This window comes from Erpetoichthys calabaricus, chromosome 4, assembly GCF_900747795.2.
Source record: "Erpetoichthys calabaricus chromosome 4, fErpCal1.3, whole genome shotgun sequence".
Lineage (NCBI taxonomy): Eukaryota > Metazoa > Chordata > Cladistia > Polypteriformes > Polypteridae > Erpetoichthys > Erpetoichthys calabaricus.
In genome coordinates this window covers 37,018,746-37,090,834 of record NC_041397.2, presented here as the reverse complement: position 1 = coordinate 37,090,834, position 72,089 = coordinate 37,018,746, and the positions used below count along the sequence as shown (strand labels likewise).

General features: G+C 37.4%; 4 protein-coding genes across 4 annotated transcripts; 3 read left to right on the top strand and 1 right to left on the bottom strand.

Moving 5' to 3' along the window:
- Positions 1-9,983: 9,983 nt before the first annotated feature.
- On the bottom strand, positions 9,984-11,021 carry LOC114650968 (olfactory receptor 1M1-like). Its single transcript, XM_028800923.2, has one exon. It carries the CDS (start codon positions 10,977-10,979, stop codon positions 9,984-9,986), a length of 996 nt encoding a protein of 331 aa, XP_028656756.1. The 5' UTR covers positions 10,980-11,021.
- A 30,114-nt stretch (positions 11,022-41,135) lies between these two features.
- On the top strand, positions 41,136-42,826 carry LOC114650965 (olfactory receptor 146-like). Its single transcript, XM_028800919.2, has 2 exons — positions 41,136-42,070; positions 42,793-42,826. The coding sequence occupies exons 1-2, from the start codon at positions 41,136-41,138 to the stop codon at positions 42,824-42,826; spliced, it is 969 nt and encodes a 322-aa protein (XP_028656752.2).
- Positions 42,827-50,310: 7,484 nt separating this feature from the next.
- Positions 50,311-51,375, top strand: LOC114650964 (olfactory receptor 146-like). Its single transcript, XM_028800918.2, has one exon. It carries the CDS (start codon positions 50,346-50,348, stop codon positions 51,339-51,341), a length of 996 nt encoding a protein of 331 aa, XP_028656751.1. The 5' UTR covers positions 50,311-50,345; the 3' UTR covers positions 51,342-51,375.
- Positions 51,376-68,924: 17,549 nt separating this feature from the next.
- Positions 68,925-70,221, top strand: LOC114650963 (olfactory receptor 1-like). The gene has a single exon (XM_028800917.2). It carries the CDS (start codon positions 68,965-68,967, stop codon positions 69,949-69,951), a length of 987 nt encoding a protein of 328 aa, XP_028656750.2. The 5' UTR covers positions 68,925-68,964; the 3' UTR covers positions 69,952-70,221.
- Positions 70,222-72,089: the final 1,868 nt, after the last annotated feature.

Sequence of the window (72,089 nt, the reverse complement as noted above, 5' to 3'; positions counted from 1 at the left end):
TGAAGGAAGGATGAATGGAGGAATGTACTGGGACATTCTTGATAAGAATCTGCAGCCATCTACCAGGATGCTGAAGATGAAATGTGGGTGAACATTTCAGCAAGACAATGATCTCAAACACACAGCCAAGGAAACTCTCAGTTGGTTTCAGAGAAAGAAAATAAAGCTGTTGGAATGACCCAGTGAATTACTCGACTTGAATCCAATTAAACATCTATGGAAAGAACTGAAGATCAGAGGTCATAGAAGACGCCCCCAGAACATTCAATATTTGAAGACAGTTTGTGCTGAAGAATGGGCCAAAATCTCACCTGAGCAATGAGTTGATGCATTTAATACTTATTTTCCCTTCTGTAACTATCTGTACTGTGGTGCGCAGTTCTAATTACCACACTACAGAAAAGACTTAGTAAAACTTGAAGCTGTGCAAAGAAAAGCAAACATCGAAGACTTCATAACATGTCCTACTTTGACAGACTTAGAGAGAGAACCCTGTTTAGTCTCGAGCTGAGGAGACTGCGTGGGGACCTAATCCAGATTTTCAAATTTCTTAAAGTTATCAGTAAAGTAGATTTGGCTGATTTCTTTAGACTAAATGGTGAATTGTGTACATGAGGACACCAGCAGAACTTGAGAGGTAGCGCATATAAGAGTAAAGCCAGGAAACACTTCTTTGCTGAAAGAACTGACAACCTTTAAGAAGTATCTGGAGGAGATATTGACGCAACTAAGCTATTAGATAAACAAACAAGCTTAAGGTACTGAATGGCCTCCTTTTCTTTCACAAAGTTCTTATGATCTATACTCTTAAATGAAAATAAGGCCAAAAATTTGTTTTTCAAAATGTATGATTTATTAAAACCTAAAAAAATTATTCAAGGCATACAAAATGTTTCAACTGACAAAACCGATATTACAATTGTCAACTATTGTGCAGGATTGCCTCTTCGAGCTTCATGGTATCATCTGGCTGGGAGTGGGAGTATGGACCTTGTGGGCACCTGGCACAACACCACCATTGCTATGGGCCTGCCATGACAGGAAACTACCATCTTTTGGTAACAACTATTTGTAGCTACTTCTACTACTGAGATTTTCTGAGACAACCTCTAGTCAAACAGGGTTATGTACTATCCATCCCCAGTACTCCTTCACTACTTGGTTTGGTCTTCCATGCCTATTCAGGTATTCCACATGAAGTCCTTTAGTCTCCCATTAGGAATACAGACCCAGTAGGTAGTAACATATTAAGATCTGTATCCAGTGTTTTTTAAAAAGGATGAAACTGAATAAATCTTGGTATTTACACATAAAGAGCCCTCAAAGTTCAAAATCTTGCCCTGATAATTTAGTTTGATTCCATATCATAAGAACCAGCATCAGTTCCCCAGATCTTTCTGATTCATGCCTGTCACTAGTTTGGCTTTGTACCCAACTTTTACCTTTTACGTTGCGGCAGGTGACTCTATATGGGGATTTCAACTGGCTAATTCACCAGGCACTTGTCAGTGGTTTACAATACATAGTCCTGTATCAAGTAAATTCTGAGTTGATTTATCATCATCCTTATTTGGAAACATCTTCTAGAACTCCATTGTTTAGTCCCTCATCTAACAGTTCTAAGATCCATTGATAGACCCCCACTATGCTAAGGTCAGAATCATTATTTACATTTTTTTAATCTTTAGAAACCATTACTTGTTTTCAAAGTACAGTAAATAAACAAATTTAGCATGAGTGAATGCAGGTATTTAAAGTTTCCTTGTTAAATGTGAGCAAAACACTTCTTTAATTTCATTTAGTCTTTACTCTAGTAATTGAAAAAAAACAATTGAAAATATCTCCAATGAATTAATAAAGGTTAACATTTGCCCACTTTACGAATACAATTAGCATCACATTAATGATTTTACAATCCTCATATAAAATACTTCCTTAAAAGCTAATTCTGTGGAGAAGACATAAGACAACTGCAAAAACAGAAAGGTGAGGCTTTCATTCATGCTGTATATACATCATAAGATATAAGTTTAATCTGTATCTTTAAATGATTAAATCAGTCTTTCATTTACTGAATCTGGTTGACTCATTTTTGAAATTACAAACAGCAACTTTAACTATACATGACAGAAGGAAAATTACGAACCGACTCTTTTCTTAATTTTTCCTTTGCTTCTATAGTTTTTTTGAAAACATTTTACATTATATGCATAACAAAAATGTTAAGTACAGCATATAACAGAGCCTAGTGCTTTGTTATTATGGATCATAAAAATCATCTTAAAAGTAATAATTAGGAGTTTGTTTTAATATTGAAGTAATAATGAACGATTTATATAATGTTAACTTGTTAAAATGAGAGTGTTTCAAAAAATAACAGACAAGCCATACCCCAGCTCCTATGACCTGGAGCCCAAACATATTTAAAATTAGTGGATTCCAAGATGCTTTTATTATTACTATTATGCCAATATATTTGGAGCAAACTCTTCATAGTGCAAGTGAGTTGGAAAATGGACAGCTGGAAACAAAAACAAACGTAAAACGGTTTTAACATTTTTTTATGTGAGTTCAATGTAACATTGATTGTTGAACTTATTTTACCTTCAAATACAGTTAGATAAGCCATGTCAGTCAGTCATCTTCCAACACGCTATATCCTAACACACGGTTACGGGGGTCTGCTGGAGCGAATCCCAGCCAGCACAGGGCGCAAGGCAGGAACAAATCCCAGGGCAGAGCGCCAGCCCACCGCAGGGCAAACACACGCACACACTAGGGACAATTTAGGATCGCTAATACATAAAAATTAGGAGGAACATGTGTAAATCTTTTAATTTGCAGTAGCAAGTAGTCAAACTAAAATCTGTTGATTTTCCTAAATCAAAGCAATAAACTAGATGAGGCTTTCATGTTTTCTGAACATAAAGTATTATTATACAAGTTGTAAATGTTGCTGTATTGAACTGAAGAATAACACATCCAATGTGGAATATCTACATGTGTGGTATATACAGTAGATAGATAGATAGATCTGCGGTGGGTTGGCACCCTGCCCGGGATTGGTTCCTGCCTTGTGCCCTGTGTTGGCTGGGATTGGCTCCAGCAGACCCCCGTGACCTTGTGTTCGGATTCAGCGGGTTTCGAAAATGGATGGATGGATGTCTAATGTTCTAAGAATGCTATATTGGGAAAACAACACAATGTCAGAGGCCAGATCTAATAAAAATATTTAATTATGTTTTCTATAAACTACATTTAGTAAACTTAAGACAAAAGAACTGGTGTCCAATGAACTCATAGAGCACAGCATATCCTGTGAGTAATACTTTTGGGCATCCAGGAATGTTCTACAGAATTGGTTTCCAAGATATTCCCATTGGATCTTTTGTCAATGAGTTTGTACAATGGTGTGATCACTCTAATTTATGACTTAATCTTTCTAAGAAAAAAGATATGGTTGTATATTTCAGGTGCTCTCCACCAACCACTCTCTCAACTTTAATTAAAGGGGAGACAGTGGAGATGGTACAGCAATACAAATATCTGGGAACAATCATTGATAACAAACTAAACTTTGATCTTAACACAGCACAAATCTATAAAAAAGGGCAGTCACAACTTTTCTTTCTTAGGAACTCAACTGTTTTAAAGTGGACAAAACCTTAATGTCACTTTTAGTCCTTTATTGAATCCATTGTCACATTTGCTTTTATCTGTTGGTTTGGAAACCTCAGCAAAACAATATAAATCATCTTAACAACATTATAAAAATTTGCAGTAAAATTATTGGTTCACAGTAGAAGTCTTATCACTGAAATGTATTGCAATCAGGTTAGAAAGAAATCCAACTCAATTCTGTTAGCCAGTAGCCATCCTCTTTGCTCTAAATTCCAGCTGTTGCCATCAGGCTGCAGATTTAGGTTTCCAAAGGTAAAGAGCAACAGATTTAACACTGGAATCCCTGAAGCCTATGAAAAAAGTCGTAATCCCGGGCCACCTTAAATTCCTTTGCACCTCTCCTTCAAAATCTTTGTTTTGTAAATGTGTCAATTGGCATAAGCCGAAAGCAGTCTACTATCCCATCCCCCAAGTATTGTTTATCTGGGTGTGAGGTGGCTGGAGTTGTTTAGGGTAAATAATATATTATTATTTGGAACACATGCATTTCATGTGTGTTCCGTGTCTACAACAATCATTGTAATTGGAGGATGACAGGAAATGCGAGGCAGGAAATGCTGAACGCATACCTAAAACAGAACTTTTTCCATGTTATAGTAATAATGATGTGAAGTGTATTATGTGTGAAAACTTTATTCCAAATATAAAATAAACATGTGAGCTTTTATTCATGAATATAAACATACAAAAAAAATCATTCAATTTACATGTTGCTGTCAATGAGTTAAAACTCCAAGCTCAAATGTCAATCGACAGAAAATCAGTATGTGTTCTTGGGTAGTGCAGAGGTAATAACTGCCGCCTAATAACCAAAACTTTGCGGGTTCAAGTCCACATGCTTTTCATTTTGAGTACTGAGATACTATTATTATTATTATGATATAATAAAAAACATGCATTTGATTTGAGTCTGTAACACCCAGTGTAAAATTTTGCTCTTTTTATTATTCAGTTTTATTCTGTCAGTGACATTCACGTGGTACAAAGAACTTACCTCTCCCTCTGAGGTGATGGAAATTATAAACCCATACCTAAAACAGAAGCAGACTTGGGATAGCAGGCTGCTTGCTGCTTGTGATGATCGAGACATTTGCAAAACAAAAGACACTAATGGAGAAGTGCGAAAGAATTTAAGGTGACCTGGGATCAGTGGCGGCTCGCATATAGGCACTGTGGAACTGCAGCACCCCCTATTTCCACTTGATATTATCGATAACATTTAATATAATGAGTCCTTTTTTCTTTAATTCTTTCTTTATACTCGTACAATATATAATCCTTAAGCTTAATGTCAGTAGCCATCCCCCAGTTTATGAAAAAGATACAAAAATCTTTGTATGGAACTGTGCGTGTCACAGTTTCAGCGGCGTGGTGTTTGGCTGTTGTGCGCAAGGGAGAGAGAGCACTATCGCTCCCGCAGTGCCGACCCTGGCGTGCTGGTGGAAGGTAGTGTTTTTTTTTATTACTGAACTAAAAGTATTCTATTGTAGGTCTGATATTCATGAACACTGCAAATTAGTTGAGCTGCTGAAATTTATCTTGGAAAATAATCTAGATGATGTTCTTAGTGAAATTATGAAACTGATAAAAATCCTCTTGACAGTTCCCTTGACTACATCTGAGGCAGAACACTGCTTTTCAACATTGAAAAGAATAAAAACTTTTCTAAGAAGCACTATGCATTCGGAAAGACTAAATGCACTTGCAGTGCTTTCAATGGAGACAAATTTCCTCTGTTGTCATCCAGAGATCAAGGAGAAAATTATTGATCTTTTTGCGCAAATTAAAACAAGAAGAAAGGATTTCATTTTTAAATGACTAGATCAAGCTTGAATTGTAACAATTTAGGTTATAGTAAGTAAAAAATGTTTGATTTTGTTCTTTTAGGATTTTATCATGTTTCTGAATAAATTTTCTTTTTATACATGTTTGTTTCCTTTTACACAATTTTAAAAGAAAGGCTAAAAATTTTCTGGAGCAACACCCCGACTAATTTTAGCTACGAGCTGCCACTGCCTGGGATTATAACTTTTTTCATAGGCTTCAGGTATTCTAGTGTTAAAAACTCTTTTATTCCTAGAGCTATAAGCATTTTAAATTCTGTTACTTGTAAGGATGCTGCTAAATGTTAAATTCTGCATTATTATATTTTGTGTAGTGTTGAAAGTAATTCTTCTTCTTTGTATTGATCGTGAGTGTGTGTTGTGCAGTAACATTGGTTGTCAAATGTTGTGTCTTTATTTATCTTTTGAATCTCTGTAATAATGTCTTCTGTTTTGTACTTTCCTGCTGCAAACAAATTTCTCTCTGGGATAATAAAGTCTAAAGTTTAAATCCCATTTCTCCTTCCATTCACAACATACCAACAGAACAATTTGAACCTGCCTCCGATACACCTGGACTTACTCCCCTTCTTTCTAGTGTCTTGCATGGAAAGTATATCAATGTTCCTTTTCTCCATCATATTGGCTAATTCTCTCCCATTACCAGTCATACGGCCAACTTTCAAAGTTCCTACCCTCACTTCCACTCTACTAACCTTCCTCCTCTCCTCCTCACTGCAAATATGCTTTCCCCCACTACTCCTCCCTGGAGAAATAGCCCAATTTCCACCAGCACCCTGTTGGCTAAGAGTACTGATGGCGGCCATTGTTAACCTTGGCCTTGACTGATCCTGTATGGAAATCTGTATTGTTGTCCAGATATTGATCTGGCAAAATATTACATCGGTTGTCCTTCCTAAAGTAACTCTCCTCATTTCTCCAGGCTTGGGACCTGCATGAGGAAACACACAGGTTTGTGCATCCCCTGTGACTGGGTTGTTTATATCATAAGCCATTTTGATACTTTTCTCCTCTATGAAGGAACTGTGCCATCAAAGTGTTATTTTTAAAATTTTTTGTAGACACAAAATGATTTGCTTGGCCTATTATGTTGTGATTACTTAACTGAGATCACAGTTTTTAAAGATAAGAGTTTAAACAAATAATATGCAGAATCATCACATTAACTGTCATCCAATAACATTAACAATGATAGTTGTCAAAACAAAAAGCCAATAACTTCCTTGTAATTGTGCTCCCTTGTGCTTGTTGAATAAAAAATTAAGTCAGGTGAAAAGTCTTAGAGTAGGATGGGACCAGCTGTGAATATCTGCCATGAAATGAGATAAAGACAACAGTATGAAGTAACTATGTGGTGTATCCTGCCATGTGCCCAGTGGATCTGTTAGCGTGAATTACTTTAGGATTTGATAACTGAAAGATGAGTGGGTAAATATATATTAAACTAAGGAATGGGGAGAGTTGGGGGTCAGGTTAGGTTTAGAATTGTACATGAGAAGACGAACAATGGTGTAACAACAAATATGCATAGAAACATGAATTCTAAACCAAACTTTAATAACAGCATGCCTTAGTGCTAAAAGTATTAAAAATAAAACAAGTGAGCTGGAAATGTTTGTAACTCAGAATGATAATAATATAGCAAAAAAAGAAACCTGGCCAAACAAAAAATATGGGGATGTGTATAACATAAATGGGTAAACATTTTCAGTAAGGATGGACAGAACAAAAAAAGAGGGGGTTGCCGTTTATGTTAAGCAAAATTTAAATACAAGTCTTCAGTTGGATGATGAGCCACAACTTAGTGAGAACGTCTGGATTTGTCTTTGTCTTTTAGTACTGGGCTATAGACCCATGATTGCAGACAGCAATTTCAATGGACATCTTTTTAACAATATTAAAAAGGTGAGCTTACAGTGGGATAATATAGTAAGGGAGGGGTTTAACTATCCAAATGTTCAACAGATGCAGTACTAAGGTGTTGTACCGTGTTATGAATGTAGTGAGAAGTCAAGCAAAATGGGCCTGAGTTGCCTCAAAAGCTTGCATACTGTAATCATTTTAGTTAGCCAATAACAGATGCAGCAAAGTCTATTAGAGGAGCAGGACAGGTACATGTGATAAGATGTCTGTGGCAAAGTGCGATTTTAAATAATCAGGTCCTGAACTGTGCAGGCTTCAATCAGTGCGAGTGTACATGAACACATGTCTCTCCAGGGTCAATTGGGGTGCTTGGCTGATGGCGAATACATGTGCAAATGCAAGTGGATCAGTCAGGTGCCTCATTCACACCACAGAGTTGGCAGATTACCACAGCTGCACCCAATAAGCCAGTAGCCTGCATGGCACAGAATGGGAGAAAGAAAAAGAACAAGGAACAATGGAGGTTAAAGAAAAGGAAGATGGAGAGAAGGGCTAAAACAGGACAAACTGGTGCACTATGTGAAGGAAAGCAGGAGGATGGGAAAGTAATCCCCATGAGTAGAGCATGTGGTCATACGCTCAAGATAATTGGCAGAGGGGCCGCTCCTGCTGAATACTTTGGAGCAGACGTGACGAAGTGCTCCGGGAAGGTCTCAAGGAAGCCTGATGGACTGTGGCAAGAGAAGGAGCAAAGAGCACAGCTCGGAGTGGTGCCCTATAAACACTGACTGACTTGGAACAGGGGCCTGAGGTAGATTAAAGGTCGTCTGCGCCTGCTGGTGGACGTCTTCTTGTACCAAGGAATCTGAAAAGGGTAAGGTGGGGAAATATTGGATTTCATAGGGTAGCACCTCCAAAATGGATTATTAATTGATTTTAAACTCAACTGGACACTTTGATTTTATGGATTATTTATTTATGTAATACATAGATGCACTGCACTTTGGAACACTTTTTGTTTTTAATAAAAGCACTTGACACTTTTGCACAAACCCCATACTGCATATGCATGCTTTCATTTGTCTGATTCATCTTGGTAATGTTTTCAGCTCAAGTCTTCAAAGAATTGTCTAATTGTGTGTTTATTTCACTAAAACCTTTCAAAATATACAGTGTATTACCAAAGTGGTACCTTAAAACTTTATCTGTGTTCTTTCTGTCTTTTTAATATATGTATATATCTACTATACGTACAGTATATATATATATATATATATATATATATATATATTGTGAATAAGGCGCTATATAAGCGTCCAACCCGGCACAGATTCACACTGAGGCACATATAAATTGAACACAAATCTTTTTATTTTCTCTTCAGCCGTGGGGCACGTCTTCCCCGTGTCCCACAGGCCCAACACAGTCCCACAAGCACTTAGCACATCACAAATAAATCTTTTTCTTCACCTGTGGGGCATGTCTTCCCCGTGAACTCCACAGGTATAACACAGTCCCAAAGTACCTCTTTCTCAAGACAGCAATCCTTCCGTTGGCACCACCACTCCTCTCAGGCACCTCGTCCTCTTCCTCCCAATTCCGGCCCTGAGTGGTGGTTGCTGGCTTCTTTTATGGCCCTCCCGGGAGTGCTCTTGGTGCTTGCTCACCTGTTCCCAATTGCATTCTCGTGTGAGGCCCATGATTAGACCAGCTGGGCTTAACTATCTCTGCCTCACCCTCTGGCGGCCATCCCAGATCCCCACAAGGTTGGGAAGAACTCCATCTCCCATGAAGCCCTGTGGGAAACTGAGGCAGCATCAACCAGGGAGGCTGCCACCAAGCGTCCCGGGGGAAGTATTGAGAAGTCCATGGCTGCTCCCCCGGAATACAAGTAGAAGAGACGTCCTGGCCGGGCATGGACCCTGGCCATCCTCCACAATATATATATATATATATATGAATATACACTTTATTGTTGCTTTATTTTGTTTGTAAATCTGATTTAAGCTGAACTGAATGCAGACCAGTGCCTATTTACAGATAAACTGTACAAGGTTGCCTGATGATAATAAAACTATTTATCTATTTACACTTAAAGGATGATATTCACTTTTCTAAATCAGTATCAGGCTTTGAATTACTTTTTTTGTAATATAGCTTTTTGTCATTGCTATTACATAAACCTTTAATAATAAATTAATTGTTAAATATGTATTCCAAAGTTAAGGATCGTCTTCTTCTTTATTTATAGAAACTTTAATGAATACCTTTTCATGGAAAAATTTGATGCAATACAGAATATTGTAAAGCTTTATTCCAAAGAAATCACTTGTCCAGAAAACTTACTTGGCATTAGCAATATGCAAATAATTATCCACTATTTTCTTCACTAAGTTCTAACAAATGGTTACAAAAGAAAGAAGAATATCACAAAACTAGCTCTGGATTAAATACCCACAAATTCTAAAACAATGAAACATTTGTAATTTCAATATTTACTATAAAGTTAACATCAGGAAAATAAAGTGCATTTTATACATTTAAGTATTATTTTTGTATTAAATTTATCTTACACTTATTACAAAAATGATACAATTATTCGGCTAGAATCTTGGAATTTCTTATTTTTCTATTCTTGTCTTGTTTTGTTTTGAACAGTTTTTTCATTGATTCATTTACCTCTTCAGTTTTTAGAGTATAAATTATGGGGTTCAGCAATGGTGGGATTGTTGTTGACAATGAATTATTTAGAATTCTTGCATTTGGATGAAAACCGACAGCATATGCTACAAAATATGTAACTACCAATGGAGTATAAAACAATGTAACTAAAATGATATGTGAAGTGCAGGTTTTTAGTGCTTTCTGTCTTCCTTCTGCTGTTGCAATTTTTAACAATGCTAACCCAATAGCTAAGTATGTAAAAAGAATAAAGGCCAACGGCACGAACAGAAACAATATAATGGTAGTAAAAGCCATTATTGTGTTTGGAGAAGAATCATTGCAGGCTAAGCGAAACACAGGGCCATGATCACAGAAAAAACTGTTTATCACTGTGGACCCACAGAAGTTGAGTCTGGTAATCTGGAGGACCATTATAGAAAATATAGCAGCAGAAAACATCCAAACTGAGAATATAATTATTATCATCCTGCCATTAGTGTTAATACTGTGATATCTTAAAGGTAAACATATGGCAAGAAACCGGTCATAAGCTAATATAGCAAGAGAAAGAGACTGCATTGAGTTAAAGAAATGAACAAAAAACATATCAACTAAACACGCTTCATATGTTATAAAACTGGAATTAAAAAGAAACATTTCAATTACTTTAGGAGTGACAGACAGTGATGTGCATAAATCAACTAAGGCTAAGTGACTAACAGCAATATATTTTGGATTGTGAAGACTTGGACCAAAACATATTAAAACGAGAAGAAATACATTAGAAAACACTGTAAGAATTAACACAATAAACAAAAAAACATAAAAATAGTTTGCAAAGGGCATATCATGTAAACCACTTATGTAAAACTTTTGTGGATGCATAATAGTATTATTCACAGGAAGTGTTGTAGTCTGTGAACTCATGGGAAGCAGATTCTTGGATATTGTTCTTCAGTTTACTATTAAAATGGTCTATGGAAGAGATAATTAGATATTCAGTTCAAATTCAGTCTCTTTAAACGCACTTCTATTTAAGAGTCCAGTACAAATATAGTATGAAAAACAGAAATGCAACTTAAATTAAAAAAAACATGAAGTTAAGATATAAACCCAAAACCATCACTTGGTTAATTTAAAATAAACTCTATACATATACACAAGTATACAAGGTGGCTTTAAGTTCAGATTGTCACTGTCCAGAGTCACATATTTGTTGGAAATTATTACTCAACTTAACATTATGTCAATTTTTCCAATAAATAAATATTTTTGTCATTTTACACTATACCTCATAAAAATACCATTATAAAACTGGCACATATTGTTAATTTGCACTTCATAACATCACAAATGAGTACAGTCCATTAGCAGCAACATGTGACATTTATAGTAGTATTTATTTTACTTTTAGGAAACATAAAGTGTAAACATTGGCCCAGTATTTTGCCTTAAATAATTAGAACATTTAGGCTGCTGAATACTGAAAAGAGAAAAAGCTACACAGGGGACTTTCCATTTACTTCAGAATGTCTGCAGATGAAAAAAAAAATCAACAATCAATATCTTACCTTACGCTGAAATGCTTTCTGAGTTGTTTTTTGTTATCACAGTCAAATGAAAAATACATATTACATATGCTTCTTATTTTTGTTTAATCTTTAAAAAATAATTTGAATTATCCATGAAACAAACCTTTATTCTATGTTAGTGTCTTTATTTTTATTAAAAAAATCAGAACCATATATTCACAGGTGCAATGAGAATGTTGTTTCTGTCATGAAAAATACAGTTTCTGTTTAAAAAATAATTAAGCAGAATTATTAAATATAAAGTTTATATAACATTTTACAGATTAGAGGTAGTTGTAACACATAATGCAATTTCTTTATAAGTACTTACTGTTCTTTTTGACAATTCTGGTATGCCTTCTACAGAGTTTTAACTTTCAGGTGTTATATGGTCATGATAACCTCTATAATGAGATGCTAATTATATTCATAAAATGGGCAAATGGTAATCTTTCATAATTCACTGGAGATGCTTTCAATCCCTTTTTTAAACTCTAGTGCATACACATATTATAATTAAACACGTGTAATATACAAACATAATGTAACACTTTGAAAGAAAACATACAGTAAAAGGCATTTTTGCACTAGGATAGTATGTGATTATTTAAATAAAATATATAAAATAACACGATTATCTTGGGAATAAAGGGTAACAACATGAACATTTCTATTACTTCTCCCTGGCCTGTGGCATTGGAGTGGTGCAGGAAGGCCTATTTTTCGGGGACACTGAGAGTTATGATGTTTTTTGCTTTGTGCCCAAGGTATGAGTAAAAAAGGTCTCAAGAATAGGGCTAAAGAAAGTTAAGCACAAACAAGACTTCCACAATGATTATGATAAAGTGGAGCCTTCAAAGGAGATACCGTGACCCACTCCTGGAGCCAACTTTGTAGCTGGCAATCGCAGATGAGTGTCTGGTGACAGGGTAGCCCACATAGCTCTGTCAGGCTCAGTCTTAAGAAGCTGTGTGGACATACTGTGTTACTTCGCCAACCACAAGGCAAATGTTGGAGGACTTCCTTCTGGGTTGCAGGTAATTGAGCAACCCACATAAAGGCGCACTAGTTGATCAGAAGAGCATAGATGAGGGAGTTGATGCAATGGACATCAGAGGTGGCTCGTTTGTCTTTTTGACCAGCATTATGTCTGTCTGTAGTGGATGTGTGCACAGTAATAAATTACCTGAATGAGGTTTGGAGGAGGTGCAAGTGCTCTTGGTTGGAACTTATGAGAGTGGGGATAGATGTGGTAAGCAGGACTTTGGTTCATTTATTTTAGTTTTCTTAGTTCCTTGAGTGACATGGGAAATAGGACGAGAGAAAATGACTACGATTATAGTGCTGTGATGCCCTTTCAAGAGCCTCTAGTTGGATGGAGGGGGAAGGAAAGGAATTATTATGTTTTTTCTTGTTTTAGAAAATCTTTTTATTTTTTCATCTTTATTCAAGAACATGAGAACTACAGTTTGATGGACTTAATTGTGTGATTTGTTTTGAGAATTTTGAATGTTTTGGACTTGCTTGGTATTTTCATATTACCTGTTTTTAATAAAGAACTCTCCATTTTTGTAACATCTTGTCTCTGTCTTTCTCACTCATCCTGGTTTATCTTTGGTAAGACTACTCAATGCCACATGGTTGAACCGATGCAAGGCATGTGGAGGATATCATATTAATTTGCAATCATCAAGAACTTTTCACATACATTGTGGCAAAATGGCTTTGATGCCATTATCTTTGACAGTGCAGCAGTGTGCCAAAAAGCAAAATAAAAAAAAACGAATATATTGCAGGGTATTGTTAATGTCCATACCTATTAACATCTGCAAGTAAACCACAAACAGAGGCCAAACAACGGTGAAATGCAGTGATAGTTGTGTGTGCAATGCTGAACAACTTTATTGGTAAAGCAGGCATACAGCTGCCTAATGCAGACAAGGAAGATGAGGATGAGGAAGAAGGAATGAACATTGGAAATATGAACATATCAGATAACTACTACCTTGCATTGTCTTACATCTCCACCCCAATTTCAAAGTTTATTATTACAGAGGATGAGGTGAGATTAGAGTTACACAGATTGCATGCAGGAAAATCTGTGGGTCCTGATAGAGTCAGTACAAAAGTACTAAAGGCCTGTGCTGATGAGCTGTATGATGTCCTGAAGCACATATACAATCTCCGCCTGAGACTACAGAAGGTTATTGTGCTTTGGAAGACCTCACATATTGTTTCAGTGCCAAAGATTAAGAATCCTAAAGAACTGGATGATTATTGACCGATGGCACTGTCTTCACACCTGATGAAAGGAATGAAGTGGCTGGTTCTTTGCCACTTTAAAACACAGGTGGGTGCAGGGTTGGACCCTCTACAGTTTGCATATCGTCAGCATGTGAGGGTGTAAGATGCTGTAGTTTTTCAGCTGCACAGAGCCTACTGTCAGCTGGAGAGGGCTGGGAGTATGGTGAGACCCTTGTTTTTTTTACTTTTATAGTGCCTTTAATACCATCCAGCTGCTCTTATTGAGAGACAAGTTGTGTGCGGCACAGGTTGACTCTGCAATGATTTCCTGGTTTTTAGACTACCTGGCTAACAGGCTGCAGTATGTAAGGGTGCAGTACTGTGTGTTGGAGAGAGCTATTAGCACACGGGTGCTTCACAGGGGATATTCCTTGCTATGTTCCTTTTTACTTTTTATACCTCAGATTTCAGGTATGATTCCAAGACATGTCACCTTCAAAAGTTCACGAATGACACCTCTATTGTTGGATGTGTTAGTGAAAGGAAGGAGGAAGAATACAGAAGCCTGGTAAGTAGCTTTGTGCAGTAGTGTCATCACAACCACCTCCAACTAAACCCTGAGAAAACAAAGGAGCTTGTGGTGGACTTCTGGAAGAAGAAGTCTTCCCTGACTCCTGAAATTGAGATAATTAAAACCTGCAAGTACCTGGGTGTTCACCTGAATGATAAGCTGGGATGGGAGCAGAATATGGACATTTTGTATAAAAAGGGCCAGAGACAACTCTATTTTTTGAAAAGGCTGAGGTCATTCAGTGTGAGAGGCCTGCTGCTAGGGACTTTCTGTGAGTTTGTGGTATTGAGTGCCATCTTTTATGCTGTGGTGTGTTGATTCAACAGTGCACAGCTAATAATACTAACAGACTGAACAAGATCATCAGAAAGGCCAGTTCAGTTCTCGGGGTGAAACTGGACTCTGTGGAGGTGATAGTAATGGGGAAGATGCTGGAAAAGGTGTCATTAAGTATGAAGATTCCCTCCCATCTGCTCATTAAAATACTGCAGGGTCGAAAAAGTGCAATGAGTAGCAGACTGTTGCTGCCCTGCTGCAGTAGGAAACACTTTCGGAGGTGTTCTTTTCCTGCTACTATCAGACTATACAACTCTGGGCTTTAATTCATGTATCCTTTACTGGATTATTTTGTGAATTATATGTATGGAACAACAAGACTCTGTAATCACTGGTACTTTATCCATCACTAGACACTTTAACTCTGATTATTGGTCATCCTATGTAGTACATTTTTTTCTTTTTTGCACATATTATAATACTGTGATACTGCACTGTATTTATTACTGTGGACTAGTAATATGCCACTATTTTGGTATTTTATTTTTTTATTTATCTGATCTGTTTCATTTTATATATGTTATTAGGTGTTTTACTTATTTAATCTATGTGTACTTATTTTAATTTTGCTGTGAGCTTACTGGAACACCTAAATTTCCCTTTGGAGATTAGCAGTCTTATCTTATCTTATCTTTTCTCATCTTATCTTATCTTAGTTTATCTCATCTCATCTCATCTTATCTCCACAAATTTCAGTGGTTGTGTTTTATACTCCAACGGCAGCTACATATTTGGTAGAACAAATATGTAGAACAAATCAAAATGTCAGAATTCTAAATAATTTGTTGTCCACAACAATACAAGCAATGCTGAACCCCATAATGTATACTCTAAAAACTGAAGAGATGATTAATTTAATTAAAAAATATATAAAAAGAAAGCAAGAGAGGGAATTCAAAGTAAGAAATATTGAGGTTCAAGCCTAATAACTACTGATTATTATGACAAGTAGTTCAAGATAAATGTAATTTAAATGTATATAGTTATTTTTAAATTATTGCCCTTTGGCTTTTAGTATTTAAATATTGTTTTATAATATGTGTTTGTATGAATTGAAACTAGACATTGCCTCTGTAGTGTTCTTGTTTATTTCATAAACCATTTTGATGCTTTTCTCAACTGTGAAAGGATTGTGCCTTCTAACTGTTAAAAGAATGCTATTGTTATTAATTTTAGCAGACACAATTAAAATTATTTACTTGGCCTTTTATTTTATGATTACTTAATTGAGATCACAGTTTTCAAAGATAATACTTTAAACAAATAACATGAAGAATCATCAAATTTTACTCTTATCCTGTAACATTGACAGTGATACTTGTCCAAAAAAATAACTTCCATTGTAATACTGTCAGCTACACTGTATTTATACATCTGCTCTCTTGTGCTTGTTGAATCTAAAATTAATGTCCGATAAAAAGGATTAACATACGATGGGACTAGTTGTGAGTATGTGTCATAAGATGAGATAAAAACTACAGTATGAGGTAAGTATGCCATGTATCCTGGCTTGTGCCTACTGGATCTATTAGTGTGAATTACTTTAAGAAGATCTGATAATTGAAGGATGGATGGGTAAGTATATATTATACTAGGTAATATCAGGTCAGGTTTAGAATTGTAGATGAGAAGATGAACAATGGTGTAACAAAACATATGTAAAGAAATGCAAATTATAACCCAAAGTTTAAGCACAACAATGTAATAAGTAACACATTAAAAATAGCTTGTGCTAATGCTAGAAGTATCAACAATAAAACAGGTGAGTTGGATATGTTTGTAACTGAGCGTAGTAATGATATTATAGCAATAACAGAAACCTGGCCAAATAACAAAGGTGGGGACAGGTATAACATAAATGGGTACACATTTTTAGTAAGGATAGACAGAACAGAAAAGTAGGGTGGTGCCATTTATTTAAAACAAAATTTAAATGCAAGTCTTCTTCATTTGGATGATGAGCCACATCTTAGTGAGGGTGTCTGGATTTGTCTTGAAAGCATTAAAGAAAGAAGCTTTATTTTAGAACTGTGTTATAGACCCCCAATGGAGACAGTAATTTCAACATTCATCTGTTTAATAATATTAAAAAAGTGAACTTACAGGGGATATTAAAATCAGGAAGAACTTTAACTATCCAAATATTAACTGAGCGAGCTTTGTAAACAGTTTCATACAAGAGCACGAGTTTATAGACTTGATCAATGAGTGCACCAATGCAGGGGAAGCCTGTCTAGATTTAGCATTTTGTTATAAGGAGGACAGCATTGAAGATGTACAGGTGATTGAACTGTTAGGACCAACTGATGATAATATAATACAATTCTAAATATTTTGGAAGAGTGCAGATGCAAAGACTAATCCTGTTTTTAATACTGTTTGTGGTTTGTCCTTAATTTTAACCAAGTTTTTATTGGATTATTTATTGATTTTCACCTGCACTGGACACTTTATGGATTATTTATTTATTTATTTAATAGATGGATGCACAGCACTTTGGAATACTTTTTGTTTGTTTTTTAATAAAAGCACTTGACACTTTTGCACCAACCTCTTGCTGAATGTGTGTGTCTTCATTTGCCTGGCTCATCTTGGTACAGGACTTTTGAGGGTTATTGGTTCGAGAGGCTCCTGAAAGCACCAGAGAGCATGGAATTGACCCAGACCATCACAGAACATAACAAAAATTGGAATTAGTAGGAAATAAATTCTGCAGTGGTTAAGTAAGGAGATAAAAAAGAAGCTGCAAAGGATAAAACATTTGTGCAATGTGTATATGACTAATAATTGTACTGCTAATTGTAAAGCATATGAGAGCATGATGGCATCCAGTAAAAAGGACACATGGAAAGAACAGGAGTTTTACTGAACAGTCAGACTGGGCTCAGACAAGGGAGGTCATGTTTTACTAACATGCTGGGATTTCACGAGGAAGCAACAAAATGACACGGTCAGAGTCATGGTCAGATTTCTCTTGACTTTCAATTTGATAAGGTGCCACATGAGAAGTTGGACATCAAACTAAAAGAAGTGGGAGTTCAGGGTGTTCTGTGTAGATGGATGCAGGATTGGCTAAAACACAGGAAGCAGAGGTTGATGGTGTGAGGGTTGTTATAAAAATCAGGTGAAGTTAACAGTGGTGTCCCACAGGGGTCAGTGCTACTTTTTAATATATATATATAATGATTTGGATAGGAATATAAATAACAAGGTGGTTAGGTTTGCTGACGATACCATGGTAAGAGGAATGACGATAAACTAGAATTAGTGCAATCATTACAGAGGGTCATGGACAGCATACAGGCTTGGGAAGATTTTGGACAGATGAAATTTAATGTAAGTAAATGTCAAATATTACACGTAGGAAGTAAAAATGTTCCAATTAAATGTATAATGAGAGGTCTGAAAATTGAAACGAGAGCATATGAGAAGGATTTGTAGTGGACTCATCACTCTCAACTTCCAGACAGGGTTCTTAAACCATTAAGGAGGGTAACAGAATGTTAGGTTATATAGCATGATATATAGAGTACATGGAGCTATGGTGAAACTCACTGGTGATGGCTCATTTTTAATCCTGTGTGCAGTTTTGGTCTTCAGGCTACAAAAAAGACATAGAAGCCCTAGAAAAAGTCCAGAGAGGTCCAACTAGGCTGATTCCAGGGCTACAAGGGAAGAATTATGGTTTAAAGTCTAAAAGAGCTAAGTCTTTTCAGTTCAAGCAAAAGATGATTAAGAGTCGGCATGTTTCAAGTGTTCAAAATTATTAAAGGAATTAGTACAGTTGTTGAGACTGTTTCTTCAAAATAAGTTCAGAAGGAACTCAGGGACACAGTGTGAAACTTGTTAAGGGTATATTTCTCACATTTATAAGTGACAAAACAATAGCAATTTCTTTAAATTGTGAAAACTTTAGCTATTAAATATGATTTAAAAGAGAGATTTTGTGCAAAAACATACCTTACCCTATATAAATAAAAGAATGATAGTGTTTACATAAAATGATGTAATTGAACAAAATGTATGTGTGTAAGTACAGAAGATAGGACAGAATGATCAAACTTGTTTGTGTTTTGCGTACGTGACAAAAAGCATATATACTTTCTGGAAGTTTTCTTTCAATGATGTGTGTGACAAGAAAATATACTTTTAGGGTAAGGACTTTACCAATTGGAATAATACAAAATGAGTCAGGACGCTATTTTTATTGCTTACGTGGTCAACGATCAGGAGACTAGAAAGGTATAAAAGAACAAGGATATCTGCGCTCGAGGCAGATGAAGTGCGGTGTCCTAGGACTGTATTTCTCTGTCATTTTACCCTTGTCTGGTATGTATCAATAAAAGGTTTTTACTAATTTTAATTTTCTTCTCTGTCTTCAGTCACAAAAAGTGTCCACAGTTTTTTGGCGCCCAACGTGGGGCAAGAGACGGCCGGTCTTACCAGCGGACTGCCGTCAACTTGAGTACTCCGGCAGCAGAGCATGCAGCTCCGGCAAAAGTTAGGACTGCCCTGTCCTGAAAGAGTTCTTGCGTGAGGAGCCCCTGGTCTCCTCTTTGCTACATCCACGGTGACTGAACGGATTTCCAGACAGAGCTTGCACACTTCCAGGCTGGGGTAGGCACCGGGGAATTTACGAACATTTTTTATTTTCTAAATTACGGGAGGGCGAGTTTCCTGTTGACCGTCTAGTCATATTCATATCTCAACGGGTTGCTTAAGGTGATGGAGACTTGACCCAAGCAGTTTGACACATACGAAAGGTCTGACGAAAGGATACTGGCCTCACCCATATCCTAGACTCGGCTGGACGTATTGATGTAGTATTCTGCTGAACCGAATCGGACACGAAGTCACCTGAGCTGGAATCCGGGGATGTGAGCGGACAGGCTAACGGGACGAGTAACAGGGTGGTATATATATATATGGAAACATAAACAGAAAAAGAGCACAGATTGCAGGATTGCTGTTAGGACGGAATAAATAAATCTACATACTAATAGGAATACCGTGTTCTCCTGGGAACTGGGACAGGACCGATAGTTGGGTGTCTCCCCTTGGGACTAAAGAAGGGAACAGTAAGGGAATAGTGAGTGGCACACTTAATACCTCGCTGATTCATACGTACAAGGGATTAGACGAATCAGTATATAGTTGGAAAATTAAATACAGGACCCGGGAGGGCAAGGGGACATAATGGGAACTTATAACAGTAAGCCTGTTAATCGCCGCACAGGGGGATCAAAATCATTACCGCTGGAAGAATTATTTTCGGAGGATCAACAGATGCCCCGTAAAAATGGGTCTCCTAGGAAATTTATAGAAAAGAAGACAGGTTTAGATTTCAAGAAGGCATGTAGGAAATGGAATAGACAGAGTGGTGGGCGTTGGCCGATAGAGGGGACAGGAGATGTAAGTGAAATACAGGAAGCTAGGAAGATCCTGTGTAGGAATAAGCAGGGTTGTTATAATAGTGGACCGTATCGAATGGATATGTTCGATAGATGGGAATTAGTAATAAAAGACAGAAATTTAGAAGCAGTACAGAAACAGAATGAATTGTTGCAAGCAAATGAGGGAAAGGCTAAAAAGGAGAAAGAGGAATTACTAATTACATTACAGAAAGTTCAGACAGGCACTGAACCACAGGCAGACGGGAGGAAAAGGAAGAATAATCCAAATAAAGACCCCCTTTATCCTATTATTTGTTCCTCTCCTCAGTACCAACCTCAGGCACCTCCATTATCCCCTCCTCTATCCCCCATTCCGACTGCCCCCCCTGCACTACAACTGGCAGAAGTTTCCCCTGATGATCCCCCAGGCACAGATCACTATGACCCCTCTACCCATCGTGATGACCCACCCTGTACTAGACAAACCCCCGTCTCCAAATGCACTCGAAGTCAAACCTCCACTCACAAACCAGCTCCAACTTTTTTCTCTCCAAATCCTTCACCTTTACTTACTTGCCCTTTAATAGAAGTTCCCAATCCTCATTATAACCCTGCCCATCCAGCTGGACCCCAAAATCCCACAACAGTTATGATAAATCGGAACTGGGACATCCAAGAACTAAAAGATGTCGTGAATGCACTTCCAGATCCAAAGGAAGTAGGAGGACTAAAATTTGTTGAACAACTTGATCAGTTAGATAGCATGTATAAGCCTAACGCTGCTGAATGGACCCAGGTACTTCGTCGAAAAGCTTGGGACCACATGGGCCACTGTTAGCAGGGGTGTCCGCAATGACGTTCCATGGGTATGGAACCCAGCTTTAACTCGAGGACAGGGGATTGGTGGAGAAGGCGAATTTAACCCACAATGGGAGGCATTGAGACAAAATATTGCAGAAAAATATAAAAAAGGAACGGACTGGTCCCTTATTTCTGCTGCAAAACAAAAGAGAGACGAGACGGTTGATGAATGGGCACATAGGATTCAAGACCTTATGACTAATCACTCGGGCTTGGAAAATGTTGATGACCGCACCCGAGCTGCAGTTCCACCTTTTGTTTCCGGTTTGCGCCTTGATATACAAAACAAGGTCCGCACTTCCTGTGTTGAGTGGGAAAGTGCCGCGTTTGATGAAGTCAAACGACATGCTGAACATGCCAAAAAACAAACTAAGCAGAAGGAATCGGACTCTCATGCCAAATTATTGGCAGCACAGATGAACTATTATACCAGGAATACTCCTGACCGAGGCCGAGGATATGGCATTAGAGGAAGGGGACGAGGACGAGGAAGAGGACGAGGTGGTTTTAGAGCTCCTCCTGTTGACCACAATAAGAATCCTTTTATTCCCTCTCCCTTTAATCCCAATGTTAATTCCTACTCTTGCTACGCCTGTGGTGAAACTGGACATTTTCGTCGGGAGTGCCCTCACAGACAGCAACAGCCCCCGCCTCCCCCTATTCCACCTGTTTTTTCTGACACCCCTGACCAACAATACTGGCCATAGGAAAATGCAGGGACCTCCAGCCACTCTTTTCAACTACCTTTGCTAACCCATAATTCAGAGACTGATCCTTTACTGACATTGTTCGTTGATGGCACTGAGACTATTTTCTTAATCGACACTGGTGCCACTCGATCTACCCTCTCGCTGGCAAAGGTCCCTGCCTTGAACGAGACTGTTACTGTGCTTACTGCTTCTGGACAACCTCACCTTCTTCAAGTATCAAAACCTCTTCAAGTCCAGTCACGTCCTGGCGGACATACCTTACTGCATCGTTTTCTTTTAAATCAGCTCTGTCCAGTTAACCTTTTAGGAAGAGATCTCATGACAAAACTTTCTTTCTATTTCTATGACTGACAAAGGTTTTTTCTGTTCTACCCCCAAGTTGTTGTGTCAAATTGCCCCTTACCCCAAACCCTCTTTTGCAGCTTGGACTTTAGATATTTCCCCACACACCATTCTCCTCAAAGCCCTACACTCTTTTTCCCCCTGTCTCTTTCCCAATTTACAGGCCCCTGACATTTTACACTGTACTGCCCAATACTTCCCTATAGAAGTAGACACCCCCTGGCTAGAATCTTTCCTTACTTCTGGTACTCGCCCCGAAACCCTTCACATCTCCTGTGTTTTTATTTCATCCACAAAGGCAGCTGCTTCTGTTCATCTTACATGCTCACAGCATATATTTTATCTTGGCGGCTCAGTGCCTCATATTTCCTTCGCTAAATCACGCACTGTTAAATGGGGGGAAATAGGACCATGGGTGGAAAAATGCCTTGAAAGAACAGACTGGTTACAAGTAACTCCAGGTATTTTTGATACTCCTGACCGTTTAATAACTAAAGTGGTGCTTCAAACTGATTTTTTAGTACATCGCGCTTTGTGCCGTCCTTCCTCTTTTGCTTGTTCATTGCAAACCACTTTCCCTTCTTGGCTCTCTATGCTCCCTGATTCACTATGGTCCCAGGGAAAGATTGATTATGGAAGGATAGCCCATTGTGAGCCTCTGGTGATCCACCCGAAATCCTCCTTCCGCCCGCACCGTGCCCAATATCCTCTGTCTCCCGAAACAGAGGCTGGCATCTCCGCCGTACATTCCGATCTCGTCAAACGCGGTGCCATTATTCCAATTGAATACTCTCCAGTCAATTCCCCCATTCTACCTGTAAAAAAAGGCTGACGGTTCATGGCGTTTCGTACAAGACTTGCGACAAGTAAATTCTGCCATCTTCCCTAGGGCCCCTATCGTCCCTAATCCTTCCACTATCCTCTCTACTATCCCTCCTTCCGCTCGGTACTTCTCCGTTATTGACCTAGCTAATGCTTTCTTTTCTATCCCTGTACACCCTGATTCTCAATTTTGGTTTGCTTTTACTTTCCAAAACCGCCGTTGGACATGGACCGTCATGCCTCAGGGATACACTGAAGCCCCTTGTGTATATGGACAAGCTCTTGCCCAAAATTTAGAAGGCTTTTGGCCGGACAGAGGTAGTACATTGATACAGTATGTAGATGACATAATGCTATGTAGCGCTACGGAAGATGATTGTACAAAAGATACCCAGAAATTGTTGCTGTTTTTGGGGGACAATGGCCATAAAGTTTCTAAAGTTAAGCTGCAGCTAATCAAAACAACTGTAAAATATCTAGGTCATGACATTACGTATGGAACAAGAGCTCTCTCTAGCGATCGCATTACAGCCATCCAAAATCTTCCTAGACCGGTCACAAAACAACAGGTTATGTCTGTTTTAGGTATTCTGGGCTACTGCAGACAGTGGGTTCTAAATTTTACTGAAAGAGCACAGCCGTTGCAACAATTGGCTAATACTCCTGGCATCCCCCTTTCTGGCCAGGTCCAATGGAATGAACAGGCTGAGAAGGCTCTCTGTAACCTAAAAACTGCTCTTCTATCTGCGCCCGCGCTTGGTTTGCCTGATCATTCTCGTCCATTCACTTTGTTCGTGGACGAAAAGCAGGGATTTATGAATGCAGTACTGACGCAACAACATGGAGATAAACAAAGACCGGTGGCTTATTTTTCTAAAAAAACTGGATCCAGTGGCCGCAGCACTTCCTCCGTGTCTTCGTGCTGTGGCTGCAACAACAGAAGCTGTATTAGCAAGCACGGATGTAGTTCTCATGAGCCCCCCTAACAGTTAAAGTGCCTCACGCTGTACATTCTATCCTAGTACAAGCCAAAACTTCACATCTCACTACTGCTAGGGCAATACACTATCAGAATGTACTCTGTACTTTGTCAAATGTTACAATTGAAAGATGCTCCACTTTAAATCCAGCCACTCTTCTCCCAATTAACAACGAAGGAGAACCGCATAATTGCCATGATGAAATAGCAAAGGTTGTAAAACCTAGAGTAGATCTACAGGAAACACCTTTAGAAACTGGAGAAATGATTTTTGTGGATGGATGTTCCTTGCGATTGAAAAATGGAGCACCCTCAACCAGTTACGCAGTGGTCCAAGGGGACCGCCTGCTGGAAGCAAATCGAATTTCATCAAGCTTGAGTGCACAAGCAGCTGAACTCGTAGCACTCACTCGAGCGTGTCAGCTGTCCGAAGGGAAGATCATAACAATTTATACGGATTCCAGGTATGCTTTTGGAGTCTGCCATGATCATGGAGCACTATGGAAACTAAGGGGATTTAAGACCAGTACTGGCAAACCCATCCAACATCAGAAATTGATCGAATCCCTTTTAGAAGCTATAACCAAACCATCGAAGCTAGCGATTGTTAAATGTCAAGCTCACACAGGAAAACAGGATCCTGTTAGCAAAGGAAATGAATTAGCTGACCACTTTGCTAAAGAGGCTGCATATAATAACACACCAATTTCTTTATTCCAACAGAGAAATGACCAGGACCCTGATAATCAAATTATTTCTTTACAGAGTGCAGCCACGGATATCGAAAGGAGAAAATGGTCCAAAGAAGGGTCCCTCTCTGATGGAGTCTGGACTCATAAATACACTAACAAACCTTTTCTCCCAAAAGCCTCTTTCCCAGGAATGGCAAAAATCGCCCATGGCCTCGACCACGCAGGTAGAGATGCCATGGTTCGAGATGTTGAAAAACATTGGGAAGCTGTAGGTTTCTCTACATATGCAGAGCAATTTTGCAGACGCTGTGCAATATGTCAAAAGTTTAATGTGGGAAAAGGTACCCAGGTAAGTCCCGCCGTTACCCCTAATCCAATGGGTCCGTTTGAACACCTCCAAATGGATTTCATTGAACTAACCCCGTCTAAAGGGTACCGATATTGTCTTGTGATTGTCGATGTGTTCTCCCGATGGGTAGAGTCTTTCCCTTCAAAACACAACGATGCCAAAACAGTAGCTAAAGCACTAATTAAAGAGATTATTCCAAGATGGGGTATCCCTCAAAAGTTACAAACAGATAATGGCACTCATTTTGTGAACTCCGTTATAAATGAATTAACCACCTGGCTCCAAATTAATGTGCACCATTATTGTAAATACCATCCCCAAAGCGGAGGCATCGTAGAACGATGCAATGGCACTATAAAAGCTAAACTCGCAAAAATTTGTGAACAAACTAATTTATCATGGCCGGATGCACTACCCTTAGCTTTAATGGGACTAAGGGGACAGACACACCGACAACTGGGACTATCGCCGTTTGAGATTCTGACCGGACGTCCCATGCCCATTGGCATGGTTGTAGGAAATGTGAATTTGCATACTGTGGACAATGATCTTCTCTCTAGTCTTGCAGGTCTCCGAACCTCGTTGAAGGAAGTCCACCAGCAGGTTAATCAAGCCTGGAGGACCAGCCCACCTTCTAAGGATTTACCAATTCCCTTGGGCACCTGGATCTTGGTTTGAGATACTCGGAGGAAACACTGGCATCAGCCTAGGTGGAGAGGACCATTCCAAATTCTTCTATCCACACCACATGCCGTGAAAGTTGAAGGACTGCCTGCCTGGATCCACGCATCGCATTGCAAGAAATGGCTATCTTAAAAATACTTTTTCTGTTGACTGTTACCCGCACCCTCTCGGGCTACCCAAGGATGGGTGGTGATCTCTATCTAAGTACTTTACCGCCTCTATGGAAAGGGCATATATGCTACATGAGGAGCACATGTCTCGTATAGCTTCTTCCATTTTCTCCTCCCCATCCCCTTTTCCCCCCCCCTTCCCCTTCATCAACCATTTCAATTTAATTCTACTGCCCACATCATTTTGTTCAAAAAGGGAGGAGTGTCAAAACATAAAATGATATAATTGAACAAAATGTATGTGTGTAAGTACAGAAGATAGGACAGAATGATCAAACTTGTTTGTGTTTTGCGTACGTGACAAAAAGCATATATACTTTCTGGAAGTTTTCTTTCAATGATGTGTGTGACAAGAAAATATACCTTTAGGGTAAGGACTTTACCAATTGGAATAATACAAAATGAGTCAGGACGCTATTTTTATTGCTTACGTGGTCAACGATCAGGAGACTAGAAAGGTATAAAAGAACAAGGATATCTGCGCTCGAGGCAGATGAAGTGCGGTGTCCTAGAACTGTATTTCTCTGTCATTTTACCCTTGTCTGGTATGTATCAATAAAAGGTTTTTACTAATTTTAATTTTCTTCTCTGTCTTCAGTCACAAAAAGTGTCCACAATAGAAACTATCATTGTCCTCACAGGTGGCACAGTGGTAGTGCTGCTGCTTTGCAGTAAGGAGATTGTAGGTTCGCTTCCTGGTTCCTCCCTGTGTGGATAGTGCTTTGAGTACTGAGAAAAGCGCTATATAAATGTAATGAATTATTATTAACTAATGAATTAATTGCAAAGGTATTGGTTATGATATTTCTTTTTATACTTCAACAAAACCTGATTAAATAGAGAAATTGACATACTGTATGTGTAAACAGTCTTCAAAGAGTATAAAAAAGAGTAAGGCACAAGTGTAGAGAACTGGAAAAAACAAAACATAAAATAAAATTAGAGTCCAGCGCACACACATATACAAAGGAACTAAGAACATGAAGATGCAGACAGAAAAAATACAGTATATATACTGTAAATACATGCAAATATTGCTCTAGAAAATAACAAGAAAAACATATACATTCATTGGCTGATTAAGATTAAAATATTATTATATACAAATAAAGAGGTGAATGATTAGAAAAAGGGCAGCACATAAAAAGAAATTTTAATTGATTCCAGCACTGAAGTTCTCAATGGAATCTGTCAGTCTTCTCTGATGAAGGCATTCACCATGTTGATATGAGCTTGTGTGTACAATGTTGATGGTCGACCGGATCGTGCTTTGTCGGTTACACTTGTACACAGATTATTCTAACATTTTGTTGTCTTTATACTGTTGTTTTTTTCTTAATTGCTTTTATTACTGTTATTTTATTGTGGGCTGATGCTGAATTTGCAGGTATTTATGTAGAATACTATACCTACTATGAATATTCATTGTTGTTTCTCTAACAAGTGGAATTTCATATTTAATGTGCTGTAATGATACATGATTTATTTTCCTTGTTTTAAAATTATGGTTTGCCTATGAGGTAGTTTCTCAAGTCTACTCACTTTACATTTCCTAACCTCACCACTGACATTTATCTCTTACAGAATGTGGAATAATTAGTACGGTAATGCTTACAATTTATACTGTATCTTTACAATTCTGTTTTTTAAAAGAGTAATTGGCTATTTTATGGTTCCACATATATCTTTTTCTTCTTGTCTTGGCTAAGGCTCTTAATTGCTCTTAAAATTTCGGCAACAACAACAACATATTTCTACTATAGCCCAAAATCACAAAAGGAATGCCTCAATGCGCTTTAACATCCCTTGTTTCTGACAATCGCCCAGCCTTGACAAACTCTTGACAAACCTTGTAGGGAAAAAAAAATTTTAAAACATTTTGGGAAAGACAATACAGAGAGAGACCCCATCCCAGGCAGGATGGGCATGCAATGGGTGTCAAAAAATGGGGTAAATGGAGCACACAAAACAGAACACTAATAATCTTCATCACAGAGCTAGATGGCCAATCTATCACTGCCACCTCAGAACTACAATACAACAGTACAAACTACATGGCAACATGCAAGAATAGATGATACCACTCAGTAAATAGAGAACTTTCATATATGAGGATATAGATTTGTTAAATAAAGTAGAAAAAATTAACATAAATGAAAAACAACAATATCTGTCCATGAGTTAATTGTAGAGCCACGTCTAGATTGTTTCCCCCGTACTTGCCATTCTATAGCTGAATCAGTGCTGAGCTGGCCAATCTGATGAAGGGACCCTTCCACCTGAGGATTCAAGTGCTCCTTTATCAGAGATGACTTTTCCATAGGCATGTAAACAACTTGGCAGTAGAGCAATGGCACCAAGTTCCACATGAGAATACCGAGAAGAGAAACAGAATAGGGGAGGGTTAGTAACAGTTTATAAAATATCGTATTACTTATGTTCTAGTAGTAATGACTAACAATAGAGATGCAGTATGCACAGCTAATCTGCAGCTCCACTCAGGGTATGCTAAACTGAGTAGTAAGTCTTCAGCCTGGATTTAAAAGCTGAAACTGAAGGGGCACCTCTTACAATAGCAGTCAGACCATTCTACAGCTTCAGGACCCTGTAAGTAAAAGCTTGACCTCCCCCTGTTATTTAATTAATCCTTGGAATCATAAACAGGCTGTAATCTTGGAATCTTAATGGTTTGTTGGTAATGATAAGTTCAGATAAGTAAGCCGGACCTTGGCCATTTAAGGCTTTATATGTTACAAGGAGGATTTTGAAATCAGCCCTAAACTTAACCGGGAGCCAATGTAAGCACTTAAGAAATGGAGTTATGTGTTCATATTTTTTTGTACAGACAAGTCCACTCTTTTACTAACAACAGACCTTAAGTGCTTAAAGAGATTTCCCAGCTGTTTCCACAGGTAATGTAATCATTGTGCCTGCTCTGCCCTTTATTCTTTGGATACACCTGATGCTCATCCTCTAGGAAGAAACAAGAGGACATTCTTACTATTAAGCCTACACCACTTCAACTAGCTCATCTTATTTTTGGGAAGCAGCAGTTCTATTCCAAAGTTGCTGAATACGGTCTAATTCCTCACATTTTAATAAATAATATGCCCACCAGCATATTATCACAACTGCTTCTTCCCAGACTACCAAACAGTACATACAGTAACAACATATATATAAGAACACATAAGTATTCACAAAGGAGAGGAGACAAAAGCATTCATGACATCAAGCGTGTTTGGTTAGCGAATAGCTATGTTGTCCCAAAATATCATACAAATTGTTATAAACTGTTTATAAATTGTTTTTCATTGCCTCTGGTTTATGTTGTTTGCCTATATATGTGACCTTAGAGGTTTTGGATGCAAATATTCTGATTATTTGGTTTATTTTATTATTTGAACGTTATTTTAAATCTTTAAAAATAATTTATGTTGTTATATTGTTAAATAACTTTTGTTTTTCAAAATGGGAGCCACCATTTTGTGAATACATTTGTCATGATGTGGGTCCTGGTTGACAATTCCTTAACTTCAAAGGTCACAACGTACAAATGCTTCATGAGAGGGTTAAAAGAGGTTGACACAATCGCCATTTTGGTATCAAGATTTTGGATAAAAACCTAAGGACCCTTTTCTCACTATTTTTTTTTTTTATTGTCAAACACTTTTTGGCATGCCTGGATCTATACTCGGGCCTGTTAGGGCAGGTCCAGGGTCCCAAAGACCAGGGGTGCCCTCATGAATATTAAACCATTTGAAAACTGGAAGTTGAACACAGGTGCCATGGTAAAGATTTTGGGCCCTCTGGGTAATACTGCAATTCCAGAGATGAACACTCTGAACCGCACAGTACTTTCCCATTTTTTTTAATGCCATTACAGAGGTCTTTTGTTTCACCCCTTCTATTTTATATATTCCACCACCTAATTGATATTTAAACCTCCTGGTCATGGTGTATATGGGAATTACCACAAAATTCACAGAACACATATTGTGTCATAAAATACTGTAATACCTCAGCATAACAAACCTGGCTTTTTCAGCATTGCCTTCTGCTGAGATGGTCAAGTATATCTTTTATTTGATTAGATACTGTATGTCATGGAGTGGGCATAGCACATACTTTTCAGAGGCTAATTTTTGCCTTACTTTCTGAGAATTTTCTCAAAGAAGATGAGGTTTCACCATACCTGTATTCACATATCAGGATTCAGTAAACACATTTTCTTGAACCAGAATCCACAAAATTCACTGCCATTGAAGGGTAAATAGTGGACTGAGAAACAGACATTGTCACTGCCACCATCACATACCGCAAAGACAACATGTCATTTCTCCTACTGTAGCTATTTGGCTTTAAAAACATTAGGTAACAAAGCTCAAGAAAAATGTAATACCTCGCATCCAGTCAAACATCTAAAAATGCACCAATATTAGACCTAATATACCTCATAATTTACCTGTAATTTATTTCAATGCATTTATGACATATATGTCCTCAGATTGTTCAGGATTAGAAAACATCATTTTTACATTAAAATAGATACAGTAACAGTACAGTACACTAATGGAGAGTAGCAACATGTTGATTAGCACATTCAAGTAAGACTTTCACTATATTCTGTATACTTGACAATGATGACCCTTTAAACCCACACACCTGTATACTGATTTTTTTGACATTTCCATGAATTATGAGTGGTACCTGCCTATACATATAACACAGTGCTAAACACCATAGTTATGCAATAGAAGAGCCAATTGAAATACTTTTTGATTTTTGTGTCAGTAACATCCAGTCCTTCCTTCAACATAGAGTACAGGTACTTTCTGAAGTCTTCAGCAATTAAAGTGGAGACAAGCTAAACAAAAAAAAAAGTAAGAAGCAGACATGGGCAGCCATACAAGTGTGCTGGGTTGCAGGTATAATCAACAAAAAGATACATTTTGCAAGCAAAGCATAAGTTAAGTAATAAAAATGTCTTAAAAAACAAATTGGTTCCATAGAATGTACCATCAATCTATTGCTTTTTTTTAATGTTTCAGTGACAGTTAAAGTAAGCTGAAGACCAAGCTAACGTTAGATAACTCTTACATAGAGGTATACCAGAAACTACAGAAAGAGATAAAAAAAAACATATGAAACGTCAAAAGAGAAACTAATATAAAATTGCTAGAGAAACCATAATGAACAACAAGCAATTTTTTCAATACTACTCCAGTAAAAAGACAATAAAAGAGAATTTAAGAAACCTTATGGGTACAAATGGAGAACTCATTGACAATGAAAAGCAAATGAACTGAATAAATATTTTATCCAAGTATTTTTAAAGGAGAAAACAATTGGATTGCAGAAGTAAAAACAAATTCTGAGTTCATGGATTTTAAAATAGAAGAGTCAGATGTGCTTCAAGCCCTCAATATGTTGAAGACTAATAAAACCCTTGCACCTGAATGGATCTTCCCAATTGTATTGGAATAAATGAAAGATGTAATTTATAAACCCTTATTAGGCATATTTCTCAGTCACTTCAGAAAGGAGAAGTACCAGAGGACTGGCAAGTTGCAAATGTAATTCCAGTCTTCAAGAAATAATTCCAAATGGATCCTAGTAATTACAAACCAATAAGTCTTACTTCTGTACCATGCACAATTATGAAAACTACAATAAGAAATAAATTAGAAAATTACCTAAATGAAAATAACATTCTAAATAGCAACCATTGTGTGTTTATGAGAGTAAGGTCCAACTAAACCAGTCTTTTAGATTTTTTTAAGTAACTGGAATAGTTGAGAAAAACAAAGCAACAACATAATGTACCTATACTTTCAAAAAGCATTTGATACAGTCGTCCCATACCAGAGATTAGTTCTGAAACTAGAAGCTGTAGGCATCAGAGACAAACTATAAAACTGGATCTCTAGTTGGTTAACTGGCAGGAGACAAAGAGTACAGATAAGAGGAAAATGCACCACACAGAGCAAGGTCATCAGTGGAGCCCCTCAGGGATCTGTCCTTGAAGCATTACTTTTTCTGATTCATATTAATGATATTGATTCTGGTGTAGTTAGTCAAATTCACAGATGAGAAATGGCAGACACTGAGGAGGCAGCAAAAAGAATTCAAAATAACCTGAACAACATTCAGCACTGGGAAAAACCCTGGAAAATGCAGTTTAATGTAGAAAAATGCAAAGTGTTAAACATGGGCAAAACGACCATCAATTATATATACAAGATGGGAGACAAAGTCATACAGGAAACAACCTCTCAAAATGATTTAGGGATTTATGTTAATGCAACATTTCCATCAACCAAGCAATGCACTGAAACAATTAAAAAGACTAATAAAATGTTAGGTTGTATCATAAAAACTGTTGAATTTAAGTCACGGGACGTCATGCTCAAACTATATAACCACGTCTGAAGTATTGTGTGGAGTTATGGTCACCACAGTACAAGAAAGACATAGCAGCACTGTTTTTTTTCCTGTTTATTAATTTTTATTGTAATCATTCCATACAAATAGATCAATTTATAACCAAACAAAATTGAAGACAAATCAAACCCCACCCCTGAGAAGGAGAGCTTAGCCAAAGGAGAATTGCTTAGGGCTTTTTAATAAGGCAACAATAAATAAAAGAAAGGGAGAAATAAATATCTATGTAAATAAGAGATGGAGAAGGGAATTAAATGTGGTAATAGTTATTTCTCTTATTCTAAAATAATATTGATCAGATCCTGCCAGGTTTTGAAAAAAATTTGTACAGATCCTCTAACTGAGAATTTGATTTTTTCCAATTTCAAATAATATAAAACATTGGTTTCCCACTGACTTATCAGAGGAGAATTAGGATTCTTCCAATTTAACAGAATAAGTCTGTGTGCCAAGAGTGTAGTGAATGCAATCACAGTTTGCTTGTCCTTCTCCACTTCAAGTCCGTCTGGAAGAACACCGAACACAGCTGTTAATGGGTTAGGAGGGATTGTGACACCAAGGCTGTCTGAAAGGCACTTAAAAATTTTGGTCCAAAATGATGTTAGTTTGGTGCAGGCCCAGAACATGTGACCCAATGAGGCAGGAGCTTGGTTGCAGCTTTCGAAGGTTGGATCTTGCCCTGGAAACATTTTGGACAGTTTTAAGCGAGACAGATGAGCTCGATACATAATTTTTAGTTGAATAATTCTATGCTTTGCGCATAATGTCCTCTTGGATCTTTGAAAGGTAAGGACTCTAATAGGATTTTATATAATGCGGAAATGGTGTTTAATTCCTCGAAATTGAGCAGTATTTTTTCCGGCATTGTGGAGGGTGCAAGGTGGGGGAAATCGGGCAATTTCTGTTTAACAAAATTTCTAATTTCAAGATAGTGAAAGAAATGTGTAGCTGGGAGGTTGAATTTTGAACGTAATTGTTCAAAAGATACAAATATGTTGTCTATATAAAGATCTCTGAGCATTTTAATCCCAAAATTCTTCCATGTATTAAAAACTGGATATGTTTGCGAGGGTTGAAAGAGGTGGTTCTCTTGCAGAGGTGCCACAGATAAAAGATTTTCCATCTTAAAATGCTTTCTAAATTGGTTCCATGTTCTGAGTGAGTAAAGCACAATTGGGTTATTAGTATATTTGCGATAACTTGCATTTATTGGAGCGCAGAGCAGGGAGTATGAAGAAGTACAGGATTTTACTTCCATTGCGGACCAAGCCTGTGTATGTTCATTTATTTGTGTCCAGGTTTTTATGGCTTGTATGTCTGCTGCCCAGTAATAAAGCTGAAAATTAGGTAAAGCCATGCCACCTTCTGCCTGAGGTCTTTGTAGGGTCGCTCTTCGGATACATGGGTGTTTTGAGTTCCAAATGAATGAGGTTATTGTTGAATCTAACTATTTAAAAAAGGATTTATTGATATATATTGGAATGTTTTGAAATAAAAAAAGAAGTTTAGGAAGGATATTCATCCTAACGACGTTAATTCTTCCGGCTAGAGTGAGATGAAGGGTTGACTATCTATCTAGGTCTTGCTTAATTTTTTCCATACAGACGGCAACATTTTGTTGATAAAGAGCTTTATGTTTACTTGTGATATTTACCCCTAGGTATTTAAACTGATCTGCTATGGTAAAAGGTAGGGTGTCTAATCTAATTTCATATGCTTGTGAATTCACTGGAAAGAGTATACTTTTATTCAGATTAATTTTAAGACCAGATATATTTTGAAATTCTATTAGTGCTGTTAAAACTGCAGGGACAGTGTTTTCTGGGTCTGATATGTATAAAACCATATCATCTGTATATAGAGAAATGTTCTGTTCCAGTCCTTCTCTGATAATCCCCTTTATCTGATAAGAATTTCGGCAGTGAACCGCCAGTGGTTGAATAGCGATTGCAAACAGCAGTGGCGACAAGGGACATCCTTATCTGGTGCCATGTTCTAGCTTAAAGTAGTCTGAGCAAATGTTATTAATACAAACTGAAGCTTCTGGATTGGTATACAGTAGTTTGATACACGCACAGATATTCGGGCCAAACCCAAATTTCTCCAATGCAGTGAAAAGGTAGTTCCATTCAATCATATCAAATGCTTTTTCTGCATCTAATGATAGTAATATCTCTGGGGTGTTTGATTTTGCTGGTGAATATATAACATTAAACAAGCGTTGGAGATTGGAAGATAGATGTCGGCCTTTAATAAATCCAGTTTGATCCTGTGATATTACCGAGGGCAGCACTTTCTCCATCCTTCTAGCTAGAATTTTTGAGAGTATCTTAACATCATTATTCAGGAGTGAAATTGGTCTGTAAGATGCACATTGTAACAAGTCCTTATTTTGTTTAGGAAAGACGGTGATTAATGCTTGTCGAAATGTTTGAGGTAGTATTTGGTTGTCTCTAGCTTCTGTAAATGTTGCCAATAAGAGGGGAACTAGCTGAGTGGAGAATTTCTTATAAAATTCTACGGGGTAACCATCAGGGCCTGCTGATTTCCCGCTTTGTAGTGACTTTATAGCATTTAGTAATTCTGTTAGCGTTAGAGGTTTATCCAGTTCCTCAGCACTTAAAGCATCTATTTGTGGTGTCTGTAATGCATCCAGAAATGCATTAGATTGTGTGTTGTCTTCTTTGAGTTCAGTAGAATATAAGGATTTATAATAATCTCTAAATGCGTGCATTATGTTTTTATGGTCTATAATTTCTTCTCCATTCATGTCGGTAATTACTGGTATTGCATTGCGAACTTCTTGTTTATGAATTTGTTGAGCTAAAAGCTTATTAGCTTTTTCTCCGTGTTCATAGTAATGATGTCTAGACTTATAAATAAGTCGTTCAGTTTCTTTAGTTGTTAAGATGTTAAGTTCTGTATGCAGGGCCTGCCCTTTCCTGTGGAGAGCTTCACTTGGACGCCTGGCTTGTTCTTCATCTATTCTAGTAATTTCACTTCTTAGCTCTGACACTTTCTTGGTTTCTAATTTATTTCTGTGGGAAACAAATGAAATAATCTGTCCTCTTAAGAAGGCCTTTAGAGTTTCCCAGAGTGTTCCTGCAGAAACCTCTGTGGGCGTGTTTGTCTCTAGGAAGAAGCTGATTTGTTTGGATATAAATTCTGTGCAGTTCTCGTCTGCCAATAGAAGAGGGTTAAGGCGCCATCTGCGAGGTGAGTGTAAGGGGCTTAATGATTTTAGCTCCAAGACTAGAGGGGCATGGTCGGAGATACCAATTGTGTTGTATTTGCATGATTTAATTGTAGGCAGGAAATTATTTTCTATAAAAAAAAATCAATTCTTGAGTAGCTATAATGCACTGGTGAGTAGAACGAATATGTTCTTGAGTTTGGGTTAAGAAACCTCCATAGCATAGCAGCACTTGAAGCTGTGCAGATGACAGCAACCTGGTCCATCCCATGCCTTAAGGACATGTCCTACTCTGACAGATTCAGAGAATTAAACCTACTTAGTCTTGAGCAGAGGACACTGCAAAGGGACCTATTACAGGTATTTAAAATCCTGAAAGGTATTGATACTGTTAATCCAGCAACATTTGTTCATCTTAACCCCTTAACCGCCCTCTGCCGGATATATCCGGCATCGTAGCTTTATTGCTGACGCCTTGCTGCCGGAATTATCCGGCACATTTGCCTGTGGTTATGTGCGTGCCTGGCGCGTTGTATAACTGATGGTTTGGCGTGGGCATTATTACTACGTTGTATTTCGACAACTCTGCGCTTGTATTGGCCGATCACGTGATGTGATTCGAAAGTGAAAGCTGTGAATGTGGCGAAACGTAAACTGACTTCAAGTGAGGTTTTGCAGGTGATTTTGGACAATAATTCTGATCATGATTGTAGCAGTTCTGAAGAAGATTTTAGCGACAATGATGATCAGCAACGTGCGCTGCATGATACTGTGAATGACGGCGCATCGGATGATGGCGATGAGTGGGTGTATCCCCAGCATCTCAATTGGACTGCTGCCCGAGGTGAACTACCTTTTCTGCATCACTTTTTTTATGCAACGTGTGGCTTTATTGTTGATGTAAACAATTACACTGCTGAGCAGTTTTATGAGCTGTTTGTGTCACCTGATTTGATCAGACATTTTGCTCATCAGACAAATCTGTATGCAGCATAGTTTATTGAGAAAAATCCCAATTTACCTCCACATTCCCGTGTTCGTGCTTGGGTAGACACTGATGAAAACGAAATGAAAAAATTCATTGGGATTTTGATGTTGATGGGAATAATCAGAAAACCAGATATTGAGATGTACTGGTCTACAGATCCTATGTATGCAACACCTATTTTTGCAGGTATCATGACACGTAACCGATTCTCTTTGCTGCTGAAATTCTTTCATTTGAATGACAACAGAAATGAGCCAGATAAGAAAGATCCAAACTGCGACTGCTTGTTCAAGCTACGTCCTTTGATTGACCATTTGTTTGAAGCATTTCAGTTGCCTCACATGCCAGGACCGTCAGTTACAGTTGATGAAAGTTTATTGTTGTGGAAGCCTGAGAAAAGGTACATTTTGTGTTTTATTATGTGTTTGCTCATTTCTAGAACTTGCACAACATTTAGTGGTCAATACTGCTTGAATAAATGTAAAAAATATAAAAAAAATGTAAAAAAGTAAAAAAACGAAAATTGTTCAGATTTCACCTGGCGTGGGGAATATTTAGGGAGTTGGCGGTTAAAGGGTTAAAGGTAAATTATGTACTCAAGGACATCAGTGGTAATTAAGGGGACGTGCAATATAAAACTGAAGCCAGGAAGCACTTCTTTCTGCAAAGAGTTGTGGGATTCTGGAACAAAGTACAGAGACTTGTAGTTGAAGCAGAAAATCTGGATGAGATATTGGGACAGCTTAGCTATTCGCTAAACAAAAGGGACTGAATGGTCTCCTCTTGTTTGTCAAATTTGTTATGTTTTTATGTAGATAAGGCAGAATCATTACGAACAAAGGTAATTTGGCGCAACAGGACCAAAGGTTTGCAAGTATTTTGCAATCAGCGGTTTGACTACCAGGCATCAGTGAAAGACATGGACCTTTGGCGATAAGTGTTGAGTCTTAAGACAATTGATTTATTATTATATTTTTTTCTATTTGTTTTTTCAACTGTATTTAGACTTATTGATATGAGTTGGTCTGTATTGATTTGTTGAGTTGAGATAGTAAACAGAAATAATGAGAATGGCTGTGATGTCATTTGTAGCTATACATGATATCACATAATTACTCCAGCAACAGTGCTGTATGTTGTGCATCTGCAAAAATCCAGTGATGAACTGTATGTTTGGATTTAGCAAGGACAGCCTTAGTTCAAGCAAATTAGTGACTGATTTTCATAGTTGGTAGTAGGGAACGAAGGCAGTCGAATGATGATCTTGTTATTTCCTTTCTCATGAAAAGGTGGGATCTGTTATCTTTGTGTTTTTACTGTATTTATTTTATTATTGAAAGTAAAGTGTGTGTTGTGTTTTTCACCAAGTGAGTTGTGAGGCTACAACACGCTCAAGAATTTTTGACAGGAAAGATAAGTGAGAGATGGGCCAAAAATTGTTAAGACTGTCAGCTTGAAAACCAGACTTTTTAACACTGCGGATACAGAAGCAGTTTCAAAAGTGGCAGGCACAAAGCTGGTGTCAAGGGATGTATTTATTATTGTTGTAACAGTTGGGATTTTGGCCTGAAGGCCAGATTTAAGAAGTGTGGCGGGATGGCATCCAGTGCACAAGTAGTTGGCTTCATCTTACAAATCAGGTCATTAACAAATGCAGATGTGACTGATGAAACTTTAGAAAAGGAGCTGGATGGAGTGGGAAGATGGGGAAAGATATAAATGGATGATGGATTTGTGTTTGTTCAATTATTTACATTTTTAATTTTGTTACAGAAAAAGTGGAGGAATTTTTCGTAAACTTCAGTAGAGGAGGTAGTTGGCCATATGCAGGTTGAAGTAGTTTATTAAATACAGAGATCAAAACCCTCAGGTTATCTTTGCCACTTTCTATTAATCTGCCATAATGCATGTTCTTGGCTGCAGTTAGTGCATCTCTGTAAGCTCTTTGATGGTCAGAATGCCTGTTAGGCCAGACTTATGTGACCTCTCAAGTCTTCGGCCAGTTTCTTTCACAGACCATAATTCTGAGCTGTACAATGGAGCTGAGCACTTAAAGGAAACCTCCTTATTCTGTAAAAGAGTTGTTTTATCCAGTGCTAAATGAAGGACTAAGTTATAGTAGTCAACAAGACTATCTAGTACGGACGGAATAGGGAAGACAGAAAAAGATCAGAAATGGATCCAGCAATGATAGAGTGACAGAATGTTTAAGGTTTCTGAAAGAAATTTGATGTTTACAGGTAAGAGGAGGATGAGGTAATGAGACAGTGAAAAGTACTGCTTTATGGTCAGAGTAATCCAAATCACTGCTATAAGTGTTGCCGACAGATAAGCCAGATGTTCAGATTATGTCTAATATATGACTAAGAAGAATGACTGTCTGGGAAAGGGAACTTAAGTGGGTTAATAATTCAGTCAACTCAGATAAGAAAGACATATTGTAGTTTGGGGGCCGATATAGGGTCTGCAACTATGTGGTTGCCGATCGGTTTTAAATAAATAGCTGTCTCGATCTCTGTGTGTGTGCATGCTCATGTGACTACACGGAGTTGGTAGAGCATTTGCATCTGTGGTTAGCATTTGAGGTGCTGTGCTCACAAAGAAATGTAAGAGAGAGCTGGGCAAGAGAGCAAGGGTGTGAAAGAAGAAGGACAAGAGAGCGGAGAAGGAAAAGAGTGAGAAAAAAAAATGAAAAGCCAATACAGCAGCACAGCAAGGAGCCAGCATGGCAGGTGTGAGGAATGGCGCATCATCGGCTGGTCACTCACGATGAACATGATTGTGGAGCGACTGAGGACTGCAGGATCCTGTAGATGCAAATGGAGTAAGTGAGAAGGAGTGAGTCTGGTTCAGAAGGAGGCAGTCGGCAAAGGAGCCAGTGAGTTGGACTGTAATAGTCTGCATCTCTGCCTTGCTGCAAGACCTGTTAGGGTGTGCTGGGGGAGATGGAAGAAGAGAGGCGTGCTGGGTGGATAGAAGTGGAGGGAACTCAATGACTGGTGAGTTTTAGCTTGAGATTTTAATGGGTTTTTCGCATTTTTTAGCCAACAAGGAACACTGCTTTCTTTTAGAATATTTATTTATTGTCTTTCAGGCACCGTACTGCCTGTTTTGTACAAGTGGATTATTTATTTATATATTCGTTAAGTTGAAGACGATTGCACTGCACTTATTTTTTATATATTTGAATTTGAACTTGTGTTTAGGTTTCATTCATAAAAGCACCTACACTTTTTATACCCATCCATTACTGACTGCGTGTGTCCTCACCTGCTGCTGCCCATCTCTTGGTTATGTTATCAGACAGTATGGGTTCAAGAAGCTCCCAACATGGTTTCCAGAGTGGGAAGCCAACCAGGACCACAACATTTCTTGAAGCTGCCTCTACTATTGAGGTCTTGGACAAGGTTTATTTAGATTTAGCATTCGTGACCTTGCCTGAGATACAAAGCCAACTTTTGAAATGAAAGATTAACTCAAACCATACAAAATTATGGACTAACAATGCCAAGTAATTCCTCAACAACTATTTCGGTCTTCTAGGTCTGTTTATGTATCTCTGTCATGTATATTAAGAAAGTAATTCCAATAAATACATTAGTAAATGTGTGAAATTTAAGTAAACACATGTGGCACCAGTGAATGTATTTAAAGTTTTTTTTTAATGTATTATGTGGGAACATTGTGCTTGTTTAATTAGATGCAATCATTTCTCTAGTGATTAAAAGGAATGTGTAAATATCTCTGGCAAATTAACAAAGGTTAATGATTGTTCCTTTTAAAAACATCATTACCATCTCTTTAAAAAGGTTACTATTCCCATGCCAAAAAAAAAACCTTAAAAGCTAAAACTCTGAGAAAGGAATAACAGAACTGCAGAAAGGTAAGGACGTGAATCGTATTTACAATATATGATAAAACAGACTTTATTCTGTATCTATAAATGCTGCAGCTGTAATTTTTCATAAAAGAATTAAAATTATTATTATTTTCTTTATATTTTACATTGGGTACTTGGTATTTTTAGGACTTTTTCCATTATATGCATCACAAAACTGTTAAATGTTTAATGGAAAAAGGCAGAGTTTTTTATTACCATTGTAAAGATGAAGGTAATAGTTATAAGTATGTTGTAAATAACATAGGGAATACAGTAGATCACAGGAATGATAAATTGTAGTATTCAAACATATACCTGATATACTACACAATGAACTAGAAAAGGGAGCTGAAAAATGGACGGGAGGACTGAAAAATGAACAAGTCAGAAAACGTTTTAGGATGCCTCATTTAAGTTAAGCACAGCATAATATTAATAGCTGAAATTATTTTTATCTTAAAACAGGTAAATTAATACCATACTTAAATGATATTACAAATATGATCTCTATGAACCTTTTCACTTTCATTATTATTTAGCCTGAATTTGTCTTATAAACCAAAGCTAAATAAGAGAAAACTATATTGTTTTAATTGTTTTACATTAAAGCTAATGTTTTTGTACAAATTATTAATGTTGCTGCTGAAAAGCTCTTATAATCTGGTTATTTGAAATGTGACAAAACGCAAATAAGCATTATTGTACATTCTGTTGTCTAACTTCCAAAAAAGTTTATTTGGAGAAAAGGATACAATGTTAAAGGCAAATTATAAAACTTATAATGTATGTGTAATTATGTTTTCCGTAGACCAGATTATAGTGAACTGAAGAATAACGGCAAGAACGTGGTACCCATGAGTTCATGGACTACAACATATGCACTGAATAATACTTTTGTGCATCCAGAAATGTTCTACATAAGTGGTTTTCAAGATATGCCCTTTGCTAACTATTTCTATATTTTTTTATTTCTTGTATATATTCTTACAGTGTTCTGTAACACATTTCTTATTGTACTAATATATTTGGAGCAAAGTTTTCATAGTCCAAAATATATTGCTGTTAGTAATTTAGCATTGGCAGACTTATGCACAACAACAGCTGTCATTCCTAAAGTAATAGATACATTTCTTTTTAACTCAAATTTTATCAGATATAATGCATGTCTAGCTAACATGTTTTTTGTTCCTTACTTTAGTGCAGTGCAGTCACTTTCTCTTGTAATATTAGCTTATGACCGCTTTCTTGCCATATGTTTCCCTTTACAGTATCACAGCATTAACACTAACAGCAGGATGATAATAATCATATCCTCAGCTTGGATGTTTTCTGCTGTTACATTATCTATAATGGTCCTTCTGGTTACCAGACTCAGCTTCTGCAGGTCCACAGTGATAAACAGTTATTTTTGTGATCATGGACCTGTCTACCGCTTAGCCTGCAATGATTTTTATATAAACATAATAATGGCTTTTACTAACATAGCATTGTTTCTTTTTGTACCACTGATATTTATTCTTTTTACATATTTAGCTATTGGGGTTACATTGTTAAAAATTGCAACATCAGAAGGAAGGCAGAAAGCACTGAAAACCTGCACTTCACACATCATCTTAGTAGCAATGTTCTATATTCCAATAGCAGTTACATATTTGGCAGCATCTTTTGTAAATTTTCATCCAAATGCAAGAATTCTGAATAATTTGTTGTCAACAACAATTCCGCCAATGCTGAATCCTATAATTTATACTCTAAAAACTGATGAGATGATGAATTCAGTTAAAAAACTGTTAAAAAGTAAACAAGGCAAGGATGGAAAAATTAGAAATTTTAAGGTTCTATCCCAATAACTGCATTATTTTGCTAATAAGTGTAAGATAAATCTAACAAAAAGATTTCTAAATATGTAAAATGCTCTTTGTTTTTCCAGTATTTGGTTTACAGAGAATATTAATAAATATAAATATTTTACTGCTGATAGCTTTTGTGTGTATTTAATTCAGAAACAGTTGTATTATATTCTTTTTTGTTTTGTAATCATTTTGTGTCCCTTAGTTAAAAGGGTTTATTAACTAATTATCCAAATTACCCAAACGGTGTTAAAGTTTTGTAAGCAAATGATTTCTTTGGAATGTAATGTTAAATTATTTTGAATGGCATCACATTTTTCCCTGAGAAAGTTTTCATCAAAGTTTCCATAAAACGTGATGAATAAGAACCTTAACTGTGGAATTCACATTTAACCATTATTTGTTTATTAATGGCTTAAAGAAGGTGCAATAACAAAAAGCTTATTATTAAAAGGATACATACAGATCCATCAACATTTATACCGGTCTAGAAAAGTAAACAACATACTTTCTTCTCTGAGTAAATAAATAAACCTATGTATTTCAATTGGGTGACCTTGTACAGTTTTCTCTGTATATGTACTGCTCTTATTCACATCTGATTACTCTTTTTTTTTTTTTTTAATTTAAGAGTGACTCAAAGCGCCCAACTCGCATCTAGTAATAAAAACATACAAATGCAGTACTTTATTTAAAATATTATTGATGTCATGTTAGAAGAAGATGGGACTGGCCATCTAGCAAGTACAACTTAGGTCTGAGTGTCAAGGTAAGGAATGTTAAGAAGGAGTGAAGACCAAGAGGTACTTTGGCCGGAGATGTATCTGGCATCCAGGGATAATTCATTGTTTTAGTTATGGTCAAGAGCAGCTAAGTTATTTTTATCAACTTTTGTTTCTTTAATTGTGATGAGTTATTCATATTCTTTTATTATTGACTTCATTAATAAAGTCAACTCTTTTGTAAACTGCTTGGTGCCACAATTACCTTCTTTGGTCAACAGTGTCATAAAATAATCTATTATTTGCTCATGGTTATGTTGGATAGATCATTAGGTTTGGTTATGTATGAAGCAGAAGATTCTTTTCCATTTGATACCCCAAGTTTATCCAGTAGTGACCAGTTAATCCATGGAAGTAAAATCTCTGGAACCCCATGACAATCCCAATTTTGTTCTCCCAGAGAGAAATCAAAACTGTAGAACATTTAGCTTGCTATTCAGGATTTAAATACTTTCTTTGAGTGTCATTCATTTTGTCTTTAAAGAATAAATGATGTGCAGGGTAGTTTCCTGCCTTGTGCTCACTTTTGCCATAAAAGGTTATTGCTCTGAATCTCTTATGCAATTTATATTCTGTAACGTTGATGACTTCTAGATGGTATTGATGGTATCTGCTTATTTTGCTTAGCATGTGCCTTGTAAACTCAAAGTCACAACTTACTATATTGACTTGGTATGTTGGGTGTTGTATGGGAGAAGCCCTTGATTAGAGGATTTTGTGAGTGAATTCACTGCTTTTAACCTGTTAACAGTAAAACAACTTAATTTAGAGCACCCACAAGCTGTAATTCTGAATTTAAAATAAGTAATTGATTAGATCTTATTTATTTCAATGCTGCACGCAATAAGTATAGTTGTACATAGTAAAGAAATTTAAAGATTCCAAGAGCAAAGATATTATTTTTTCAGATTGTTCCCTGCAGTCCAAAGAGTTCCATGGTTTTGCTGATGTTTAGTTATAGCACACCAACAAACAAAGTTCTCCACCTGACTTCTGTAGTCTGTCTCACCCCCCAAATCCCCCACCCAATATACATGAAATAGAAATTGCACACCATAACTGTTGACCATAAACAGGCCACGGGGTACTCCTACTCTGTTTTAATGGCCAGCTTGAGTTATCTCCACTTGTCTCTTCCCATCTCCCTGTCTGGTTGCTAACATGGTAGAACTGCTTTTCCCTTTCAGATTGTTTGCTTGGCTTTGGCTGTATTTATTTGTGGAGTCAATTACCAGTGTACATAAAATAATGTGTATGAGATAAACCTTACAGATCACAGTGGCACACTTCAAACCTTTGACTACACCTATGGTCAGATATAGTATTATTCTAAGAGATGGATTTAAATACCAAATTTCTTGGGCAGGTATTTCATTCTAGCTATAGTAAAAAAGATTGAATCAGTGGGAATTGTGATTCACAAAATAATCTTATTTGAGGTGATACTGGATCCTGAAGGGCACTATATTATAGTTGTGGAGAGACTCGATGAATCTTAAATACTTATGGTTTAAATGTATGCATGGAATTTGTAGACTAAAGATTTTTTTGATAAAATATTTGGGGTGTTTCCTAATATGTCTATCTCTATATATAATCTTCATTTAGATCTTGATGTTTGTTTGTCCACGAATTAATTAGAAGAAGAAGCACTAGATGGCAGTAGAGGTACAGCTAAAACATAGGCATTGCATTAAGAATCTCCTCCAGGCTTATAGTACTGAAGACTGTAGTACTCCAGTCACACCTCAAAACACAGACATTCAAACTAAACAAATTGTTGTGCTTTAAATTAACTAATCTTTATATATAATCTTCATTTGGATCTTGATCTTTGTTTGTCCGCGAATGAATTAGATGAAGAAGAACTAGATGGCAGTAGAGAGACAGCTAAAACATAGGCATTGCATTAAGAATCTCCTCCAGGCTTATACTACTGAAGACTGTAGTACTCCAGTCACACCTCAAAACACAGACATTCAAACTAAACAGATTGTTGTGCTTTAAATTAACTAATCTTTATATATAATCTTCATTTGGATCTTGATCTTTGTTTGTCCGCGAATTCATGTTCCCCTGACACTGCCTTGGTTGTTACTTTTCTTTACAAACACTGTCGATACCACTCTTTGTGTTTAGATCTGGCGTCGACACCTGCTTCGTTTCGAGACTGTGGTTTTTTCTGTTTCTATCCTCCGTCGTTGGCAGCACTTCGTCCAAATCGAATGTTCACCCGCTTCTTGGAGTCGGCAGTCAGAGTATATAAGTCGGACACACTTCTGTGATTTTCCATCAGTCGGCATTTGGAGTTCAAGAAAGAAGCATTGGTTCTTCCCTACTCTTTGGATTGCCACAAAGCAACCTGTGAGATTGGAGAAAAGTTGAGAAGAGATCGTGAGAGGAAACGACAGCGTCGTGAAAACGAGACAGACTGTGAACGGAGAGAAGCAGAAATGCTCCTCCACCACCACATAATTACTATTTGGACAGTGATTCCGAGTAGGCCGTTCCTATTGAATCAATGTCCAAATTTTTTGTTTTGTAATTTTGTTTCCCTTATAAAAAATCATTATGCTGTGCGACGAAGGGCCCAGTTCACGATTGGCAGTCACGTTTAAACAGGAAGCCCTTCACAGACAACTTTAACACGCGCAACGTAGTTGTGCGCACATGGCTAGTCTTATATAATTTCTTTCCTTATATCATTTATTTTTTTCTTTATATCTTTCTTGAGCTCCTTTATGCCTTGAGCAGTGGCCATTGCGACGATCATTACCTTCAGTTCAGACAGATCGCTTTGGTCTTCGTGCTCTGCGGGTGAAGTTGCAAGCCCAGTTAAAGTCGATGTTCCTGGCTTGTGAGGAGTAGATGATAACGTGGAAGGCAAGGCCATTTTCAGTTTCAATTAATCTTCTGGAAACGACGAGCTATCGTGACCTGAATCACTTGCACATTCGCTCCCACTTTCGCTCTCGGCTGCAGATGATGCAGCCGCGCCAGGTCCCGGGAAATCTGTGCTTTTGCTTGTCTGTTCTAGATCAGTCTCTGAAAGGCCATACCTTGAACTTGGACTTGATGCCTGTCTAGGCTTGGATGAAGCTTTAGCTTTCTTTTCTGTTTATTTCTGAGCCCCTTTCCTGCCGCTCATGTTTATATATACTTGAATATACTGTAATAGAACCTCCTCGGGTTGGGTAAATACAGGAAACCTCAGGATGATAAAAAATAAGAGAAAAAATAAATACCGCTGAAAAGGGAGTTCTGCTTCCAACATCCATCTCCTGTAACGGACGAGACCAATAGACTAATATGTCCTCTGTTATAATAGCAGGAAATTTAAATGATCAATTATGAGCCTGTTTAGATAGACCATCAACGTTGTGACTGCAGCATTTTATACTGCCACAATAACTCACATTTCACTAAGGATCAAAAGTTTTCAGAACCATTGCCGATTTTTACCATTTTTCAGACATTTTGTTTTGTTCACCAGTACATCATGGCTGTTCATAGCTGTTTCTTAACTGATAACAACCTTCTATTTATATGTTGTAAATACTTTTATTCTAGAACATTACACTCTGTTAAGAAAACTGAGTATTGGTGATTAAATCTGTTGATACAGTACTAACTGACGAAGACTTCATTAAACTTACTTCTGCACAAAATAAAGAACTAGTTAACACTTTAACAGTAATTACAGATTATGTTCTCAGTAATATCATTAAGTTTTTCTTTTAATTTTTTTGTAATCTATTGTCTTAAGTTTTTGTATGAAATTGGTTTTCAACATAGTCTGCCTTGCATAGCTAGCGTGAACTTCTCATCAAGGAAACACACAAAGTCAACGTTATGAAGGAAGCAATTTCATTCTTTAAGCAAATAGTTAGAGTGCTGAAGAAAATGGGACTACAGGTCCCAGCATGCCCTGCAGGTGTTTTTGTGAGAATCCTAGCCTAGGGATGCTGCCTTCTAGTGTATCGGGGGTAGTTCTGAGAGGTTGCGTTGTCTCCCTCTGTCCTTGCATCACACTGGCTTCCCGGCCGGTTATTGTTCCTGCCATGACGCCTGTCCATGTGAACTGTTCATCACACTATGTTTGTCGCATCTGTGATATCACTAGCAGTGATGTGTAAATATGGCAGAGGTTCTGGCCTGTGCTATCCTTCAGGTAGAATCAAAAGCAAAAATTTTAGTGTAGTTAGTTTCTTTTAGGAGAAGGGCTACTGCTAGGTTTTGTTTAGGTTTTGAATTCCTTTTGCCTCTGACTTTGATTTTTGATAGTTCCAAGTGTTTTGGTTGCCATTTTCTAATCGTTCTTCTGGTTTTGACCTGGCTTTTCTCTGACTAAGCTCCACGCTACATGTGAATCTCCCAGTCAAAACCATCTCTTACTCACAATAATCCATGGAGACTCTGTCCCATTACATATCTGTTAGCATGGCCGTTTTGGTATTGAGATTGTTTTCTTGTCTTGTGTTCTATGCTTTTCACTTGTTATTGGTTTTCCTGGTGTTGACCCTGCCTTTAAATTAAAGTACACTTTATGGTTTTTGTTTTTTTATATTTGTTCAATTTTAGCAAACCTATTTTTGTACCTTGAACTATGTGTACCTACCTTTGATGTTGCTTAATCTTTTTGCTACCTTTGGATTTACTGATTTTTAAGCCTTTGTCTTACTGTTTGGACTTGTGCTTTTTGAGTTTGGAACCTGACTAATTGAGGTGGTTACGCCTGTTAGTTTGGTGCAGACTGGGGTAGAGCATAGGTCTGGTTTGTGTTTTTTGAGGCCTGACTCCATTTTCAGCTTGTAAACAAGGAGGATCATGGCACTCATGACCGTGACTTACAATTTAATTGAAAGAATTTTCAATGATCAGTTTTATTATGAAAATATGCTTTATGCCCCCATGCAGCTTCCTCTGGTAAGGAGGGTTAGTTCCCTTAGTATGATTTTTTAAGTCCACTTCCAACTACTTCCTTACAGAGTTCATCATAATCCAGCCTATTCTATTCAGAACCAGCATCAATCCTACCAGCGCACTAAGTGTATTGTACTACTCGCCATTGCTTGATCATTTTGTCCCTATCTACATATTCAAAACGGAAATACATTTCAAAAGATTTTCAAGGTATTTGAATGTAATTTGAATGTTTGAAATAATTGACCAATTTATCATACCAGTAAGTGAACGATTGCTCTTTCCTTAACTGTTTGAAAGAAACACTTTTTAAAATCTCATTTCATGCATGCGTATTGCAGTAAGTCTTGAGAACCTATCCCACTTTAGACAGAGACTATAGTTCCTCAGTCACTGGAAAAAACAGTGTTTAAGTCTTTGAGCAGAGCTTCAAGTCACAAAACTCTGACTTTTTGAAGCAGTAAAGATCACATATTGTCACCCACTTTGAAGCTGATATGATGTCTCAGAATTCTTTTTGACACACGCTCATAGTTTCCATTATCACAGTGCATAGTTAGGTCACTCTGATTTCCCCAGGTTCCTGGAATTACATTAATGTTGTCATTCCTGCATGGTCATCTACAATCATTCATTGAATGGTTCATTGGATCCTGCCTGAGGCAGCCAAAAATGACATTCTCCAAGGCCTCACCCATCTACCACACACTGATCTTAGCTCTAACACTGCTGAAACCATAACATTTTTTTGACTGCTGACAACTCCCAGACAAATCTGGAAATCCTATTTGTAAAACTGCATTAAATTTTGTCCTTCTTTAAACTGTTCACTTATTTTGTCCACCTACAGCTGCTAGACTTGTTCCTACCACCATCTGGTCACAGCTCCTTGAAGCTATCTCTACTGCTGAGGTTTTGGACATGGTTTGTTCAAAAATAACATCACTTTTCTCTCTCTGAAGTGAGAGATAAACTCAAACCATACAAAATCATGCATTAACTGCCCTGAGTACTTCAGGATTTGTATTTGTAATATCAGGTATATCTGTCATATATATTAAGAATGTTATGTTAATAAACATATTGCTAAATGTGTGAAGTTTTACTAAACATATGTGCCACTGATGTTTGTATTTTTAAAAGCTTATATGGGAGCATTCTGCTTGTTTAATTGCAGCCTTTTCTCTAGTGATAAAAAGAAAAGTCAAAATATCCCTGGTGATTTAACAAAGGTTAGCAATTGTTCCACCTCTTTAAAAAGGTCCCTATTCCCTTGTAAAAAAAAAAATTACTCAAAAGCTAAAACTCTGAGGAAGGCATAGCAGAACTGCAGAAACAAAATGTAAGGACATAAGTCATATTTACAATATATGATACAGAAGACTTTACTGTGCATCTGTAAATGCTGGAGCTGTAATTATACATCAATAATCCAAAATGAGGCATTCTTTTCTTTATCTTTACATTTGGGATTCTTTTCTATTTTTCAGGACTTTTTGCATTATATGCATGACAAAAATGTTATGGAATAATTATGGAATTATGTGTATAATGTAAAAAATAAATTTTTGTTACTACTATTTTAAAAGGTCAAGGTAATAATTATAAGATTGCCCTTAATATTAATTAATAGCATACAGTAGATGATTTGAATGGTTAAACTGTTCAAACAATAATCCCAAAAGAGGGTTGGATTCAAACAAGCAGAAAGCTTTTCTGCATGCAGATTCATGAATGAAACACAGTATAATATAAATATTTATGTACAAACAGGGAAATCAATACCATACTTAAATGATATTATGAATATGATCTCTATGAGCCTTTTCCCTTTCAGTATTATTTAGCATGAATTCTACTTACTCATCATAGTTAAATACTAGAGTAAGATTTGTAAAAGATGAGTCAAGACACTGAGGCTGTGGGTTCTCAGTTCCTTTTTAGTCTTTACTTTCATTTACTTTTGTGCACCAAGCGTACATCAATTTTTTCGTCTTTCTCGCTTTCCAGCCCCAACTAATGCCTTTACCCTGTGCAAGGAAAATAGCAATAATTTAAGAGATCAAAAACAATTGCACTGAATTATATACAGTAGCAAAATTATTTGTATCTATACTTTAAATGTATTAAATCAAACTATTATCTATATTTTATAAAATATATCTTTTACACTAGAAAAGTCTGCATTGTTCAAAGTTAGCTGAGGAGATAATAGTGTGCAAATTATAAATGTGGCTGCTAAAAAGCTTTTAAAATCTGTTTAATAATAATAATAATAATACATTTTATTTATGTTGAGCCTTTCCCATGCTCAAGGTGCTTTATATTTGTTTATTTGAACGTGTCAAAATGCAAGCAAGTATTATGTATGTTTGTTGTCTAACTCCCAAAAATGCGTATTTGAAGAAAAGAAAACAATATTAAAATCAGCTTTGAAAATTTGTCTAATTATGTTTTCCATAGACCAGATTACAGTAAACTAAAGAAAAAAGGCAAGACCGTGGTACCCATGAGTTCTCGGGCAACAGCATTCAAGATGAATAATACTTTTGTGCGTCCAGAAATGTTCTACATAAGTGGTTTGCAAGATATGCCCTTTGTTAACTACTTCTATATTTTTTTAGTTGTTGTATATATTCTTACCATGTTTTCTAATATATTTGTTATTGTACTAATATATTTGGAACAAACTCTTCATAGTCCAAAGTACTTTGCTGTTAGTCAATTAGCATTTGCTGATTTATGTGCAACTACAGCTGTCATTCCTAAAGTAATAGATACATTTCTTTTTAATTCAAATTTTATCAGATATGATGAATGTCTAGCTAACATGTTTTTTGTTCATTGCTTTACTGCAGTGCAGTCACTTTCACTGGCAATATTAGCTTATGACCGCTTACTTGCCATTTGTTTCCCTTTACAATATCACAGCATTAACACTAACAGCAGGATGATGTTAATTATATTCTCAGTTTGGCTCTTTACTGCGGTTGTCATATTTGTCACTGTCATCCTAATTACCAGACTCAGCTTCTGCAAGTCCACAGTGATAAACAGCTATTTCTGTGACCATGGACCTGTCTACCGCTTAGCCTGCAATGATACTAGTCTAAATTTTATAATGGCTTTTACTAACATAGTATTGTTTCTTTTTGTGTCACTGGCCTTCATTCTTTTTACATATTTAGCTATTGGGTTAGCATTGTTAAAAATTGCAACATCAGAAGGAAGACAGAAAGCACTAAAAACCTGCACTTCACACATCATCTTAGTGGCAGTGTTTTATATTCCATTGGCAGTTACATATTTGATGGAACAAATGCATATGTCAAATTCAAATGCAAGAATTTTAAATAATTTATTGTCTGCAACAGTTCCACCAATACTGAATCCTGTAATTTATACTCTAAAAACTGAAGAGATGATGAAATCAATTACAAAATATGTCAAAAGAAAACAAGGCAATGATGGAAAAATAAGAACCATCAAGGTTCTAGCCCAATAACTGCACTATTTTGATAATTAATGTAAAAGAAATACAGTACAAAATAATATGTACAAACTGTATGTAAAATGCACACTGATGTCCTGATATTTGGTTTATTGTAAATGCTATGGCATTTATGCATTTAATTTAGAAATATTTGTATAATATCCTTACCTGTTTTTTATTCATTTTTTGGCCCTTAGTTAAAGGGGTTTACTAATTAATTATCTGATTATTGTATTAATTAAGGGTCTAATGTTAATAAAGTATTGTAGACAAATCATTTGGAAAATAATGTTAACAATATTTTGTATGACATCACATTTTTCCACAAAAAAGCTATTCATGATGTTTTCTGTAAATAATGATGGATGTGAACCCTATCTTTGAAACACATAATTAACAAATAATTGTTCATTAATAATTTGAAGAAAAAAACAATAACAAGAAGCTATATATAGAACCATCATCATTGATACTTCCCGTAACAAAGTAAAACTCATCATTTAGCTGTAAATAAATAAACTTCTTTATTAGCATCGAATATCCTTGTACAGTTTTTAATCCAGTTTCAATCCAGTTTACTCATACATTTTTTTCTCCACAAAGACTAACTCAAAGTGCTTACCTCAAATTTACAAACAATAAATCAACAGTAAAGTGCATAACCACATATTTACAGATACTATGTCTATGAGTCGCAGACTTCAAGCAGTAATTGCATGTAAGGGATATGCGACAAAGTCCTAAATATGACTGCATCAATATGCCTGCCATGGCTGTGTCCCAAACATTATGGTGCCCTGAAATTCATGTAGAAAAAGTGTCCTAATTTCTACATGGTGTGATCCAAATGTATACAAATGCCCTTAAATGAAAGTCCACGATGTGCACTTTAATCACATCTGAATTGTTTGATTTGTAATTTTAAACTGTGGAGCAGAGAGGTAAGTCAAGGAAACATGTGTCTTTGTCCCACAGATTATGGAGGATGCTGTATATATACACGCATGACAAAATTGACATAAGATTTAAATGCAGTACTTTGTTAAAGATGTTATTGAAGCAATGTTGAAAGACGGTGCAACTGGTAAGAAGGCAAATGGAAATTAGTCCAGAGTGTCAAGGTGATGAAAGTTAAAAAGGAGGGTAGACAAAGGGTCACTTGTGTAGAAAACACATCTGGAACCCAGGGGTCCAGTCATTGTTTAGTTAGAGCCAAGGGCATTTTGGAAAAAAGTATTAAGGTGTCTGTGGCAGTGTGCAGTTTTTATTAAAAACAGTGATAAGTGTGGGCAGTAGCTTGAAAGAGCATCCCCAGAGTGCTGATGTGAGAATTGGCAGGGTACACATTTATGTGCAGATCCATCCAATTCGGCCAATTTCCTCATTAGCGCTATGGGGTCTGTAAATAAGGCACCTGCACCATCTAGGATATGTGGAGCCTGAACAGGATATAAAAGCAGGAATGGCAAAAAAGAAAGGAGTCGAGAGGTTAAATGGACAGACAGAGACTGAGATTGTGATCAAGATCAAGATTGAGAACAAGATTCAGGATTTGAGGCAGAACTGGTGCTGCTATGCAGAGGAAGCAGTCAGTCTGGAAACTTGCCCTAGCTGAAGCAAGTGAACAGAGCTTATGGGGCAGGGTGGCTCCTGGTGAGCAGTCATTAAGCAGGAGTGACCAATCACCCAGACATTCTACTGAAAGATTGCGTTGTTCAAAGGGAGCAGGGTTCACCGAATGCAGAGGGATTGTGGTAGGGACATGAGTCCGTTTAAAGGTTGACTGGACCTGTTGTAGGATGTCTTCTGTTCTTCTCTTGCTGAGGAGATTGAAAAGTGCAAGCAGAGGAGTCAGATGGAAGCACAAAGGCTCGTAATTGTTTCTAATGCATGGATGCCAGCCAAGTTTTATCCTATGGATTTCAGTCTATATGTTGGATTATTTATTTACTGTGACTTTTAACCTCCACAAGAGTACATGATTTTATTGAGAATTATCTATTGATTTATTGAAAGGAAGATTTGCACTGCACTGTTTGCACTTTCACAGAATACAAAGAACATCTGTACTTGCCTTTGTTGTGTTGTACGTCCTCTTTGCCCAGTTCATCCTCAGTTTCATGAATATCGATGTCCAGGTTCAAGGGAATGATACCATATGCAGGCAACCAGGCAGCCAAGTTGTTTGCTTCAACTTTATCCTTTAATTATTAGCTTTGATGATAAATCATAATTTTATAAGCTTTTGGGTGTCAGTAGCATTTTACTGGTTTTGGTTTGACACATGTGTGCCCACTTCTGGTCAACAGTGTCATAAAATAATATAGTATATGCCCAGTTTTATTTTGGACAAATTGTGTGGCCTCCTTAAAGGAACATAAAGACAGAGCCATAACCAAAGCAGTAAGCCCAAGGAAATTCCCTCAAATGCAGCTTGCCTTAGAACTGTTAACCGCACTATTTCAGTCTAGTACAGTTGTGCTTGAAAGTTTGTGAACCCTTTAGAATTTTACTATATTTCTACATAAATGCGACCTAAAACATCATCAGACTTTCACTCAAGTCCTAAAAGTAGATAAAGAGAAACCAGTTACACAAATGAGACGAAGATATTATACTTGGTCATTTATTTATTAAGGAAAATGATCGAATATTACATATTTGTGAGTGGCAAAAGTATATGAACCTCTAGGATTAGCAGTTAATTTGAAGGTGAAATTCGAGTCGGGTGTTTTCAATCAATGGGATGACAATCAGGTGTGAGTGGGCACCCTGCGTTATTTAAAGAACAGATATCTATCAAAGTCTGCTCTTCACAACACATGTTTGTGGAAGTGTATCATGGCACGAACAAAGGAGACTTCTGAGGACCTCAGAAAAAGAGTTGTTGATGCTCATCAGGCTGGAAAAGGTTACAAAACCATCTCTAAAGAGTTTGGACTCCACCAATCCACAGTCAGACAGATTGTGTACAAATGGAGGAAATTCAAGGCCATTGTTACCCTCCCCAGGAGTGGTCGACCAACAAAGATCACTCCAAGAGCAAGGTGTGTAATAGTCGGCGAGGTCACAAAGGACCCCAGGGTAACTTCTAAGGAACTGAAGGCCTTTCTGACATTGGCTAATGTTCATATTCATGAGTCCACCATCAGCAGAACACTGAACAACTATGGTGTGCATGGCAGGGTTGCAAGGAGAAAGCCACTGCTCTCCCAAAAAAACATTGCTGCTCATCTGCAGTTTGCTAAAGATCACGTGGACAAACCAGAAGGCTATTGGAAGAATGTTTTGTGGACGGATGAGACCAAAATAGAACTTTTTGGTTTAAATGAAAAGCGTTATGTTTGGAGAAAGGAAAACACTGCATTCCAGCATAAGAACCTTATCCCATCTGTGAAACGTGGTGGTGATAGCATCATGGTTTGGGCCTGTTTTGCTGCATCTGGGCCAGGACGGCTTGCCTTCATCAATGGAACAATGAATTTCGAATTATATCAGAGAATTCTAAAGGAAAATGTCAGGACATCTGTCCATGAACTGAATCTCAAGAGAAGGTGGGTCATGCAGCAAGACAACGACCCTAAGCACACAAAGTCGTTCTACCAAAGAATGGTTAAAGAAGAATAAAGTTAATGTTTTGGAATGGCCAAGTCAAAGTCCTGACCTTAATCCAATCAAAATGTTGTGGATGGACCTGAAACGAGCAGTTAATGTCAGGAAACCCACCAACATCCCAGAGTTAAAGCTGTTCTGTACGGAGGAATTGGCTAAAATTCCTCCAAGCCGGTGTGCAGGACTGATCAACAGTTACCGGAAACGTTTAGTTGCAGTTATTGCTGCAAAGGGGGGTTACTGCAGATACTGAAAGAAAAGGTTCACATACTTTTGCCACTCACAAATATGTAATATTCGATCATTTTCCTTAATAAATAAATGACCAAGTATAATATTTTTATCTCATTTGTTTAACTGGTTTCTCTTTATCTACATTTAGGACTTGAGTGAAAATCTGATGATGTTTTAGGTCATATTTATGCAGAAATAGTCAAGTCAAAGTGAACTTTATTGTGATCTCAACCATATACAAGTATACAGATAGACGAAATTGCGAAGCTCAGGGTCCACAGTGTAACAACATGATGTGCAAATAATAATTTAAAAATAGAATTAAAATTTAAATTTAAATTTAAATTAAAACACAAACAAGACAAGACATTGTGCAAAGACAAGACAAAGAAGTAGCAGCAATATCGATGTGTAAGATATGTAATATAATAAACTAGCAAAATACCCGCGCTTCGCAGCGGAGAAGTAGTGTGTTAAAGAGGTTATGAAAAAGTAAAGGAAACATTTTAAAAATAACGTAACATGATTGTCAATGTAATTGTGTTGTCATTGTTATGAGTGTTGCTGTCATATATATATACATATACACATATACACACACATATACAGATATATTATATATACATATACACATATATTTTTTATATATATATTTTTTATATATATATATATATATATATATATATATATATATATATACATACACATACATACATACATACATACATACATACATATACACACATAGATGCACTTACAATAACATAGAAATCAATATAAACAACATTAACATCATTATCATATGAGAATATGAAGTAATATATAAGAAGCACATTTCATATAAATATAAATTATTAAACAGTAAAATCTTCTTCAATAATTTGCTACCGTGGCTTTTCGTTGGTCTGTCCAGGATTTTAAATCACATGTAGCTTGCAAACCGTTTGACGTATTGACTTGAAATGTGGTACACATATAATACGTCACGTCTGCTATCCGCTTTATGGGTGATGAATGTATTACTGTTTTTATGTTTATTTTATTTTAGAATCAACTCCTATCTGCGCACACCAGGGCGGCCGTGGGCAGATGCGTATGGTGTATTCACTCCATGTTATCGTGCATTGCGCTGTCACTGGTATTTTCATAAAAGAATTTGAACAATATATAAGAAGCGTATAAATTATTAAACAGTAAAACATTAACATTTAAGAAGTAAAGTTACATTGAGTACTATTGCAGTGCCTTCGGGTATACCTCATTTTTTGTTTGCCCATTACATGCTTAAATGTATACATTTTTTGGTGTACCTACCCGAGAACACGCGACATATAACCGACCGTGGGAGAAGCATGGATTTTAAACACGCGTTGAGTTCATCTGCTGGTCTCCCTCGTGGAATAACTGGTAATGTTTGAGTAAAATCTACAGCGAGTAAAACGACATTACCTCCTTTTTTTTTTTTACGATCTCTGAGATCTTGCTTTTTTCGGTTCAAGGCTTCATAAGCTCTTTTATGTTCAATGTTGTACTTAATAAGTACTAATTATCCCAAACCATCATCTTTGAATGTTGCAAGACTTTCGCCTTGTATGTAGATCGGGGTAATTACATTCATTGCATTCCTAGTCTGAATCACAATCTGATTGTATGGGTGGTTACCTGGCACTGTAGGGTTGCCACCCGTCCTTTAAAATACGGAATCGTGCCGCGTTTGAGAATGAAATTGCGCGTCCCGTTTTGAATCAATACTGGACGGGATTTATCCCGTATTTTTTTTATCATTTTTTTTTTTAAAGCAGCGTCTCATGCAAATCATCCCACACGCATTTTATGAAGATGCCTCCTTTCGTACTTTTGATTGGGTAATACTTGATGTCATCGTTAGTTTGATTGGTGTTTTTAACTGTCCAGTGAGGAGGGCGTGTCTTTTAAGTACAGTCTGCAAAGTGTTGGCACTGAGATATGGCGTCAGCGCCATAGTTGAAGCCCCTAACGTTGCGGTCAGCAAGTCGGCTAACATCCGCCATGTGCCGTCTTTCAGTTGCGAGAAGCAGATCATAGAATGGTTGAAACTGTTGCCCCTAACGTTGCGCCACGGCGTGTGCTTCGTTTATACCTCGTGTCTTCTCATTAAACTTTTATCTCGCGAATATGTTATTGCAATCCGCAGCGGGAGCGTTTCTATTAACTTAATTTAAACTTACGTTTTACACCGTGCTTTGTTGCCCTTATGAACACGCTTGTATGCTTAACTTGCTCCGTTCTCAATTGTTAAATTAATTTTTTGCTCTTCGCTGTTTGCGGCTGTTCCTCCATTTCCCCCTACTTCGTTCTTTTATCTCGCGAATATGTTATTGCAATCCTTAACGGGAGCGTTTCAATAAACTGATTGAAAATAGTTTTGCATTTACCTTTTTAGTAAAAGGCAAGCTTTTAAGCATGAGAAATCACCCCGTAAATGCACACGTTTAATTGGACATGTGTTAATATGTATGGTTACACAGTATTAAAAGAAAGTGAACAACGTCAGTTACCTTTCTTCCCGCGTTTGATAAAAGGTGAGCTTTTAAGCATGAGAAATCACCCCGTAAATGCACACGTTTAATTGCACATGTCTTAATATGTATGCTCACACAGTATTAAAAGACAGTCAAAAATTAACGTCATTTACCTTCGTTCCCGCGTGTGATTTGTGCTGTAAATCTCTTCCTTGTTTTTAGTTCACGTGATTACGTAGGAGGCGTGATGACGCGATACGTGACTCCGCCTCCTCCATTACAGTGTATGGACAAAAAATATGTTCCAGTTATGACCATTACGCTTTGAATTTCGAAATGAAACCTGCCTAACTTTTGTAAGTAAGCTGTAAGGAATGAGCCTGCCAAATTTCAGCCTTCCACCTACACGGGAAGTTGGAGAATTAGTGATGAGTCAGTCAGTCAGTCAGTCAGTCAGTGAGTGAGTCAGTCAGTGAGGGCTTTGCCTTTTATTATTATAGATAAATAATAAATAATAGATATAGATAATACAGAAATTATCAGTATATGCTAATAGTTGTTTAAGATGTGTAAACAATGACAGGTCAGAATGTTTCACAGCAGAAGGATAACAAGAGTGTCAAAATATTTAAAGGTCAGTATGAGATTTTCAGTTCTTTTCTACCTGCACACTCGTCTTTGCAGGACAGTGGCTCGCATGTATAAAAGTTCTCTTTTTAGAGGTGGTTGAGGCCATGTGGAAGGTCCCAGGGGGCAGCCTGGTGTTAAGGAGTCTAACAGCTTGGGGGTAAAAACTCTTCTGCAGCCTGGCAGATCTAGCTTTCATGCTGCAGTATCTTCTCTTAGATGGCAGAAGTGTGAAAAGACCACGTGAGGGGTGTAAGGGGTGCTGCACAATGCTGCAGGCCTTGCGGACACTGTGTTTGTAAAATATGTCCTGTAGTGAAGGGAGAGGCACCCCAATAATGTTCTCTGCTGTCTTCACTATCCTTTGCAGGCGCTTGCGGTCGGATATGTTGCAGTTGCCATACCAGACAGTGATACAGCTGGTCAGAACACTTTTAATGGTGCCTCTGTAGAACAGGTGAGGATGGAAGAGGGAAGACGTGCTCACTTCAGCCGCCTCAGGAAGTGTAGTCTCTGCTGGGCTTTCTTGATTAGTGATGAGGTGTTATGTGTCCACGTAAGTTCCTCAGTTATGTGCACACCAAGGAGCTTGGTACTCCTAATAGTCTCCACATCTAAACCGTTGATGCTGAGTGGGATGTGGGGAGGACGTGATTTTCTGAAGTCCAGGATTGTCTCTTTTGTCTTGTCGACATTGAGAGATAGATTGTTGTCTTCACACCATGCGGACAGCCGTTCCACCTCATCTCTGTATGCTCTTTCATCATCCCTGCTTATCAGTCCCAGCACCGTCGTATCATGCGCAAACTTGATGATGTGGTTGGTGTTGTGCATGGCTGTGCAGTCGTGAGTCAGCAGAGTGAACAGCAGTGGACTAAACACGCAGCCCTGCGGTGCTCCAGTGCTCAGTGTGATGATGCTGGAAGTGTTGCAACCTATCCAAATTGACTGGGGCCTCTCTGTCAAAAAGTCCAGGATCCAATTGCAGAGGGTGGTGTTCAGGCCCAACCTGCTCAGTTTTACAACCAGATTTTTAGGGATGATTGTGTTGAAGGCAGAGCTAAAGTCTATGAATAGCATCCTGACATATGTGTCTTTTTTATCCAGATGTGTCAGGGAGAGGTGAAGGGCAGAGCATATGGCATCCTCAGTTGACCTGTTTGAGTCGGTGCGCAAACTGGAGAGGGTCAAGGGAGGAAGGGAGATTAGTCTTTATGTGTGACATGACTAACCTTTCGAAGCACTTCATGATGATTGGCGTGAGTGCAACTGGCCGGTAGTCATTCAGGCATGTCACTGATGACTTCTTCAGCACTGGTATGATCGTGGTCGACTTGAAGCATGCTGGGACTGACGACTGGCTCACAGATGTATTGAAGATGTCTGTGAGGACACTAGCCAGTTAACTGGCACATTCTTTGAGCACACGACCAGGTATGTTGTCAGGTCCTGCAGCCTTGCGTGGATTGACTCTGGATAGAGTTCTCTTCACGTCATTTATGGAGAGACAGAGTGCCTGATCAGTGGAGGGTTTGCCTCAAACCGTGCAAAGAAGTTGTTCAGCTCATCCGGAAGGGAGGCATCAGCATTGCTGCTGTGTGGGTTGGGCTTGTAGTTTGTAATTGTCTGAACGCCCTGCCACATACGACGTGTGTCTCTGGTGCTGCTGAATTGTTTGTTGATCCTCTGCACGTATGCCCACTTAGCTCTCCTTATAGCGCGAGACAGGTTGGCTCTGGTCATCCGGAGGACGGTCTTGTTTCCAGATCTGAAGGCTGCATTTCTGATCTTGAACAGCTTGTGCACTTCTCTTGTCATCCAGGGCTTTTGGTTGGCTCTTGTGGTAACATCCTTGGTAACAGTAACATCCTCTATCTTGGAGATATAGCCAGTCACAGAGTCTGTGTACTCCTCCAGATTGATGGAGTCACCATTCATAGCAGCCTCTCTGAAAATGTCCCAGTCTGTCTTTTCGAAGCAGTCTTGGAGAGCTGAAACCGCACCATCCTGCCATACTCTGATGCTCTTGTGGGCTGGTTTAGTGCGCTTCAGCAGGGACTTGTCTGCAGGGACCATTAAAATGCTGATATGATTTGAACAACCGAGGTGGGGGTGGGGTAGGGCTTTGTAGGCATCAGGAGCACTTGTGTAAACATTGGCCAGACAGCTTCCCCCTCTAGTAGCAAAGTTCACATTCTGGGAGAATTTTGGGAGACGTGACTTCAAGTTGGCATGATTGAAGTCTCCAGCAATAATGAAAAATGCCTCGGGGTGCGTCATTTGCAGTTTGCTGATTGCTGATGATCTCGTAGAGAATATAGAAAGTTGTAAAGGGTTCACAAACTTTCAAGCACAACTGTAGACCTCAAATATGGGAAGCTGGATTAAACAACTAGAAAAGTCCCAAAAGCCCAACAAGTGGAAGAATGGGTGTAAACCATCAGCATGTATACAAAAGGGCAACCAGTCAGTCATTATCCAACCCGCTATATCCTAACACAGGGGTCTGCTGGAGCCAATCCCAGCCAACACAATAACAAATCCCTGGGCAGGGTGCCAGCCCACCACAGGGCACACACAAAAACACACACCAAGCACACATTAGGGTCAATTCAGGATCGCCAATGCACCTAACCTGCATGTCTTTGCACTGTGAGATGAAACAGGAGCACCCGGAGAAAACCCACACAGACACGGGGAGAGCATGTAAACTGCCAAAAATAATAATCATAAGTAACAAACACAACAATGAAACACATAATCACCTGTTAATACATTAACGACTACATTCGCTGTATCCCTGATGTCACTAGCAGTGATGCATAAGGTTCTGGCCAGTGTTATAATTCTGTAGGATTCAAAAATAAAAAAACTTTATTGTAATAATTTTCTTTTAGAGATAGGCGTAGTGCTAGGTTCTTTTTCAGTTTCAAATTCCTTTTGCCTCTGAATTTAATTTTCATTCGTCCCTCGTGTTTTGGTTGCTACTTTCTACAGTTTGTCTTTGATTAAGTTCCACATACACATTTATCTCTCAGTCAAAACTTTTTCTGACTCACAATAATCCCTGGAAACTCCACCTCTTTGAAATCACTGTTAATATGCCTGCTTTGGGATCAAGATTGCTTTCTTGTCTTGTGGTTTTCCTGACGTTGATCCTCAGTTTGGAATCAACTTCATGTTTGAGGTGTTTGTTTGCTTAGATTTGTTCAATTTTAGATGTGTCTTTTATGCAAACCTGTTTTTGTTTCGTGAATGTTTTGTGCTTTTGATTAAGCCTTTTTGAATCCTACAGTATAGTAAATGTTTCAGTAGTAAACATACATTTGTTTGTTTTTATTGGGCCATAATTTTTTTTCATGTTTTCACTTTGAATTTTCTGATATTTTTAGCTTTGCTTTACTTTTTGGGTCTTTTCAGGCTGTAAGTCTGCCTTTTGACTTTAGGGACAGGCTCACTTATTGTTTGCTGGTGAACAATTTTGGCATGTGTTTATCAAACTTGACTGCATTTGAAAATTTGTGAACCAGAAGGATAATGGATCAATTTTATTAACACCTTTAAAAATTATGAAGACATGCATTATGTCCCCGTGCAGTCTCCTCTGGTAAGGAGGGTTCATTTTCTTAGTTTGATTTTATAAGTCTGATCCTGACCACTTCCTTACAGGCTTCATCTTAATCCTGCCTATTCTACACAGAACCAGTCCTTCAAGCACATTAAATGCATTTTACTGCTTTCCAGTGCTTGATAATTTTGTGCCTTTCAGCATATTCAAGACAAAAATAAGTTTCAATTGATTACTTAAGGTATTTTTGTAGTTTGCCTTGGTGACAGAAGTGTTTGAAATAAGTGACATGGCTCTTTCCTTCATTGCTTGAAAGAAACAACTTTGTAGAATCAAGTTTGATATATGCCTAGTGCAGTAAGTCTTGGGAATTCATCCCTCTATAGACAGAGACTATAGTTCCTCAGTCAGTGAAAGAAAAACAGTTTTGAAGTCTTAGTGCAGAGATTTAGTTAAAAAAATTCTGACTCTCTGAAGCAGTAAAGAGCAAATGTTACCCACTACGAGGCCTTGGATTGAGATGGTGTGCTGAAAAGCAGACACATTCCATTACTACAATGCAAAGTTTGGTTGTTGTGATGTCCTCAGGTTCCTGGAATTACATCAGTGTTGTCATTCCTGTATGGTCTTTTACAGCCAAACAGTCATTGAATTGTTCATTGCAACCTGCTTGAGGCTACCAAAAAAAAGAAAGTCATTCTCCACGTCCTCACCCATCTTCCACACACTGATCTTAGCGTCAGCATTGCTGAAAGCCCTTACATTTTTTTGAGTGCTGAAAACTCCAAGACAAATTTGGAAAACCTACTTGTAAAACTGCATCAGATTTGCCTTACTTCAACTGGACAGCTTTGCTCACCTCATTTGTCCGCCTACAGAACACGTTCTAGACTGGTTCTTGCCATCATTTGGTTACAGCTTCTTGAAACTGCCTCTACTACAGAAGTTTTGGACAAGGTCTGTTTAAATGTGACATTCCTGACCTTGCCTAAGATGCAAGAGAAACTATAGTCACACCATACAAAGGCATGCATTAACTATCCTGAGTACCTCAGTAACAATTTGAGTCATGTAAATTATAAATGTGACTGCTGAAAAACATTTAAAATCCGTTGATTTGAAATGGGTCAAAGTGCAAAAAAGTATTATGTAAAATGTCTGTTATCTAATTTACAAAAATATTTATTTGGAAGAAAAGGATACAATTTTAAAATCAAATCTGAATTATAACATTATGTTTTCCATTGACCATTTTATATTGAACTGAAGAAGAAAGGCAAAAATGTGTTTTTCATATATTCACAGACTACAGCATATGCACTGAATAATTCTTTTGTGTGTCCAGAAATATTTTACATAAGTGGTTTCCAAGATCTGCCCTCTGCTAACTATTTTTATATTTTTTATTTGATGTGTATATTCTTACCATGTGTTCTAATGTATTTATTATTGTACTAATTCAGGGGCTTACCCCCTTCTCGCTTCAAAGTCCAAAATATATTGCTGTTAGTAATTTAACATTAGCAGCCTTCGGCACAAGTAATTCAAGCTGTCAAGTACTATATACATTTATTTCTAACTCAAATTCTATTAGATATCACGCATGTCTAGCTAGCATGTTTTTTGTTCAACGCTTTAGTGCAGTGCAGTCACTTTCTCTTTGAATATTAGCTTATGACTGCTTTCTTGCCATTTGTTTCCCTTTACAATATCAGAGCATTAACACTAACAGCAGGATGATATTAATTATATTCTCAGTTTGGCTCCTTACTGTGGTCACGGTAACTATAACTGTGATCCTAATTACCAGATTCAGCTTCTGCAAGTCCCCAGTAACAAACAGTCATTTCTGTAATCATGGACCTGTCTACCACTTAGATTGCAATAATGTTAACCCAAATATAATAATAGTTGTTACTAACATAGCATTATTTCTTTTTGGACCACTGGAATCCATATTTTTTACATATTCGTCTATTGAGATTGCATTGTTAAAAATTGCAACAGCAGAAGAAAGAGTGCACTAAAAACCTGCACTTCACACATCACATCATCTTAGTGGCAATTTTTTATACTAGACTGATAGTTTCATACTTGGCTGTATATTTTGTCAATTCTCATCAAAATGCACAAATTCTGTATAATTCATTGTGAGCAACAATTCCATCAATGCTGAACCCCATAATTTATTCTCTAAAATCTGAAGCAATTGTGGAATCAATTAAAAAACTTAAAAAGAAAACAAAACCAGGATGGAAAAATAAAAACATTCAACATTCTAGCCCAATAACTACAATTTTTGCCAATTATTGTAAGATAAGTAAAATACAAAATAATACCTAAATATTGTAAGAGGAGAACAGGCAACCCGGCCAGGAAGGAGGATGATTTCATACCCAGATGGGAGGTCAGAGCAGAAGGACAAATGGATTAGCTGGTTAGATAAGAAAATAACTTTGTGTCCTACTGGTATCAAATAATGGATGGACCAGTGATTGCCACGAATTGGGAGCAGTTCCATCTTTCATATGTCAGGTGGCAGTTTTCCTCACATGAAAACACAGTGGGGACACCTGCAGGGATGCTTGGGATATGGATTCTGGAAATGCTGCCCTGTCAGGTCCCTGGGGATCGATAAAGGGAACTGTTGGGGGCAGACACTCCCTACTTTTTGTATGGCCCTGAAGTGCTTCCAGGAAGTTACCTGGCTGACTTTCTTAGTGGGAGAAGTGAAATTTTCTGTTCTGAACGAGAGCAGTGACTTTTGTCTCATAAGGTGTCAATGCAATCCAAAGGCATTTGTGAAGAATACTGTCAGTCAGGGAGCAACAAGATCTGCTTTTTATTGAGTTCATGTGTAAAAGCTTGATTCACATGTGTCGATCCAAACATACTGAGCACGATGTTTGCAACTTTCTTAACATTAGGGAACTGATGTATGTTGACAGTCCAAAACTTCGGAGGCTCATTAGTGTGAAGCTTTTGTGGCATGGTTATAGATGACTGCATGTCAACAAGTTCAAGTAGGAAAATCCCCTCGGCAACGGAAGGGACAACATCCTTCCCCCTGGCGGATAAGTCCCATTCTGTTTCAGTAGTGAACGGTTCTCTGGCAAAACCCATCACCTCTGTGGGCAGAGCAAGTCCATCCAATTGACCAGCAAAGCTCTCTTTCAACCTCGCAGTGAAATCTATCATCACATCTCTGATTTGTGCCAAGGATGACATGAATTGGTGTAGCGTTGGAAAATGCAGCATTCGGGCCATGCTCTAGTCTGTCGTGAGAAGGTCCAGTTTGACTTGGAATGTACACATCTGTTCCACAAATTCGATGACAGTTTTGCCTCTACCTTGTAGTCCCACATTTAGGTCATTCAGGTATTTTAATATGTCGCTCAGAAATCAGGCATCAGCCATGAAGTTGTTGTCCAGTATGCAATTCAAGTGTGTTTCTGCCTTTTTTTGCTTGTTGCTGCAGAATAAGCCTGTGATCTCCTCTGTGATATCACAGAAATGCTCCAGTGCTTTGCCTTTGTACAGCCACCTGATGTCATTATGCAAAAGCAGGTTGCGGTGCTCAGCAGACATTTCTGACAGCAGCATGTGGAATAAGCGGTGTTGGAGACTTGATGTGGAGCGAATAAAATTAGCTGTAGCCATCACACTGTCCATTATCATTTTGAGCTCCCTGCTTAGTTTTGAGCACAACACCATCTGATGGACAATGCAGTGTAAGGATATCATCTGGGGTGCAACAGTGGACCAATGTGCTGCCAAACCTCTGACTTTTCTTACCATGGACGGAGCCCCATCTGTTACAAGCATGCACACATGCTTCATATCCAGACCACTGTCTTTGAAAAAAGCTGAAATTTTCTCAAAGAATATTTCACCAATTGTGTGTCCTAATGGCAGTTAAACTGAGCAGTTCCTCTTGGAAACATACTGTATATATCACTTTTGTCTGAGGACTCATCGACTGCTATAGACATGACACCAGCTTTCTTCAGGTATTCTAACAGCATTGCAAACACATCTGTTGCAAGAATTTCAACCCTGCGAATGTTTGAAGTGTCTGACTGAGGTACATTTTAATAGCAGATGTCACACTCATTTTAATTTTGTTGTCATTTATCACCTTATCCATGACAGCCAGTATACAGTTCACAGTTTCTGAGTCTGTGAATGACCTTTTCTTCTTTGCTAAAATCCAGGAAACATGAAGGGAAGCTACTGCAGCTCTCTCCTGGGCTGTGTGTGACCACACCTTGGTAGTACAGCTCTGGCTGTAAGATGCCATCAAAGTTTGCAGCATCCCATGAGATCCCTTGGAAAGTTTATTTGGAACGTCTGGTATTTCTCAATGTGGTGCCTCAGCACATTGTAATCTTCAAGTACAGCAATGCACTTATTGCAATTTCAACACATCTATTTGGAGTTTGGAATTGGGGATATAATAAACCAGTATTTGTTAGTTCTAGCAATTTTAAACTAATGGTTTTCATTGTCAATTTTACATTTCTGGGTTGACATAGACATATTGTTGGATTGTATTGTGACGTGTCTTACTACTACATGGACTGTGGTGAATGGGAGCCTTGGAGTGAATGAATGGAGTCTTGGGGGAAAACACTTTGTGAGGGCTCAGGGCACCTCCCTAGAGAGAGCTGAGTGGCATGATCAGGGTGACAAGGGAGTGAATAGTAAAAGATTAGGAGTAGGAAGAGGCAGAAAAACGGAAGGCTACCATTTATTTTGGAGGGTTCCCTGTGACCCAGACAAGGAGCGGTACAGCACCATTTACATTGCGGCACACCAAATAAAAAGCCACTCAGCATTTTGAAGATAATAATTCTTTACCTTTTTATAGCTCTTTTCTCAGTACTCAAAGCACACTCCATGCTGGGAAGACCTGGGACACAAATCCCTGCTCTCCTTACTGCGAGACAGTCGCTCTACTGCTGCACTACCTGTGGGTTGAATGTTGCTTGGCTACGTGGAATGTTGCATACTGTAGGAATTTATGTAGGAATTTCTGAAGGCTCGCAATATATGTTTTTCTCGGTTTAACTCCATTTGAGTAGGCTGGCTTTACAGTGTCTCAGCATGGGAGCTTTACAACAAGCTCTATTCGTGCACTAATGAAGGCATTTGAATATTCCTATACTGTACATGCATACAGTCTCTCTTCTCTTCTCAACAGTAGCAGAAATGTGATGTTTAGCTGAGAAGTTAGGGTCAGAGTCGTTGCTGTGATCCAGCAATTATTTTCCAATTCCCTTTCCAAGATCTGACTCTTTCATTTGATACTTCCAGAGGTTTTTTTCTACATAACAAAGATCCACCTTTGCCTGTCACACTTTTGGTTTTGCCCGACCCCCAACATTTGTTTCTGGATGGTGGATCAACACAGCATTTCCACACAGCTTCTTAAGGCTTAGTTGGAGAGAACTTTATGGGTCACCCCACCACCAGACACTCATCTCTGATTATGAACTCCATTTGTGGCTCTGGGATTGGGTCACAGTATCTCCGGTCCAGGGAAGGATCAACTTTATCATAGTCATCACAGAAGAATTTTTTTGTACTTATATTTCTTTATTCATATTCTTGAGACCCATTTTTCATTGGAACTCCTACCGAGTGTAACTGAACAAAAAAAACAACACACCCCTAAGATTCACCAAAAAATAGGCCTGACACTGTCACTGTCCAGGTAAAAATAGCGAAACATTCATTTTGTTACATTTTTTCCTCAGGAAATCATGTTATTTCATGAATTTTATTTAAATAAACACACTGTCCTTGTGAATATATGCCTTTTAAGTTTCTTTCCAAGGTGTTACAGTATATGTGAACATTACACGTGTTTAATTACATGTTGTGCTTGCTCTAGGATTTGAACAGCGATTGAATGCATCTCCAGTGAATTTGCAAAGATTAACATTTGCTCATTTTATGAATATAATTAGCATCTCATTACAAAAGTTAAAGTGCTCATATAACACCTGGAAGTTAGAATTCTGTAGGAGACATAATAGAATTGTCAAAAAGAACAGTAAGTATTTATAAATAAATTATGTTATATAGTTAAACTTTAATGTGAAAAAAGTTATTAAAACCTTATATTCAATAAACCAGTTTAATCAAATTGGTTATTAAACAGAAACTGTGCTTTAATTACTGATAATAGACACAAAGTTCTCTTCACACATCTGAACACATTTCTGATTTTTTTTTTTGTTTAATTATATGCGTCTACAAGAGAATAATGTTTTTATACTATAGATTATTAAATAATTTTACAAATGCTGGACTATCAATATATAGCATATGTAATGAATATTTTTCAATTGTGATAAATGCATCAACTCAGAACATATTTCAGTATAAGGTAAAATACTGATTGCTGAATTATTTACCATTTGCAGGCCTTCTGAAATAAATTAACATTACAATTATACAATATTGGGAATGTTTCCTATGTAACAGTTTCACTTTTCAGCATGTTGCAGTATTAATTTTTTAATTAATCAGGGCAAATATTGGAGAAATCTTTATGCCTTATGTTTCCTGAACATAAAACATTGCCACTATAAATTATACACATCACTGCTAATGAAGTTCATAAGTATGTCTTGCTGTGAAATGCATTTTAATATTATGTGCTACTATTACAATAGTATACTTTTATGAGATTTTCAGTAAATATATCATATATGTATCTGTTATTTGAATATGGTTATTTGGAGAAATCGACACAATATTCAGGACTTTTATAACTAACAACAGGTATATAACCCAGAACAGGGACAGTCTGAGCTTAAGGCCACCATGTATACTCATATATATAGAAATAATATAGTTGAATAGAGTCACTGTTAGCTTTCTGCTTGTCTTAACTTTATGTTTTTTATTTAAGTTGCATTTCTATTTTTCATACTATATTTATAATTGTTATACAGTGCACTGGACTCTTAAAAACAAGTGTGTTTAAAGAGAATGAATTGAACTTACAGGTAATATCTAATTATCTCTTCCATAGACCATTTTAATAGTAAACTGAAGAACAATATCCAAGAATCTGCTTCTCATGAGTTCACAGACTACAGCACCTCCTGTGAATAATACTTTTGTGCGTCCACAAATGTTCTACATAAGTGGTTTACATGATATACCCTTTGCTAACTGTTTCTATATTTTTATGTTTATTGTCTACATTTTTACAGTGTTTTCTAATGTATTTGTTATCTTATTAATATGTTTTGATCCGAGTCTTCACAACCCAAAATATATTGCTGTTAGTCACTTAGCCATATCTGATTTATGCACATCAACGGCTGTCATTCCTAAGCTAATAGAGATGTTTTTTTTTAATTTCAGTTTTGTAACATATGAAGAGTGTTTAGCTGGTATGTTTTTCGTTCATTTCTTTAACTCAATGCAGTCTATTTCTCTTGTCATATTAGCTTATGACCGGTTTCTTGCCATATGCTTACCTTTAAGATATCACAGTATTAACACAAATGACAGGATGACACTAATTATATTCTCAGTTTGGTTGTTTTCTGCTGTTACATTGTCTATAATGGTCCTCCTGATTACCAGACTCAGCTTCTGCAAGTCCACGGTGATAAACAGTTATTTCTGTGATCATGGCCCTGTGTTTCGCTTAGCCTGCAATGATTTTTATCCAAATTATGTCATGGCTTTTGTTACCATAGCATTATTTCTTTTTGCACCACTTGCATTCATTCTCTTCACGTATGTAGCCATTGTATTAACATTGTTAAAAATTGCAACTATGGAGGAAAGACGGAAAGCATTAAAAACGTGTACTTCACACATCCTCCTGGTTACAATGGCTTATTTTCCATTGGCAGTTACATATGTTGCAGCACAGTTTGTCAGTTCCAATGCCAGAATTCTTAATAACTCATTGTCTACAGCAATTCCATCAATGATGAACCCCATAATTTATACGCTGAAAACGGAGGAGATGATGGATTCAATTAAAAAACTGTTCAAAAGATCACAAGACAGGCATGGGAACGAGGGAAATATTAAGTTTCTATCCTGATAACAATGTTAGTACATCAGTTGGTGCAAAATAAACATAATACAAAATAAATTAATACATTTTACATTAATTATCCAGATTTTCGTTTCATAGTAAATGGTGAATATGAAACTGCTTTATATGCTTCATTATTTGGGTGTATTTAATCCAGATGTTATTTTGGTAATATTCTTGCTTGTGATGTTTTTTCTCCCCCATTGCAAAGAATTTCTCTAACTAATTGTATGAAGAGTGCAAACGTAAAAGAGTTTTTGTAAGTACAAATAAAAGGGATTTCCTTTGCATATCCTGTTACGGTTTTTTTCTCTTTGAAGTAAACTTTTTCTGCAGTATAGCATTTATATGGGGCTCCTTTATACCAACAGCAAGATGCCTGCATAATGCCTCAATCCTATTTAATGTGGTAAATAGTAAAACCATCACCTAAAGCAGCCATCACGGATCAAAGGACCCCCTTCACACCTGCTGCATTTAGGGAAACACCTTAAAACTTCAGTCTTTCTTTAAAAATTTGACTTCCTTTTTAGTCATTCTGGTGTGTGTTCAGACAATAGTATGTGTGTGTATATATGTATTTATTGATCTATTTGTGCATTTATTTATTTATTGAAAGAGCTTCTGTAAAAAGCCATATTTCATCCTGGGGACAAATAAAATTCTATCGAATCTAATCTAATATGGTCTTTCTGCAATTATTGCTAAAAGTGAAGGTAAATTCAGGAGCAAACATTCAATTGCTATGATGAAAGTGAAAATCGACTTTGGAGTAAATATTTAATGCTTAACTGTTCATTAACAGTTTAAAGAAAAAAATCAGAATCATCAAAAAATAAGAACCACAAATAAGCTGTCATTCAGAATGATACAACAGGAGAAATGTTCATGACTTTCCCGGATAAATAAAATAAGTCTTTATGTACAGTGAGTTCATTTTTTGTTCATATTTGAAGAAAGTAACATTTCATGCAATCAAGTCTAACTTATACAATAAAGAAGATAACATTACATACAATCAAGTCGAACTTAACAAACCAGAATGTCACCGCATTTCAAAATCCAGATTTGAGGGATCCTATTCTGACAGCTCAGGGTGCAAGGTAGGAGGCTCCGATTCCTCACAGCACTCATTGATGCACACACTCACAGAGGAATCAATTTGGAACTGACAGTCTAACCAGTGCATCTTTTGGGATGTACTGTAGGTTGAAAATTAGGATACTTAGAGAAACACACACTCACACATATGGGGAGATTGGACAACTTCACATGAACAGTACTGGGTTTAATTTTTGAACCCAAGATGCTGAATTTGTGATGCAGTAGTGCTAACCACCTTGCCAGGATCAACACAAGTCAAAGTTAAATTAAAAACATTAATTAAAGATCTTTCTTTAAATGTGGGTGAGGTAATGTAAAAAAAAAAGTTTGATTAGTAGGCAAAGAAGATGAGGAACTGCAGCTAACCAAAACAATCCCATGGGGTTTCTACAGTTCTTTGGATCTGAAAGCAATAATTGAAAACTGCTGAGTTAAAGGCTAGTAAATCTCAGCGTCCCGGTCATTTTCACAAGTGTTTATTTCCTTTCTGACATCAATGACTACAATTTGTATGTACAATCTTTGTGCAGGATGCCCTGTTAAAATGTTCCAGGAGCAGCTATAAGTTCACTGTTAGTCCAGGTTAAAAGAATAAAATTATACAATCGCTACTACATTTATATCTATCCAACCATCCAACAAAAAGGAAACAATATTCAAGACCTGAGATCTGCAATATTTGTCAATACTAACAAGTAGCAATATGCATCATGAGCCTTGATAAACATTTTGATATGCACTCTAAATTATATAAAATTTCATAAAATGTATAAATATGCACATACTGTATATCCATATGTGCATAATAAAATGTAAATAACATACATTAGGGAGCTCTGCCCTCCCTGCTTGTTTCGCTCACCAACACTCAGGGGCTCTCACAGCTGAGCCACTCGAAGGCCGTCAGGGCACTCCTCTGTTAGAGAAAGCGATTGTATTTAAAGAGATAGTACTATATATAGAAGAGTATGCGGGGCATGGGAGGACGGTTTGGTCCTTAGTTATTATAGATAGAAAATCAGTTACTTGAATGTTTCACT

Coding starts and splice junctions, on each gene's coding strand:
- LOC114650968 (XM_028800923.2), bottom strand. CDS start 10,979: ATGAGTTCACAGACTACAACACTTCCTGTGAATAATACTATTATGCAT.
- LOC114650964 (XM_028800918.2), top strand. CDS start 50,346: ATGAGTTCTCGGGCAACAGCATTCAAGATGAATAATACTTTTGTGCGT.
- LOC114650963 (XM_028800917.2), top strand. CDS start 68,965: ATGAGTTCACAGACTACAGCACCTCCTGTGAATAATACTTTTGTGCGT.
- LOC114650965 (XM_028800919.2), top strand. CDS start 41,136: ATGAGTTCATGGACTACAACATATGCACTGAATAATACTTTTGTGCAT. Junction 42,071..42,792: donor ATGAATTCAGTTAAAAAACT/GTTAAAAAGTAA, acceptor ACTCGCATCTAG/TAATAAAAACATACAAATGC.